A 72089-nucleotide genomic window follows, 5' to 3' on the forward strand; every position below is an offset into this window, starting at 1 on the left:
CGGGTACTGGACTACCTCACCGGCAGACCTCAGCAAGTGCGTATTGGTGGAAAGACCTCTTCCATCATCACCATCAACACTGGCACCTCGCATAGCAGCATGCTGAGCCCCCTGCTTCACTCTCTCTACACCCATGACTGCATAGCTAAGTACAGCTCTAATAGCATCCTCATGTTTGTTGATGATACCATTGTAATATGTCTGATCAGTGAGAATGATGAGACAGCCTACAGGGAGGAGGTCAGACTTCTGGCAGAATGGTGTCAGGACAACAACCTCACCCTCAACGTTAGCAAAACTAAGGGGATGATTGTGGATTTCCTCAAATAGGCAACAGAGCACAGCCCCATCTACATCGGAGGTGAGGCTTTGGAGCAGTTCAGCAGCTTTAGGTTCCTCATAGTCACCCTCACTGATGACCTTAAATGGTCAAGTCACACTGCAGCAGTAGTCAAGAAAGCTCAACAACGCCTCTACTTCCTCAGGAGACTGAGTAAGGCCCGGACACCTTACTCCCACACAACCCCGTGCAGATCCTACAGGTGTACTGTGGAATCCATCCTGACAGGATACATCACATCCTGGTACAGCAACTGCTCAGTTCAGGGCTGCAGAGCTCTGCAGTGTGTGGTGAATATAGCACAGAAGATCACGGGCACACAGCTCCCTGCGATCCATGACATCCACACTACACACTGTCTCAGGAAAGTGAACTGTATCAGGTGGGACCCCAGCCACCCTGCCCTGTCACTTTTCACCCTCTCCCATCTGGGAAGCGACTAAAGTCCATTCGGACACACACCTCCAGGTTCAGGAACAGTTTCTACCCAACTGCAATCAGACTCATGAACAATCAGTAACCTTGTGTCAACTCCACTACTTCCTCCACATATACTTCTGCCACTGTCACTATTTATTCTTAGGATTCTGGTTTTATTTATTTACTTATTTATATTGATTTATTGTTTGTGTTTGTTTTTTTTCTATGTTCACTGTCTGTGGGGGCACATGCAAGCAAGCATTTCATCGTACATGGTACTTGCACTTGTACACATGACAATAAAGAATTGAATGTTGAAATGAATGAATGAGAATAATTCCATGCCAGACCAGGGGGTGCTGGAGTGCACAAATTCTTTCTCTCACTTCTCTGTTGACAAGTTATGGGAAATTCCACTTGGCCCTGATGACGTCACTTCTGGTCCCACTAATGATGTCACGTCTGGTCCTGGTCCCACTAATGATGTCACCTCCGGTCCCGGCCCCAATGATGCCACTTCTGGTTCCAGCCCAACAGATGACGTCACTTCGTCCACTCTCCCTTAAAGCCACCGTCTTTGTCCTTGCAAATCAGTTCTGTTGTGGACTCCAGTGTACACATCTGTACCTTATTAATATCCATTTTTGCAGCCAGGAATAATATACGGGTGGCTGCCCCAATCCTTTTTGTGGTTCTTTTGTCATGTTTATGACAATATATATATATATGGGAAAATTGTATCACAAACGAAGATGACTATGTAGAAAAGTGATGAAATTTGTTTTTGAAATTCTTAATACTGTAAATAGAGTTAAAAAATGTGGAAATTTTTTGAACATCCCTCGTTCATTCACTGGCTCATACCTGAATGTTCTCCTGGGTGAAACAAAGAACTTGAGCACTTTGGTCCACCCTAAGCAGTGTTGTCATCTGTGTTCCCTAAAATATCAAAATATATGCATTTTTTGTATTACCAATGGTAGCAAGGTGTCTTTTTTGCTTAATTTGAGATTAACTTCTTTGTGGTGTTGTTTGACATGCTCCTATTTTATATGATCCAGAGGAGTTTTAATTGCAAAGCTGTCTACTCCTGAGGAGACATTATAGATTGTCCAGCACCAGATTCTGCAAATGGTGATCCCAGAGTACCAGACATCACTAGCAGAGGGTGTTGCCGCATTCCAGGCATCCGGCAGGGGTGCAGTGCTCTAGGCAGTGCTCTAGGCTACCCCGAGGCAGAGTTACAATTCCCTATTCATCCCCAGGGAAACATTTTATAATCAAGGGTTTATGTCAGGATGTGTCTGCCCCATCTACATCTTCTGTCTAAATATTGCCCTTGGCCCCACTTATTATTGTCTGTTGCTCTGTAACTTATTCAGACAAGAGGCACATAAAGCAAAGGGCAAGGAAAATAAAAGAAAGAGTTTGGCAAAGGCACTTTGCTTCAAAAGTGAGTGTACTGGATTGTACTACGCTTAGGCTAATGGTGACAATACAAATGTAACTAGTAAGTCAGTTCAATAAACATATCTTTTATTTAGGTACTTGAACTTCTAGTACGTCTAATATAATTTAAAAAATAATGAAAGCATGTAATTGTCTTTAAACATTTACCCATGATTCATGTTTACAGTGTTTTCACATTTTTGCAAATATTACAGTGTCACTATCAAATCAAAGCATTATGAGAAACTATGGAGATCCTCAAAGAATGTCAAGACAGAATGTGAAAAGTTCATTAATCAAGTCCAGGATCGTGAAGGAAGGTATTTTTCACATTTTAAAGCAAGCTTTAATGTCAGCCCATTTGAGAAATGCTTATGCTTTGGTTTCAATCACCATTTAGAAATGCAGTCAAAGTCTGAAATTGTAGTCTGGTTGCCATGTTGATCATTTAATTTTAGTTTTGCCTCATCTGTGCCTTTTCTACTACTCCAGTATAGAGGGTTTTATTGTTGCTTCTGTTGGTGTTGGAGTATTGTATGCATTGTAGCCTATCATCCACACCATTCCATGTTTGACAACTTGGTACTCCATGAAAGAGAATTTTGGACAACTGTTTTAAAAAAAGTATTTTAATAATAGAACAAAGGTGCAAAATCACCTACACTAAACAAACTTCAAAATGCAATTAGTTTGAAATAATTTGTTGTTATTGAAAATGTAATTTTGTTACTGAATATCAGAAATGCTGTTATAAAACAGTTTAAGTAGTCTTTAAATTTTATTGATTATGTTATTGTTGATTTATTTTTTAAATACAGTTTTACTTGAAGGGCAAAAATCAACATAGTGCTTATTTTATTCACTGTTTCATTTTTAAAATCCATATTTGTTTATTTAAAAAGACATATGTACATTTTAATAGAAATATATTCACCTTGCACTAGGGTCAAACCATAACCTCCAGAACTCAAGCTAACTAAGAAGCCTCCTTAATGTTATATTTACCCCTGTAATATCATGTCAAAGGAATGAAAAAAAGCATCAAGAAAAAAGTTATGTGTAATATATAGGTATCAAAAGGTCGACATACTGTAAATAAAGTACAAAAGATATGTCTAGTGTCCACTGCTGTACTGATGCCGATTTAGTACATACCTTTTGTGTGATATATTTTGTGACTGCCACTGTAAGCAGAATATAAGTTTAATATGTCACTGTCCTCTGTACAAATATATTTTATAAATCTACTTTTCTTTCTAATCACGTGCACATTTGACACAGGTTTAGCACAGATAGATAGATAGATAGATAGATAGATACTTTATTAATCCCAAGGGGAAATTCACATAATCCAGCAGCAGCATACCGATACAAAAACAATATTAAATTAAATAGTAATAAAAATGCAGGTAAAACAGACAATAACTTGTATAATGTTAACGTTTAACCCCTGGGTGGAATTGAAGAGTCGCATAGTGTGGGGGAGGAACGATCTCCTCAGTCTGTCAGTGGAGCAGGACAGTGACAGCAGTCTGTAGCTGAAGCTGCTCCTCTGCCTGGAGATGACACTGTTCAGTGGATGCAGTGGATTCTCCTTGATTTACAGGAGCCTGCTCAGCGCCCGTCGCTCTGCCACGGATGTCAACCTGTCCAGCTCCTCCTGCCTTCCTCACCAGTTTGTCCAGGAGTGAGACGTCATTCTTCTTTATGCTGCCTCCCCAGCACACCACCGCGTAGAAGAGGGCACTCGCCACAACCGTCTGGTAGAACATCTGCAGAATCTTATTGCAGATGTTGAAGGACACCAACCTTCTAAGGAAGTATAGTCGGCTCTGACCTTTCTTACACAGAGCATCAGTATTGGCAGCCCAGTCCAATATACTGTATCATCTAGCTGCACTCCCAGGTATTTATAGGTCTATACCCTCTGCACACAGTTTCCTCTGATGATCATGGGGTCCATGTGGGCAAACCCGGTTGGTGTAAAGAACTCATTCCTATAAGGGAGCTAACGCCCCCTGGTGGATACAGTCACAAATGCTCTGACTGATGTTGTAATTGGCACTGTAGAAGCATGTTTCTTTGCACACTTTCTTTATAATATTTTTTCTGTTACTTGAGCATGAGAAGGTTGAATGGCTATCTCTGTCCAAGGTTTAGTGACTTCCACATTGCTAGTTGCTACATTGTGGACAGTGCTTTTCTTGTCTTTCTACTTGATTGCAATCGTTTTGCCTTTTTACCACACACCTACTTGCATGATGGTAAACTACCGGCAGCCAAATTCACCAAGCATATCACGGCAGTTTGTTCATACAGTGCCTTATGCATCACTTACCCGAACAATGCCGTGACTGATGATCAATTCACATAGTCACCACAATAGCTTGATTCAACTAATGCTTCAGTTTCAGGTTGTTCTAAAACTGGCTTTGCAGCTTCTCATGCATCTCTTGGGGTCAATGCCAAGGAGGTTAAGCCATTATGCTATTCAACTATTGTAGTGCTCAGTTTATCATTGAAAAGTAACAACTGAATGAATCAAATTCAAAGCAATGTTTTCAATTAAACTTGTTGTAATACTTTGAGTCACAACTCTCTTTACACATATACATTATCAAGATTGTTGTAGATATTAGTTTCCTTAGATTGTCAATGCCATGTTATATTTCCTATTAGAGGTGATTGCGATTAAAACCACAAATATTTAGACAAATGTATAGTGTAACTTTTTATAAAGTATATATACAGAAAGCTCAATGTAGTCAAAATATACACTTCAATATGTTTTCCAAAATAACAGTAGAAAGTGACGTAGAAGCTGTAAAATTCCCTATTAAATAGGTTTAAACATTCAGTGAGAGATTAAAAGAAACAATCGTATTACTAAAAATGATACATCACAAGTGCCAACTTTTAGTCATTTTTACTAGCCAGTTCAGTAGCTCATATGTGAAGAACTGCAGGCAGTGGTTGTACCTTACATTTTTCACGGTTACATCCGTACCCCTGGAACAGTACCTTGGTGATTATTTAAATTGTGTACTTTTCCTGTTTCACTTTTTTGACTTGTGCCTAGTTTGAAACTTTTGCCTGTGTTTGTTAGTGTGTGTGACCTTTCACCTGCTCTTTGTACACTGCTGTTGCATTTGCTGTACTAGGTTTGATTGCTTTTGTTTTGTGCCTCCAGTTTATGACCTGGCTTTCACTTGACATTGCCACCTGTGGTGCAGAATTTAAATAAAGTACACATTTTTTTAACCTGCCTGCTATGCCTTCTGTCTTGCCAGCTCATCTGGATGTACATCCTAACCTAACTTTGCAGTGGTAACTGTAGTTTACAGGGCGAAATGCCACAGTGCAGTACAGTTCCTTCAGGAAAAACAGGAATGAGAGACTACCCTTGCATGCTCGTGCCTCTGTGGGCAAACCTGGTTGGTGTATGGGAATAGTAACTCGATTTGATTGTAAGAAGATCAACAGCTGCCACTTTTTGCTACCAGTGTATGCTTGGAATGACGATTCATAGCCATTATTCTTTATTTTGTGCTTAATGTTTTCTTTCTCTCTCTCTTTACATTTAAATGGATGGGAATACAGTTTAAATAGCCAGTTACCTTCATTTCCCATATGCATCTTTTTAGAGAAACCTGCAACTCAGGCCAGGAGGAGTGAAGCTCGCTGCATGAAGGTGAATCAGCTGGTGTCCTCGCAAGTATTTGCAAGGACTGACCATCATTCACATGTTCATCTTGATGCACAGAAGCACCTATGAAAAGGTCCACAATCCAGAATGAAGAAGAGAGCAGAAAACCATAGACTAGATCCTAATGACAGTCAGGGCCAAGATAGCCCATGGCTGGAGACACCTGTACATGAAGCATTTATGAATCTAGTCAGATATTTTAACCAGGAACAAATAGGAGGTAGAATATGTTGGGGTCTAAGGCATCCCACCCTACGTGAAGCAAAGTACAGCAAGTCAGAGTGGTCCAAATGCCAGATGAGATCTGAAGCAAGGGAACCCCACTCAGGTGTATGAATTACGTAGATGATAGATAAATTGCTGGGACCCAGCCACAGGGGATGCATAAACCAATGTGTTTCTTTGTGCCAGTCCCAAACTCTGATAAATGGGGTTACGTCAGGAAGGGCATCTGCTGTAAAATTTTGCCAGATCAATATGCAGACAATAATACAGGCTTCCATACTGGATCGGTCAAGGCCCAGGTTAACAATGGCCACCACCGGTACTTTTAGCCAACAGGGTGCTGGTGGAAATTGGGCTACTGTTGGCCTAAGAAGAGGGGGCAGGTAAAGAGAGTGGAACTGAGGGTAGGAACTTTGAATGTTGGCAGTATGACTGGTAAGGGGAGAATTAGCTGATGTGATGGAGAGAAGGAAGGTTGATATATTGTGCGTGCAAGAGCCAAAATGGAAGGGAAGTAAGGCCAGGTGGATCGGAGGTGAATTCAAATTGTTCCATCATGGTGTGGATGGAAGGAGAAATAGGGTAGGGGTTATTCTAAAGGAACAGTATGTCAAGAGTGTTTTGGAGGTGAACAGAATGTCAGACAGAGTGATGATTATGAAGCTAGAAATTGAAGGTGTGATGATGAATGTTATTAGTGCATGTGCCCCGCAAGTTGGATGTGTGATGGATGACAAAGAAGATTTCCGGAGTGAGGAAAGAAGAAGGTCAGATGATAGTGGATTTTGCAAAAAGGATGGACATGGCTGTGGTAACTATGTATTTTAAGAAGAGGGAAGAACATAGAGTGACGTACAAGAGAGGAGGAAGATGCACACAGATAGATTATATCTTATGCAGGAGGATCAATCTAAAGGAGATTGTAGACTGCAAAGTGGTGCCAGGAGAAAGTGTAGTTAGACAGCATAGGATGGTGGTCTTTAGGATGACATTGGTGGTCAAGGAGAGGAGGAGAGTGAGGGCAGACCCAAGGATCAAATGGTGGAAGTTGAAAAAGGAAGACTGCAAGGTTAAGCTCAGGGAGGAGGTAAGATGCACTGGGTAGCAAAAGAGTTGCCAGATAACTGGGTAACTACAGCTGAAGTAGTAAGGGTGACATCAAGAAGGGTGCTTGGCATGACATCTGGATAAAATAAGGAAGAAAAGGAAACCTGGTGGTGGAAGGGAGTACAGGAAAGTAAACAGAGGAAGAGGTTGGTGTAGAAGAATTGGGAGTCAGAGAGATGCAGAAAGCAGACATGAGTACAAGGAGATAAAGCATAAGGTGAAGAGACATGGCGAAGGCTAAAGAAAAGGTGTATGATAAGTTGTATGAGAGGCTGGACACTAAGGAGGGAGAAAGGGACATGTACTGATTAACTAGACATAGGGACTGAGCTGAGAAAGACGTGGAGCAGGTTATGGTGGTAAAAGATATAGATGGAAACATACTCACAAGTGAGGAGAGTGTGTTGAGCATATAGAAAAAGTACTTTGAGAGGCTGATGAATGAAGACAATGAGAGAGAAACAAGGTTGGATGATGTGGCGACAGTGAATCAGGAAGTGCAACGGATGAGCAAAGACGAAGTAAGGTCAGCTATGAAGAGGATGAAAAATGGAAAGGCCGTTGGTCCAGATGACATACCTGTGGAAGCATGGAGGTGTTTAGAAGAGATGGCAGTGGAGTTTTTAACCAGATTGTATAATGGAATCTTGGAAAGTAAGAGGATGCCTGAGGAGTGCAGAAGAAGTGTACTGGTGCCGATTTTTTAAGAATAAAGGGGATGTGCAGTGCTATAGTAACTACAGGGGTATAGAATTGATGAGCCACAGCATGAAGTTACGGGGAAGAGTAGTGGAAGTTAGATTAAGAAGGAAGGTGATAATTAGTGAGCAGCAGTATGGTTTCATTCCAGGAAAGAGTATCACAGATGTGATGTTTGCTTTGAGGGTGTTGATGGAGAAGTATAGAGGAGGCCAGAAGAAGTTACATTGCATCTTTGTGGACCTGGAGAAAGCATATGACAGGGTGCCTTGAGAGGAGTTGTGGTATTGTATCAGGAAGTCAGAAGAGGCACAGAAGTATATAAGAGTTGTACAAGATATGTACAAGGGAAGTTTGACAGTGGTGAGGTCTGTGGTAGGAATGACAGATGCATTCAATGTGGAGGTGGGATTACATCAGGGTTTGACCCTGAGACCTTTCTTATTTGCGATGGTGATGGATAAGTTGACAGACAATATTAGACAGGAGTCCCCATGGACTATGATGTTTGCTGATGATATTGTGATCTTTTATGGGGGTGGGGTCTATGGCCGGCCAGTCATCCCAGCCAATACCCCCAGGCTGCCAGGTGGAGCCCTCCCTGCAGCATGGAGTTGTCCCGAATGCCAGCAGGGAATTATGGACGTTGGAGTTTTCCTTTACAGCCCTGCTGGATACCACAGAGGTCATTGAAATGGCGAGGATGCAGGGAGTAGAGTTGGCGAAAGTGGACGAGTATAAGTACTTGTGATCAACAGTACAGAGTGACGGGGATTGTGGAGAAATTAGAGTTGAAAAGGAGAGTGCAGGCAGGGTGGAACTGGTGGAGAAGAGTGTCAGGAGTAATTTGTGACAGATACAGTAGGTATCGACAAGAATGAAAGGGAAGGTCTACAGGACGGTAATGAGACCAGCTATGTCATATGGGTTGGAGACCGTGGCACTGATGAAAAAACAGGAGACAGAGTTGAAGGTGGCAGAGTTAAAGATGTTAAGATTTGCATTGGTTGTGACGAGGATGGATAGGATTAGAAATGAGTACAGTAGAGGGTCAGCTCAGGTTGAACAGTTCGGAGGCAAAGTCAGAGAGGAAAGATTGCTCTAGTTTGGACTTGTGCACAGGAGAGGTGCTGGGTATATTGGGAAAAGGATGCTAAGAATTGAGCTGCCAGGCAAGAACAAAGCCTAAGAGAAGGTGATGAGAGAGGACATGCAGGAAATGGGTGTAACAGAGCAAGATGCAGAGGACAGGAAGATACGGAAAAAGATGATCTGCTATGGCATCCCCTAATGTGAGCAGCCAACAGAAGAAGAAGAAAATAGATAAATTGACAGCCTTGAGAGAAAGAGTGTTATAGTCCATGACCTCTATGACTCCCACAATTGTTCATAGAGTGATGGAGTAAGCTGAGGATGCTTAACACCAGAATGTTTGTGTGTAAGTCTGGCTAGAAAATGAAGGCTACCAGGACAACTGACTCTAAGGAAGTGAATAGTGTAAGTATATACAGTGTCTATTGGCCAAGTTATTTCTGATATATTTTTATAACATAGTTCTGGGTGTAACAATATTCAATAAAGTATGTGCTGCATTGGACTGGCATCCTGTGCAGAGTTGGTTCCTGCACTGCACCCAGTTCTATGGTGAATTGGATAATGTGAGCCTGAAAATGTAAAATACAGTAAAATGAAATGGCATGTGTAGGTATGTTGGGTGCCTCATCACAGGAATATACTTGTTTTATTCCAACTGACTCCCAGTTTAAGCACTGACACCTTGCCTATGGGTACAATATTTCAAAAATATACAGGGATTAATCAACACATGTGAATTACACATTTCTGTAATCTATGGTTTATAGTGTAGGTTTGTTTTTTCAGGACCTTATCAAAATGGATGCAGAAAATTGCAAGACAGTATCATGCAGTCATTGAATCTGTAGTGCTAGAGAATAATACGTTTTGCCTTTTGGGATTTCTTGTTGCCTAATTAGCATCTACCAGGACCAGGTCCCATTCTATACCACAGTTAAGAGGCTTACAGCAGAATTCTGTTGTAGCAGCATGTTGCTCAAAGATGACCAAAAGGCTGACTGGCTTTAGACACTAATGACAAAAGAAAATATGACTACTGTGGAGCAAATTGTGATGAAAAATAGAAGTGTAATGGTGTGTGAGTTAGGAAACTGTAGTGATTAGTTAATTTGAATCCATCAATAACAATTAAACATGAGCAAGGACTATAGCCAGAATGCTGAACCCTGAAATGAAGCACCACCTCATTCAATGTTTAAGGAGAACCTAAAGCTGGAAAATTAAGACTGGGAGAAATATAATAAAACATTTAATAACTGGGTAAAACCTGGAAATGTCACTTATGACTTATAGTCCAAAATACCAATCAAAGCTATTATTCTCTTAACGCAAAGGAAAATCGGGTCCAAACCACTGCTAAAAAGCTGACATAATCAGGTAATATTATGTCAATTTGCCATGGCAATTGTGGCCACCAGTGAGGCAAAAGCAGTGAGAAAAGCTGTCAACCAATGCTCTTCCGCTTCATGACAATGCTCTTACCTGCAGTGTGAAGGCTGAAAAGACTTTTGAGAATTTGTGGATTCAAAGAGATGGCAACTATGCTTTGTTCTCCAGGTCTTCGCCAGGCCCTTATGACTACAGCTTGTTCTACAATCTGAATGACCACCATACTCCATGTCAATGCTATAGATGTCAAGTCATCTACAGAGGAATCTCCGTGACCATTACAACAACTAAATCTGTTTGCTTTCATCATTAAGACTGCTATATGATTGAGTTAGTCACTTAGCCCCTGAAGGGATTATTTAATGGTTTCCACAACCACTAGCTGGGCTACCCTTTCAAGTTGAGATGAAATCTAAGTATTCAACGTAGACCTCAGTGTTAACATTTGCAGTGCACCATCTATTGAAATGTGTTTTGTAATGCATGTAATAATAAAAGACATTGCATTTTGTGGCGTATCACAACCATTTGTAGTAATAAAATGCATTGCTTCAAATGTCTGTGATATGCCATCTTTTGGAATGACAAATGCAATGTATTTTATTTCTACAAATGTTTCAGGTGTGCCATCTTTTGGAACTTGAGAGTCGTAGCAATCTTATCCTTTTATTAAAGTGGATACACCTTTTATACAGTATATGTCAATTATCTGTGTTTGATTAATACCTTACATTGTCATATGGGGCTGAAACTTATATAAGCAATACATGACACAAGGCAGGCGACTAACAATGGATGGGGTGTCAGTCTGCCAAAGAGTATATTCATACACATGCCATTGTTCACTAACATGCTGAAGTGGAAGCACATTTGTGGTATGTAAGAGAAAACTGAAAACAGTGACCAGTCCTGACATTTTTAATTTAACTAGTGTTTTCCATATGTTCTAAATATGTGTTTATACAGTACATTGGTTTCATGTGTCCTGTTCTCATCCAAAAGAAAACAGTAAAAAGAGAAAAAGGAAATCGTGATACTTAAATCAGTTGGCTTGAGAATTTCAAGTGGCTAAGTGAGATCAGCACTTAGCATAAGGAGTGTTTTTCAGTTGAGGACATTGTAAATGAAAAGCTGCTAAACTCTGGAGGACATTTGACTTTTTTCTCTACTACATTCATTTTTTTTTTCGTTCTAGTTTGATGTCTTGTATTTCCAACAGTTGGCTATCTTTCTTTTTTGTTGTAAGATGGAAGGTATTTTAGGATCTTCACAGTCATTTAAGATGGTAGCAATACTTGCTCACATTCAATTAAATTATTTGTGTGTAGCATTCTTCACTGGGTACAGGCAAAGAGTAATAACAGGCATAACAGTAAATTATTAAACCAAGCAACATTTACATACAAAAATACTCTGTCACATAAACGCTAATATTGTAAGCGTTACAGGCACTGATTTGAAAGTACCACGAGGAAGGATTTGGGGGTTTGCCACAGCTTATGGGTTTACCTGATTTATCAATTGCAAGGCAGCCCTTCTGAACCAATCTCCCAGTTCCTGCAAGCCTCTCCTTCCCATCTGCATGCTTCATAACCCTGAAGATACAAGTCATTAGTATTGGCCAGCACCAGTGTATAAGTATGTTCAAAGCAGTAACTTTTAAAAACCCATGTCAGAGGGAGCAGATTGTTTTGTATTCCTTTTCTTTGTTCTTTCATTTTTGCCACCAAGCAGTTAAACAGCAACTTCCACCTGGATTACAGACCTCTTACATCTTGTCTAATCATATTTGTTCACAACTCAAAACAACATTTAACACAGTTTTAAAAAAGAGCAATTTCAGTTTGCTTAACATAAATCAAACATGATCATTTAAGGTCCATTATTACTGTGATAAAGAAATTTGACACTGCGGAGATAAAACAAAAATTCCAGTTGACAGCATTCCTGGAGGAAAGACTAAGCCACAGTTCAAATGACCTAAGCCAATTGTACATCCTCCCTGCATAAGTACAAGCTAGACATTATGAAAAGAAGATAAATTCCTTTACTTGTTTGTGTTAAGGCTCCCAGTATTTGTTGTTTCATCTCATGGGCTGGAGCACTAGCCTTGCAATGCTGCTGTAGCACCAAGTTCATAATTGATAACATACTTAATTGTCTCTGCAAATGAATAATAAACATAGATGAATGAAAATTAGAGTATTGTAGAATTCAGTCTTAATTCAAAAGCTGAAACAACCAATCTATCTATCTATCTATCTATCTATCTATCTATCTATCTATCTATCTATCTATCTATCTATCTATCTATCTATCTATCTATCTATCTATCTATCTATCTATCTATCTATCTATCTATCTATCTATCTATGTCTGTTTGTCTGTCACGCAAAACCCTGCTTGCCTCTGGCCTTTGAAGCTTGAACTTGGTCACAAGTAGCGAGGACTGAGCGACATAACACACACGAGAACATCAGCCGAGAGATCACGCTGTATATCTGGCATGAAAAAAGGCGCGGCCACAGACGGACATCACAGTAACCTGCGACCGGAGAGTAGCGTGTTTCATGAGACGTGTGTGCCCGACGTGCGAGCAGGAAATGCGGCGCCATCTACTGACGACGACCATAGTGGCATAAACCGACTGATCTTGTCGTCGCACACGCAAGTCTTGGGCGACGTTAGCAGAAGTGCTCAGAACTCCTGCCCTTATCTGAGGAGGAGGTTTGGAGCATCCGCTGACCCACCACACGACAGACCACCTGGATTGGGACCCAAGTGCAGCAGGTGACATCTCATATGCGAGTATTGCTTTTGAATCCTTACATCTGTTTCAGGAACACTATTTTGAAAAGTTGAACTGGCTATTCTCACTTTGGGGCGCTATTTTTCAAGGGGAAAGCAAAAGAGAAAACTTCTGCTTGCTTTACAGTATATACCACTGTTTCCCAAACGTTTTTGAGCCACGGCACATATTTTACATTAGAAAAATCCCACGGCGCACCACCAAACAAAAAAAGCACAAAAAGTATATGTAATGAAATATAATGATCTTCTAGTTTCAGTTTACTCATAATTTACTTACTCGTGTGAAACCTGGGCCTGATATGCGCAGATATAAATGCAGGAATTGAAGAAAGATACACACTAAGATCTTCTTCAACAGCTCTGAGTCTCTCTCTTTTTTTAGATTTTATAGCAGTCATGCTTGAAAAGCCAAGCTCGCTTAGGTAGGTTGTGGAAAATAGGAGTAGGGCTGAAATAGCTCTGCTTGCCAGAATGGGGAACTCCTTGGCAGCAGTCAGCCAAAAATTATTCAAAGTATAGATCAGCAAAGCTCAGCTTTAAACCACAATTTTCTCTCAGTAGTTATTTCCTCCTGCTCCTGCAAAATTGTGTCCTTTCCAACTGCGGTTGAGCTAGCTCACTGAAAAAAGTATAACATTGATGTTGTTCATTCAACGTAAATTTTATCTTTCAAGCAACTTAAGATTAGTCATTTAGTGTTGTGGCTTGAAATATTTGGTTTCAGATCTCAATCAAAGTAAAAAAAATGTTTCTACCAAAGTAAGTTATGGTGGAATAAATAAACGTAAAATCCTATTTCAGTTAACCTAATATTTTAGGTTGTTCGTGTGCTGTGCGGGAGGGGCCGTTTGTATTTTCTTCCAGTCGAAATTTCAAGCGTGATTGCTTTCCAACTGACAAAAAAGAACAACTTAAAAATTAGATTTACTTCAGTATAAAACAAGTGAATTGCACCCAATCACTCTAAATGATTTGCCTCAACTTAAAAATTGTGGGATCAATAAGCTAAAAAGATTTATATTGGTTCAGATTGAAAATATTAAGTGTGAATCATTATCTTAATTATTTTAAGTTGAATGGAGGTTATACTTTTTTCAGTGATATGGGTTCCTAACTCAGTCAGTGAAAACTGGAGGGAAATAAAACGACAACTTCTGTTCAAGAGTTTTCAAATGCTTGCCTATTGTCTCACACAGTGCAATAATGTTGATACCATGCCATTTCTGGGTGTGTAGGTTGGCACTTTCCACGTGTTGTTGCCAGAGCTGCAGCTTTGAACGAAATCCATTTATTTTATATCTGCATTTGTGAGCAGGTTTTCATCTTGGCCTTCCATCCTTGTGTTCAGGTCATTCAAATGTTGAAATATATCCACCAGATATACCAGTCTTGCACATCTCTCATTTGTCAAAAACACTTTTAGTTCCTTTCGCAACTCATACACACGGGCTAAAACTTTGCCACGGGACAACCACCGGACCTCCGTAAGCAGCAATAGTACTTTATGCTCCTCTCCCATTTCCTCACACAATGATTTAAGCATGCGACTTTTTACAGGTCTTGTTTTCACAAAGCTTATCATGCGCACAACATCGTCCAATATAAGAGCTAGGTCTGCTGGTAATGTCTTGGCAACGAGTGCCTCACGGTGCAGAAAACAATGCGTCGCAATAATATCTGGATGTTGCTCTTTCACTCTGCTTATAAATCCTTTGGTGCGCCCGTAGATTCATCGAGTTGCAATGCAGATTTTCCACTGACGTGCAACTTTTCCAAAACGATCCTTTCGATGTCTGCAGACATGTCATCAATACGTCTGGCAATTGTATTATGCGAGAGAAGGACTTGAGCTATTTAAGAGCGCCAGGGCCGAGCATCTCATTTACAATGATATTGGAGGCAGGTAGTATTAATGTCTCTGCCACCGTATCTGGCTGGTTTGATTTGGTGATGAGTTCAGCAACTTGGTACCTAGCTTTCAGAGTTCTCTCATTCGTCTCTGTGGTTTTCCTCACTAAAGCTGTCTGTTTCTCAGTCTGTTCACGAAGCTGAATAAAATAGTCTGTGTTCTTGTTGAAGTGACGGGTATTTTGTTTGAAGATGGCGTTTAAGTTTGTTAGGAACCATAGCACTGTTGAACAGTTTTTCCCCACATACCAAGCATAACGGAATCGGCTCTGTTGGTTCCCTGGTAAAAGTAAATCCAAAGGAAAGGTAACTTTCCTTGTATTGTTTTCAGCTCACTTTTTTTTTTTTTTTTTTTTTGCTTTCTTCTGACCACTACTCAAACTAGGGCCTTCATCTGGGTCACGGTTTTCTCCAGAACCCAGTTCGGATTGTGTACTTTTTCTTTGCAGATATTTATCACTACTGTCACAGCTGAAGCATCACTAAGTCTATTGTTTGAATGGCAACAGGTAGATACACAGATGAATTAGCCATCTGCTGCCACCTAGTGGAAGAATATTTAATTGTTCTGCCTGTCACTGTCGCATAGACTAACGAAGACAAATTTTTGCAGTAAATAAATAATAATTTTCAGACCAATTAAGTGAAATTGGATAATTTTCCACGGTACACCTGATGGTCTCTGGCACAGTGGTTGGGAATCACTGTGATATACAACATCAGACATAATTAAAAACATTAAAACTTCTAAATGCAAGAAAAACTATAACACAAACACAGATATCAGCAATGTAAAAAATCTGACAGTGAATTTACAGTAAATTACAGGCTACTAATTACGTGATTTTTTCAGTATTTGACTGTATAATTTTACTGCATGTTGCAAAAAATACAATATTATACAATGACGTCACAGTAAACTGGGCCACAAAATTAATGTGATGTAGCAGTGCACTGTTGTTGAATTTTTTACAAGGTAACTGGAATAGTATTTCAATTCAGTAGCCAGTAATTCACTGTAAATGCACTAAAAGCATCTTAATTAAAACATATTGCGAAATAAACTCGACTGTGACTGTACAGCTAACTAACGTGTTATTCAAATACCAATTATCAGGCCATCAGACATAACTTTTGCTGACTATCTTTTTTGTAAAAGTAAGTTTTATTCATACAGTACAAAATACAATAGGCCTACACACCAAATCTATTATACCCTATAACAGAAACAGTGATTTTCCAATTTTAATCTCTTAACTTCCCAACTGTTGAACCAAACATCCATACTACATTACAGTTTTCGTCCATTGATATTCTATCAATGTTTTATTGAATTATTTTATGTTTTCTGTGTGGAAAAGGAAAGGTTGCTTTTATGATGAAGGGTGTGCTACAGGTTGTTCCAGTTCATCAAAACAAACACCATCAATCGGCTTCCATAGCCACCTTCAGCACACATAAAAAGGAGTTTGCTAGTTGTCTTTGAGATTTTTTTTCTCACTGAGTAAACGTGTGGAGGCCATCTGGGACAGCAGTCAGTGCTGGAGCAATTGAGGTCTTCTTTATGCAAATATACTAACTTTATACAAATTTAGTTTTCAATGCCATTGAGACTTAAAAAAAAATATTCATAAAAATAGTTCTGCACATTGAAATAGTTAATATCGACAGCTCAAACACTTATTTTTACTCATTTATATATTTAACATCTTTATTTCAACCATTTATTGTATTACAGTTTTTTGATCTGTGAAAATAAAAAAAAAATGTAATGCATTTTTTACAGAATTAATTTTTTTACAGTCTATTCACTTTTTTCCCCCAAAATTTACATCAAGATGAATTTTGAAGGTCCACTATTTAGTCACTTTTTCCTTGTGGCTATGGTTCTCTGTGTGAATGAAAACCTTCTAATGTTTGTATGATATCAAACAAGTTTTTCACCAGTATCCCTGAGGCCAGGATTTTACTTTTAACTGCCATCTTACCACACATTTAAGTGAAACACTCTGAAAATGCACAAACTGAAAATGTCACATGATGGAAGATAGCTTGGCCTGCTGTGATTACTCTGTATATTTTTAATGCAATATTTAATTATGAAAAATTACAGAATGCTGGCAGTTTTTTTTACAGTGAAAAGCTCCACATATTTTGCATCCATGGACACCTCTGTTGATAATCCCCCAGGACATGGTGCCCACATGTTCAGCATGCATAATCAGGTTTACAATTATATATTGGTGGACTGCACCTCTTTCAATTTCCTTTTATTTGAGGACCAAAAGTCCACGTGTTTCACTAGTAAAAGTAATAAGATATCAACAACAGACCAAAAAAAAAAGACAATGGATATAATATTATATTTTAAATGTAACATATACTACATATTTACAGATTAACAAGATGTTAGGCAGGCAATACCTGGTGGCAGGGTTGATAACGTCAGCCTCCTTCTGTGCTATCAACCCATTCTGAGAATTTATTTGTCTATATAAGTGATTCTTCATGACTTGCTGTGCTAATGCTCCTAACCATTTTTCAGAACAAAAGATGGAGAAAAGTGACTGTGGCTGGGGTCTTTTTTTTTTTTTTACTTTGAAGGCAGTACGTGTGTTATTTATATCCTGAACATAATAGAGATGTGTGCCAGTAATATTCTGTGCCACCTTTGCCACCCTTTTTTCAGTGGTTTACTGTCTGGAGCCAAACATGTGCCATACCAGAAAGGGTGAAGCTATTGCGAACAGATTCAGCTGTGTAGCTACAGAAGTTGGTGAGCACACATGAAGATATGTGATCTTTATTCAGACATCTAAACAGATTGGTGAAAGATTATTTTTGTGACACCACTGTATCAGAAGGAAAATCTTTTTGTTTTAATCTCACATATTCAAACTTTATGATTAGGCCTACTGTAATTACGATGGTGTCATCAGCAAACTGAATGATGGACTTGGAGCTATGTCTGGCCAAGCAGTAAAGAAGGGTTCTCAGTACACCAACATGTGGAGTGCCTGCACTGAAGGTCAGCATGAAGGATGTGATGCTGCCAATCAACACACATTGAGGTTTGTTAGTTAGGAAGTCCCTAATCCAGTTGCAGATGGAGGCGATACATCCAAATCTTGTACTTTGGTGGTCAACTTTGCTGATACACGAGTGTTGAATCCTGACCTTTTGTCTATACAGGTTATTCTTTCATTGTAGCCTTTAATTTTAGTTAGGAAGCACAAGAGATATGGTGAACTTTGCGGACAGGTTGTGATGATATGCAAACTGAAGGTGCTCATTACTATCTGGAATATTCCTTTTAATGTGCCCCATCACCCAAAGTTTTATTTTTCCTTTAAATTATTCTTTTGAAGACAAACAGTCTGAAATTGCAATGTATCTTTTGATATGTATGTACGTAAACACTGATAAAGTCTGTTGTGTAAAAAAGGCACAAACCATATTTTAAAGCTTCATAAGAATTTTAAAATCTGATATTGCAATAAAGTGCTCACTGCAAAATGGTGTTCTAGCTGATGTTACAACAAAGTGGCTGTTAACTTTTTAAGGGTCTATGGTAACCCTAAAGGTGTTGTGTAGCTAAATAAATTATTCCAGAAGGGTGCAAGCCAAGGACATAACCACAACATGTGAGGGAAATTCTGCTTGACAGCACTTATAGAGTGCTGCCACCTTTACTTTTCTTTTTTTTTATAGAGGCATAAATTAGATTCCCGTCAAGGTGGCAGCTATTAGCCACGGTCTTATGCACGGTGACAGTTTCAATTTCCTCTTTGCCATTCCCCTCGATTGCTTTGAAATGGCTCTGCTGCAGAGAGTCAGCCTTGTCACTCATCCTCACAGTACCTTGCTGGTGGCAGCTCTTCAGGTTTGTTGATCAAATTCATAGCTAAGGCAGCATTACATGATGGTACTCAGTTCGATTTCATGAACAGCCATTATGACAGAATAAAAGAAGTCAAGTTGAACATCACATTCTAAAGACATTACCATGGATTTTTTGAGGTGCACTGTTCCTGCTTTTGCTAGACTGGGTACCAGTGTGATAGGGCTTCTGATTGAATTAAATACAGGGACATGTCGAAAAACATAATCAGCCACATAAAGTGTCTTAAAAGGGCATTGGACCACAACAAGCTTAGAGAATAACTGTATTGTTTTTTGTTGGCATAAATTCTGCAAGTATCTGTAACTACTGTATATTTCATCTTTTGGTATAAATGGTGATGGTGGACACCTCCCAGATACCACTCCAGAATCTCCTGTTGGGTAGATGATTTTGTATATTTTTGACATTTTCATCAGATTGTACACTGATTACTTGTGCATTTTAGATGGGGACATTGAAGCCATAAACAGCTTTAACAGAGAACGAAGGTAGTCACTTGGCTTTACTTTACTGCCATTTACTTTGCCCTCTAGAAGAATCAGTGTATTTCAGAAAAATGTATCTAGATAAACAGATAAAAAAAATTAAAGAATTTAACCCACTAAAGGTCTTCACTGTAAGAAGTAAGAAATCTGGCCTTTACATGTATTATTTGTACGCGTGTGTGTACTTGTCTCCTTGCTGAGAGCTAGACAAAGCTTATGTCCTTTGACAATTTGACTTCACCATTACTCAGTAGGCTGCTTTTTGTTTTCTTTTTCACTTGAGGTGTAATAAGGAATTTACGCACTGTAACCAGTGTGAAGTATTCTACTCTGTGGATGGCGTGATGGGCTTTTCCTGCTCCCACCAGAGACTGACATTTGCAGTTCAGTTTTCCTTGCATTTTGAGTTGATGTACATACATAATGGTGAAGCAGTGTGCCATTTTGTCCATAGTAGCTCTTAGCTGATGATCTCTTTTCTTCTAAACTCCATTCCAGTATTGCCTTATCCAGTGTTCGTCACGAAACATTAGCAACTTGACCCGTCACGCTCATTACAGCTCATTACAGCTCTTGACAAGTGCAGTCCAAATAATAGTCCTCTCACCAAGTCACTGATATCTCTTTTTCAAGTCAGGTCAGTTGGGTCTGCTCAGCATTATTAGATATGATTTTAAAGATAATTGAATGTTAATCAGTTTAATCACTCAATGACTACAACTAATTAAAAACACCTCAAATACATCCTTCAAATACTCATCATTTTCATTTATTTTGTCAGTTACCTCTAGTTTGTTCCATTTTCATCTGATCATCCCAAACCTGAAAAGTACATGTAATGTTATGACTAACTTATAAAATAACTAGCCAACCCATGGCATACCATACGCCGCATAATCAGGCCGGTTTTTTAATAATTTTTAAGCACAGGGAGAAAATTAACATTTGAAAAATCGGTAATGTAATAAATCAGCAAGAAAAGCAACATTGTAACAATGCACGGAACGAACCAACACACAATCGTCCGTGACTGAAAACTGGTGGACCGCCATCGCTCATGTGCCCACCTCCAACTCGTCACTTGAGTTGTTGTCGTCTTTGCACAGTCCAGATGCACCTGTGACTCACGTAGACTTTCCCTGTTGCTGCAGGAGCATCTAAGAAGACGCATGTTTGTCGCGGATGTGAATTGCTGTATGTACCGTGTAAAACAGTTTGCTATGGTGCACGTGGTTGTGTGTCGTAACCGAAAACTCGGTTTTTAAAGACTGCTTACTTCATTGTGTTTGAACCTCAGTTGTAAAGGATTGTTTTAAGGATCCCATGGGATACCCCTCGCAAACCGTTTTACACGCTGTATATGGCGATTCACCTCCGCGAGAAACATGCCTCTATGAACAGTCAACATGGCTCGGTGGTGCATGTGGCCTCTACGACAGACGAATATAAATGATGCCCTTTTTTTTGTGTCATAGCGTCCGAGTTGATGGGCGTGGCTCTGCGAGTTGTCGTCGTATCCAATGGTCTTGGAGTTGGTGGGCGTGGCTCCTTCCTGCGTGCGACATAGGTGTCTTACTTGTCGGCAGCTTAGTGAATCCACTCCCCTTCCGGCGTGCTTTCCATGGGTGTCTTGCCTTATATTATATATAATTATATATATAGATCATGTGTGAAGATGTAGTGGTTAAGGTAGGGGTCTCCAACTCCAGTCCTGCAAGTTTTCATTTTAACTTTTATCTTAATTAGTGACCAGTTTTTGCTGCTAATTAACTATTTCCCTTTATTTTAATCAACTTTTCTTGAGACTCTGACTGCTGAATTGATTCTTTTTTCCATAAACGGCACCTAAACATAAATTTGATGTGAAGTGAGCCAACAGATGACCAACTAAGCTGGGGCCTCAAACTCCAACCTTCATTCAGTTTCTTAACTTAAAGCCAATTCTCGTTGCTAATTAAACCCGTTATTTAATTCCATGGTGCTCATTCTGCCATGGCAGACATTTCCATAACTGTTGATCTTCTTTTTTAAGAGCGCCGTCAAAATGTTTTGGGAACCTGAGCAGATTAACATTACTGAGGCCTTTACCTTTCTTTATTTTCAGTTATTGTGTGATTGATGCAGTTTGTTCTTTATGTGTTGATTCACTTTGTGTCTTAATATTGTTTGGTTGCTAATTAAGGAAAAAAGAAATAATTAAGGGGCCTGAGTCTTAAGTTGTGCATCAATTAAAATTAAGACAAAGAGTTAATTAGCAGCAAAATCTGGTGACTAATTAAGAAAAGGGTTAGAATGAAAACCTGCAGCCATAGTAGCTCTCCAGGACTGGAGTTGGAGACCCCTGGTTTAAGGTCATCAGCCTGCCCCACCAGTGCTTTAGTTCAAAGTCATCCTGCAGGGTGTGTTTTTCTCAAGTGCACAGTTATTTTAAGTAAATCAGACAACACAGCCTGATTAAGTAGCCCCATGCTGATACTTCTCAATTTTAGAGGGCACAACATACTAGAATTACAGTGTGATGCTGTCTCTGAGGAATGTTTATGTTCCATATGTGTGAAGCGTATTGGGTCTCCTGTATTAAACACTCTGTCAACCAAATATGGATACCCCAATAGAGAGTTTGTCACTCTTTGGAAAAATACTCACTGAGACTGAAAGTTGCATGTGGAATGATTTTTTTTTAAACATTTATTAAGACCAAAATGTTACAAACTTACTGTATTTGACCTGCAGTTTCAATTCATTTTAAAATGTTACATAAATAAAACTCATAATTATAAATAGCTCTTTATAAACATATAAATAGTTTCTTAAACATAAATACATTTAGGTGGGAATGATGTACATGAATGTCCAGCAGCGACAGAAATATATAGCTTTGCGTTATTAGTTTCTACAACACTGTCTGCCGATTCTTGCGTGTTTTTATTTTTTTTTCCTTTTCATATTCTTCAATAAACGCTGGTGATGATGTTTCTTCGTACCAGGAGTTCAAACCAGACTGTTTGTTAAAGTGAGATGGCATTTCAAAAAAATCCTCTGGAGACAAGCAAAATGTTTTTCAAAACCCATTGTCCAGTGACAGATCTACAAGAGTGAAGAAAAGAGGTTTGTGTTAATGTAAGTATGGTGCTTATACTGTTGTCACAGAAAATAAGACAACACATCTGTGTGTGTCGTGTATGGTGACGTGTGCCCAAAAAGAGTTGAATACTACAATAGCATGTAGGCAGCCAGTATTTAACACATTACTGTGTTCTGTGGATTTCATAGCTTGGCACTTACATACACCACCTATAAATAAAATATAATACATATATATATTGTAGATGCCACACGGGCTGGACAGGCATCCCAGCCAGGAGAGGGAGCAGACATGGAAGGAAGGACTGGAAAGAGTGGATGGACAGCCCATTAAAAAGAGAAGTTGCTGGAGGTTTTTAATTCCCCCAACACGCTAGATGGCAGCAGCCCCGGAGGTCGGTGCACAGTAAGAAGCGAGCAGGGAATGCTGGGATAAGTAGTCTGGCAGAGCAGCCCTGCTGGGGTCACCAGGTGCCATGAGAGGGTGCTGTAGGGACACTGGAAGTCCTTTCATCAAAATATACCGGAAGTACTCCCAGGTCTGTAATAAAAGGGACCATACTCCCTTATTCTAGTGAGCCAGAGCTGGGAGGTAGTCGAGCAACGCTTGAGTGGAGGATACTAGTGCAGTGAGGAGAGAAGAAGACCTGTATTTGTGCTTGTGTTACATTTTGGAGGTATTTATTATAAAAACCTTCCATTATTTGAACCCAGGACTATTCAAGTGTGCTCGTGTTGGGGGTTTGGGGCTTGCTGATGCCCTCGGTTTATCACAATATATACATATATATAAACCTATGTAGGCCTCAGAATTTTTGCAGTGCACCATCTCATATTGGTTTATTATTTTAAAACAGTATTACTATATATAAATTTATAAAAAGTTATCCAACCAACCATTTTCTAACCCGCTGAATCCGAATACAGGGTCACGGGGGTCCGCTGGAGCCAATCCCAGCCAACACAGGGCACAAGGCAGGAACCAATCCTGGGCAGGGTGCCAACCCTCCGCAGGACACACACAAACACACCCACACACCAAGCACACACTAGGGCCAATTTAGAATCGCTAATCCACCTAACCTGCATGTCTTTGGATTGTGGGAGGAAACCGGAGTGCCCGGAGGAAACCCACGCAGACACGGGGAGAACATGCAAACTCCACGCAGGGAGGACCGGAAGCGAACCCGGGTCTCCTAACTGCGAGGCAGCAGCGCTACCACTGCGCCACCGTGCCGCCCTATAAAAAGTTATTGTATCCAAAAATACTACACCACTTAATAATTAAAAAGAGCAAATTAAATCATATATAGATACTGTACTATATATACATACACAATGTGAGGGCTGACTAACTAGCAAGGGGATGGCTGGTGAAGAGGCTGAATATCAATTTACAAAAAAACTCACAGGGACTATTAATTGAAAAAGAGACTAACAGCAAATCCAGAAATGACAAAAGAGAGTGAATCGCCCTGCACAGAAATGGGACACCTGACAGTAGATCCTCTGAGGGCACCAGAGCAACACTGGGCAGTGAGTTTGGAGGAAATCTGCAGTAGTCACTCAGGATGCTAGAGGCCAGCCATCGTGACTAAGGTATAAGGGACTTGATCCTCCAAACCAAAGAACAGTATAATGGAGGACAGACTGACAAGCACCTAGCAGCACTATTTCTGCAGATCAGTAGAAGGTGGCATAAGGTCCTTGATGACAACTGAAGGGCCTGTCCTGTAAAATTAAAGAAAAAGGGCAGTAAATATATGACTAAAACTGGGCCACCAGTAAACCTGTCGTGCACAGTTTTTGTATGCAGGAGTAAACTAGAGGATCTAGAGATGTAGAGAAAAAATAATGTAAACATAACATAGACATTATCTAAGTTAGAAATTGAACCAGCATTCCTGGAGCTGTGAGGCAGTAGCACTGAGAACTGGGGTATCACGTTCTCTCTGTACATTAAATGATTTCCAAACATCCATTTCCTACATCAGCTTTCATTATAACTCTCTAATGCCCTTAATCAAATTTGACTAAAGGGAGGCATTAGCGGGCATACAACAGAAGAAACCCCTCTGGAAAGAGGCAAGTGGGCATTGCAGGCCACACTCAACCAAATGATTAGGCTCCCACAGGACTAATTTACAGTTTCCATTTAAATAACTGGCTTGTTTTGTGTATGTGTAAATATAATAGCCATGAATTTTTCCATTTCCAAATGAGCAAAATCCAAACTATAGTATATACTGAATCTTTACCTCCACACAATTTACTTATTTATACTGCAGTCTACTCTTTATATATGAGTGTGTAGATGTGAGTATACACACACACACACACACACACACACACACACACACACATACATATATACTGCATATTCCCAAACTTGCTTTAAGCAGTTCAGAGTATTGTGATGCTGAGGGCTATCCTAGCAGAAACAGGCACAGAGTAGGAGGCATGTGCTGCATTAAGTGTTTTTCAATTCATTTAACCGTCTGCTGTACCCTTTTGTTATATAAAATAAAGCAAAAGACAACATTCCAAAAGCTACTTTATGCAATTGAGGGTCACACAGTGCCAGGGCCTATGCCAGCAGCACCAGGTTTAAGGCAGGAAAATTCTTGAAAACGATGCCAGTGCATTCTCACACACAGCCACACAGAGACCAGTTTGGAATTGTCAATTAACTTAACCAGCAAACCTTTAGGAATTTGGGAGGAAAGCCCACTCAAACATTGGTAGAACATGTATATTCCACACAGAAAGTGACTTAGAGTGGGATATTAACTCATGACACAGAATCTCTACCATATATGTGATACTAAAGATTTGAGAATATATGTGCATAAGAGATAGAGCTTGTTGTAGATAGAAGGAGGATGCTTTCAAATGCGTTAGTAATGGAATATCATGATTTAATATGTCTTTCACGCTGATTAGCACATCAAAATGAGAATTTGACTGTACTCTGTAAATGTGACAAAATTGACCTATAAACCTATCAGCCTATAATGAAACTATAAACATGTTTCACAGGCTTGTGCTTTAACGGAGTGCTATAGCTACATTAGGCAACATGGTGGCACTGTAACACCACAGCCTCTCCCTTCCCATCAGATTAAAAGCTTTGTGCAATTAAACTCCACTCTTCCCTTTCAACAGCTGTCCACTCCCATTTAACTCAACCATAGTTTTAATTCAATGCTTTTATTTGGCATGAAGAGTGAAAAATATGTAATTGTACAAGTTTAAAATACGTATTTATAGAAATTGCACATCTTCAGCACAGTTATGTTTGTTTTTGCCGTTCTCTTCTTAATGCAGGTGTGTTTTTTAAAATTGTATTTTGATGGCTAATTTTTTGATGATTTATTTTTATGCAGTGATGAGATTTTTTGCACTCAAACATGGAGTTTATCTGAAGGCTTCTTAGACATCAGGACCTGTGTATATCACTCATTATGTAACTGTCTTTGGGGAAAATGTACACAGATTCAAAAACTCATAAAGTTTAAAAAAGCCAGCTGCTGTGACACACATTAGCATGTAAAAATCAGACAGATGAGAATATTACTAAGTAAATACAATGCAGCCATTAAACATGTATGTTAAACAAAGATATGAGAGTTACTTCTTACACAGAGCCTGGATTGTCCACATATTAGTCACCTTTACGAAGCCCAAAGCACCAATTGTACACGAAAAGAACCCTTCCCAGAATGAAATGGCTCTTTTTGAAGCAATGCTACAATGAGGATCCAAAACGTGGACAACAAAACAAATCAGTGCAACAAAAAGTGCCAGTGGTTTAATTATTGTGCTGCTTTATTGACTCAGCATTGTGTTTGCCCTTTAAAGCACCTTGTGTGCAGATATGATATTAATTGCTCCATAAAACACGATTGATTGATTTTTTTAGTTAACTTTTAACTTTTTAAAAAACTGAAATAGAAATCCATATCACAATGTGCTTGTGTCTGATTTATCTTTTCTATTTTTATTGTATCCCATGTTTGCCATCATCTGAATGCTACACACATAAGCAGAATGAATGTGTTTATCCATTCAAATGCCTCTTTTAAGCCCATTTTGTTGTATCACAATGAATTATCATTTAGTGTGAAAAAAGATTGCTTACCTTGTAGCTGGGATTACAATCCCGAATCCCCAAAAGTAAGTTACAAATTTTATTTTTTCTATCATAATGCTTGGCAAAGTAAAAGCTGTAGTGGTTCTGAATCCACCACCTAAATTCAGAAGCAACTATAACAATTTTATTGAAGACTCAGGCTTAGCCATTAACTGATCACTTGCTAGGAATTAAACCAAACCAAGCCAAACCATATCCCTGCAATTCATTGCTCAAATCATGATTCTTGTCTTAAATACAAGGGTAAATGAAAAAGTAAAGGCAATCCGAGAATTCTGCAGTGTCCACAATGGATAGAAGCTGACGCAATACATCATGTTTGTGATGGCTTATGGGTAGTTTGAATACACACATTGCAGGGCTCTGCTGTTAGTTTAGTTGAAGCCAAGGTCAAATGAATATGGACGTTCCACTGCGAGACTGCACCGTTGTAGAACAACGTGCCATAGTGAGATTTCTTTTGGGCAGAGGGAGAGAAACCCGCTGAAATTCACCAAAGGTGATAATTCCAGAAACCTGGTTACTGCCTGGGTGGAATCGAAATATTCTTCACATGTATGTGTGGATTTTATGTGGCTATTCCAGTCTCTTTCCATACCCCGAATCTTTGAAGGCTTGACTGATTTGTAGCTCTAGAATTGTACCTATACTGATGGGGCGGGGGGTACCCTGTGACAGACCAGCATCTAATCCAAGGACAGTTGTCTTGACCTTTAATTAGAAGGATTGGACCTACCTTCTTCTAACCTTGTGCTGGTAATAAATAAGATGGCGGATGACCAGATATACCTATCTCTCTATTATAAAAAAAAGGTTGGAAGGAGACAAAATGTGATTTTCTCAGAGAGACACTTTCATGTCCCGCGAGACAAGTCTTTGTATCATTTAAACACACCCGGGGCCGGAAATAAAAACAAAGAGTAGATGACAAAGTAGAATGTCATAAAGAATTCAAAAATGTTGGCACAGTACACATGCAGAGCAGGTTAGAGATAAAGGAAGTACAAAAAATTGAAAACCTCAAAAAAAGAATAGTAAAGATCGCATTAGCACAAACAACTGAAATTATTACACTGTGAAATAACGGAACAGCGAAAAGAGATTGAATATATTGTTCGGATTTAAACTTTAAGTCAGAGACTTGTTGATCATATAATTTGTGTTGCCATCAGGGAAAAAAAGGAGTGTTTCTTCCCAATGAAGAGGCATATCCGTGAGAATAAAAAAATTTGTTGTTTGGTGAAAGTGAAATCCCGTGAGATAAATCATCCCTCATTTGTCAGTCAGTCAGTCATTGTCCAACCCTCTATATCCTAAAACAGGGTCATGGGGGTCTGCTGGAGACAGCTTGTGTGAATGCTATTGTCAGACACATTTCTTGTAGAGAGCAAGAAACGATATTCACTCACGGGCAGTTATAAGTTGCATTGTCACAATGTAATACCAAACACAGAATCAAAATTCAATGCGATATTGATGCAAAGGTAAAAGCGAAAAGAGATTGAATATGTGGATATAGGTGATATGACAGAAGTGCACTGCATGAGATACAGATCACATGGCACGGTTGCAGCAGCAGCAAACCAGCAGCTGATCGAGCAAAGAGGAGGTAAAAAAAAAAACTACATTTGTTTCCCATTGAATCATCGTTTAAGAGGGGGTTTCGGAGGAGTGACTGCATCGCCTTGGGGTGTTCAGCCCCTCTCTTCACAATGCAAGTGGCAGAGACATGATGGGGGGGTTGGCAAGCGAAGCGAGCAGGGGGCAAAGCCCCCTAGTTAGTTAGTTAGTTAGTCATACAATCCTAGTGTATTTTCTAATAAGTATTGCTGCAGAAATGTATTAAGACAATACAATCTGTATTATTGTCAAACTTCAACCTCTCATTCCTTATTTTGTGAAGATTTCTTCAGTGCTAACTGCAGAAACTCAATGGAGGCTTTCTATTTTTCTCATCTATTATTTGTAGTTTTCCTTTTTGTAGTGTTTTGTGTTACCCTCCCGTGTCCCAACTGCATACAAAATCATAAAGAGAAACAGTCAGAATTGGGCCAGATCAAAATATCAGTCTCTGAAAAATGCGAGGCTCATGGGTGCCTAGCCGTGAGATTCGACTTTGATTCAGAAGTCTGTCCTAGTGCCTCTGCTCAGTCATTTTTCTGAGAGGAATGTACCAGTACAAGCAGATAACTGGACACACTGTCAACCAATACATGTAACATATGTGGACAAAGTTTTCTGTCCAGCAATATCTACAGTCACCATGTTTGCCTGCAAAACAGTAATTGTTTCACAATAACCATTAACCATCTTTGGCAACCAGAGCAGCAACCTTCATATTTAAAGAGGTCGGTGCCCCTGGGACAAGGCTAGGGAGTGTCTCGAGTAGCTAAGTCCTTGTATGTCCAAGTTCTCATCATGCAGACTGTGTACTTCTTAATCACTGAGCCTCTCTCACTTCTACTTGCAAGCCTTTAGGCTTTGGACTTTGGGCTGCTGTTAAACTCATGCATTGCAAAATTCAGTACAAAAATCACATCACCATTGACCTTATCAGTACATTCCATAAGGGTTACCTTAGTTAATGCCTTTAAATTTTCATTCCAGCAGTAGCCTCCCAATAAACTGCATTCACTACAAGGCTTGATTTGGTTTAACACAGGTAGCTGACTATATTTTTTGGCTTCATTTTCTTTCAGTAGGAATGTCCCCCAGAATCTGAGGTAGTCAGATTGAAGTAGGCAATGGAAGTCACTGCTACCCTCATAATTCATTTCTAAATACATTTGTGTCTGTATGAAAAGTAACTTCAATATCAATAAATGTTACTGTTGAATATGCTTCATTATTATTATTGTTTACCATAATATTCTCAAACCTTTTTAATCCAATTCCGGATCACACAGAGGTCTGAGTCTATTCCTGCCACAAAATACAATGAAACACATGTCCGTAACAAAGCCCCCCTCATGTAGACACCCACAGGGGATCAATTGTAAACCACCAATTAACCTAAAAAACATGTTTTTTGGATGTGGAAAAAAATGGCAGAAACAGGGAGAACTTGCTAACTCAACACAAACAGTGCGAGAATTATACACAGGATACTGGATCTGTGAGGCAACTGCGTTATCCACTGCCCCTTTGTGCATTATTATTATTATTATTATTATTATTATATCCATCCATCCATTATCCAACCCACTATATCCTAACTGTAGGGTCACGGAGACCTGCTGGAGCCAATCCCAGCCAACACAGGGTGCAAGGCAGGAAACAAACCCCAGGCAGGGCTCCAGCCCACCGTAGTATTATTATAGGCATTTTCTCAAACAATTATTCCATCATTACTGGACTGACAGAGCTAACATCCATGTCTTCAGAACTGGAAATGAGCTGAAGCCCACCAAAGATAGACTGCCTCTCAAGGACACCAACATTCACACATGCATGGCCAACATAAAAACTAATTAACCTGTCATGTCTGTCTTTGTGGTCTCAAGGAAAAGGAGTTCTTGAGAAAACCAGAATGGACTCAGTTACAATGGCTCCACTGAGCCACTTATTCCTCTTCTTATTATGATAGGACAGATGTCATTTTAGTGATGAATGCTACTGCCCGATACTTTAGTGGCCCTGGATCACCATATATGTGGGGTCTGCACTTTACACCTGTATCTGTGTGAATTTTTCTCTGAGTATTTCGGTTTTCTCCTACAGCACATTCCAAAGACTAGCGTGTAGTGTTATTAGTGATGAGTAAGAGTATTTGTACCCTGCCATGGCCTGGATTTACACCCACAGTTTACTTGTGCCTTTATGCTACTCTGACCATATGATGGGAAAAGCAGGGTGAGTGAATATCATTACTATTAAGATGTCCGTGTTTATAACCTACACTCCTTGCTGCTAGAATAATCTTTCTCTCACTGAAATACTGAACCAAAAGTGATGAAGATTATCTATCTCTTCATTTAATTTCCAATCCTATGTTTTCCGTTACTGGCTCAGAAAAAGCTTAGATATTATAATTATTGATGACATATTATCTTTTTTGTATTAATTTTAGTATATTAATACACAGACATCTTCCTAACACACTTTTATCCTACCCAGTACAGAGACTATCCCGACAGCATTGGGCACAAGGCAGCAATCAGCCCCAAATGGGATGCCTATGAACAGTAGGGCACAATCAGTAATACACTCACACCCATGCTTCTAAATTGCATGAAAGTTTTTACACAGCACTATATACACTGATTATTTTTTTTTTCATTTTGTATAACCTTTGGGTCTCTGTAAGCAAGTTCAAAAATGGATGAATGGATATAGGATAGATTATTTATATATTGCTTAAATACTCTTTGATGGATTAAATTCCTGTGCAGTCTTGGCTCCAGCCTGTTCTTCATGGCTACTAGCATAAGAACCAACTCCCTACAGACAAGAGGATTTGGAAAATTGAAGAATAATAATAAACTTCTAGATGATATTATTAGTGGCAATTACCATGAGATAAGAATATAAAATAAGAATATGAATGTGCTGTATTTATATTTGTTATATACTGTCGATTTGCATTGAGTGTAACAAGGATGGACAGGATTAGAAATGAGTACATTAGAGGATCAGCTCAGGTTGGACGGTTTGGAGACAAAGTCAAAGAGGTGAGATTGCGTTGGTTTGGACATGTGCAGAGGAGAGATGATGGGTATATTGGGAAAAGGATGCTAAGGATAGAGCTGCCAGGCAAGAGAAAAAGAGGAAGGCCTAAGAGGAGATTTATGGATGTGGCGAGAGAGGACATGCAGGTGATGGGTGTAACAGAACAAGATGCAGAGGATAGAAAGATATGAAAGAAGATGATCCGCTGTGGCAACCCCTAACGGGAGCAGCAGAAAGAAGAAGAAGATGCTGTCTCCAAATATGCAGGATTTTCTTTAGGTAGCCTGTTATCCCCAATACATTCCAAAAATGTGCACTTACTGTAGGTAAACTGGCCAACCTAAATTGGATGTGTGTGTGAATCTGCCTTGCCTTGAGACTGACTGGCACCCTGGCCAGGTTGCTTTCCTGATGATGCCAGTATACAGTCTGGACCAATAAATTAATGTTTAGTGAAACGAGTGCTCAATAAAGGACAGTGTCACACAAGGACACCTGAGGAACACCTTCTATGTGTATGAGGGGGCACCAACACTAACAATACCATCTCTTTTCTCCTCTGTAACCCCGAGAAGCTGCCCACTCAGGGCACCTAAGCCACGGCCAACTTCAGGGTTCCGGTCAGGGCAACATAAATTTTGAGGGCTTCCGGAAGGTGGTGTCTCAGTCTGTGCAACACAGTCCAACCCAGACCTGCTGAAGAGAGCCAAAATATTTGAGAAGCCCTCCAGGCTAGGAAGGCAACTGTTACACCGTATTTCTGTTGCACAACTGCATGCCCATTTCTGTTTGGTTTTTTGGACTTTGGCAGTAAACGGGGTGGCCCAGTTGGCACCCCAACTTTTGTTTAGTTCTCCTTTCCCTCATTTGCACCTCACAACAAATAAAGGAAAGAAACAGTATGTATGTACAAAGTTTGAAAATGAAGAAATCTTCACTTGTGTAGAGTGATGCAAAATAATGTGATCTTTGCTTTGAAATCTGCTTGTTAATGGGACAACTTTGAATTTGAACTGCCCCATTTAATGTTTGCTTTCTTTTAATAGTAGATATATTAATATTGCTGGACTCTGTTTCAGGATTATTGCAACTGGGGGCATAACGTAACATGTGGAGAAGGGTGCAGGGGTAGAAAAGGTAAGCTGATAAAGGTTTTCTGTTATATGAAATTAAATTATGTATTTCAGTACATTGACATTGTCGGTCTCACTAGCAAGATTTCTTTGGACTTTGTGCATGTGGCAATACTACCGCTAATACTCAAAATTTTATGTATAAAATAATAATTGATCAGCATTGCTTTGCATTTTAATGGCTAGAGTGTTAACTGTCAAAACAGAAAGGCACTGTGACAAAACACTAGAATGAACCTCTTGTTTGGTGAAAAATAACTTGCACTTTTCAAACGGTGGCTACCATGGCAGCATCATGCTGTTTAACCAGGAGCTCTCCTAACCACCCACCTTGGTGGTAATGCCTTTACTGGTTGACATCAGGGGTTTTTGCTGCCCATACCTTATGCTCATTGAGAGTAGAGTTTACCTTGAACTATACTATGTTGACCTGAGAAGCCTGCAATTCAATAAATATTGGTCAGGCATTTGTCAGTAGTTCTCATGCTCTCGTGCTCTCTTTCATTCTGTCTGCTGCTTTATACTTTAGAGGAAATAATCGGGCCATACAGATGAATTGAGTTCTCAACTTACCTCCACTTACTCTCCGACACTCTAACATCCAAGTCCACTCATAGATCCTATTCTGTCCAGTTTGAGACCAAAGCACCCTTTGGATAACCCTTTCTTATTGATTCCTTTAGACTTTCTCGGGTTAGGATGGTCGTTCAAAAGCCGAGCCCAGGCTGCCTTCGCCCGGATGTCTAGTCTCAGGTCCCTCAGCAAGCGAGCTCTCGACCTCAAGTTTTCCGAGCCTGACTCCTGCTCATCTGATGTAAGATACGCAGACAATTCCTCTCCTAATAGATTTCGGAGGGACTGGAAAAGACAAAATGGCAGAAAACAGCATTAAAGGAGATATCTGGTTGTACTGAAACTTACATTTGAAAGGTATCTTCAAAGCATACAAAACAATTTGTTAGGAGACCACTAGAAAACTGAAATAATTGTATAGAAATATGGAAGAAATGATGTCTTTGTGTCAGTGAAGCTATAAGGTTTCTGTGTATTTTCTGCACCTTTTATGTGTTGGGAATAGGCCAGGACTGCACCCAAAGTCATTCTCTGTGCCTTTCATTAATCCTTGGCTCCTCCTTTCTGTGTCTCTTATGTTGCAATTTTTATTCTGCGGCAGTCACCTGATGAAGAGGGCAGGGGACAAAATAGAGAAAACCATCGACAAAGGATTTGCTTCAGTTTTGACCTTGCATCAGCTGCTGTCTGCAGGTTTCACTTTTGATTACTAACTTTTCTACCATTGTCTTGTTCTTTCACTTTAAAATTTGGGAATTTTGCTTAGTGACTTTACTCTTGTTTTTTATCTTTTTGACTTGGTTTTGTCCTTTTGGTCTATGGCCTTGTTCCTTATTGCTTTCTTTTCTTGTAGTACCTTGTTTTAACCAATATTTGGAATATAGACATTCATAATATAAAATATGATTCATTTATCACCGCACATGTCTATTGTTGCTCAGTCTGCCCTGCATATTACTTTTGCTTAATGGAGTGCTGTGTAACACAGAATTACTTTCTGCCCACCCTTACCTGCTAGAGAGCTGACAGACAGAGGCTATTCCCAGTGTGCCTCCAGCTCTGTGGGCAGATGTCAGTCCAACACACTTACTAATACTAATATAATATAGAACTGCCAGTCAACCTTGACGTATATTTCTGAACTATGGTATCAAATTCACATAAAGGCAGGGGTGACTATGCAGGCTCATTCTTGAGGACATTCAGGTTATTCTCATGTTGTGTCTAAAAGACAAAAAAGTCTCCAAGGTTCATTTTCAAAAACTAAATTGAAGGCTAACTTGAAAAGAGAGGTCTGCTGGTACAGTAAAATGCAAGCGAGCTGAATACATAAGTTAAAATTCATTTACTTTAACAAAAAGCAATTATTTAAGAACACAGGCTAAGTCCAGGTCTTCTTAAACTGTTAGTGTCCTGCTGGATAGCCTACCATACATTAAATATTTCAGTTTTTTCCACATATTTGGAAGTTTTTCAAAACACAAAGAACCAACCTCATCTGCAAAGACCCCTTTCAGTGCTTTGTCAAGCAATGGTTCTACGAGGAATCATACAACCCAGTAAAGAACCATAAAGTGCCATTAAAGAACCATTATTTTTAAGAATATAGATACTAATTTCAGTTTCAATGCCACTATTTTATCATACTATTGTCAACCCCACTTAATACAAGTTATGGTCATTGTGGGGTTGATCGCATGAGCCTATTCTGGCATCATTAATCTCAAGGCAGGACACAACCCAGGATATACGGTGCCAGTCAATAGCAGCCCCCATTCATAAATGCACATACAGGGCCAAGTTATAGTTGCAAGTCAATGTAACATGCATGTCTTTGGGAATGTGAAAAGAAAACCAGATTACCCAGAGAAAAATCCAAGCAGACAACCTATTTTATCATATTTATTAGTTTTTTGTGCTGTAATTTTCCCCATGTATACTTATTCGAATATACGTTAATGGAGAATTGAAACTTGCATTCAGTTTAAGGAACCACTCCGCAATCCACAGTGCCAGGGCTAGGTTATTTTGTGCCCTAAGCCAAGCTTATTAGTGTGCCAACTGACTGTTCAGTAGCTAACCCGTGCGGCTGGGTTTCCACCCCACTTATGATCTGCACCTTAGGCAAATGCCAAATTTGCTTTAATGGGTACCAGTCCATCACAGGACATATACCCACTGCTCACCCAAGCCCAGTGTGAAGTTGTATTTTAGTACAGTAACATCCATGCACCCTCTTTTAAAACCTCTTAGCCCATCCTGTGTCATGGAGAGCCAGAGCCTGTCCTAGCAGAATCAGGAACAAGGTGGAATTCAGATCCCAGTAGGATATCTTGTAATTGCAGGAAGCCTTCATTGGCACAATCACATTCTCTCTCACAACATGCATGACAGCATTTAAGATGCTTTAAAAAGGAGTGCTGCCAACGCATGGTGTTACCAAGAGCAGTCAAGTGGGCTGCAGAAATACGTTGGTATCACACTAATCATGTACTTCACACCACTCAAGAATCGTGTATACAATTAATTTTCAACACAATGTTTTATATAAATAGTCAGTGATAGAGAAAACTCAATAAAAAAAGGTCAACATACTTGCAAAAAGAAATAGTTTGAAAGGAAAAAAAAATGTAGTAGTTAATAGTTTAGATTCCCTCTCCAAAAACAGATACATTGGTAACAATTTTGTACAGCATTAAAGGGTACGAAGAGTCTAAAATATCACCTGAGCCAACACCAATAAACACTTCTCAAAAACTAAAATGAGGATGACAGGTAACTGGCCGAAATCGTATGTGCTGCCCTCCTTCAGATTATCTAACTTGCACATGCCCAACCCCGTCACCTGCCTCTCCTTCTGATTGCTTGTTTTTAAATTTTATTTTGAGATATAACATTATTTTTGCCCGGGGTCGTCTTTCTGACAGTTTCGTGTTTGGCACCTGAGCCTCCATGACCCTTAAGTGTAAATAGATCTGCTAATGAAACTATGAATGGATCGAGGGTTTTATAAAACGACCTTTAATAAAGGATAGTAGTGGTCTGGGTGAGTTCGGTATGTGAAGATGACACTTTGCTTTCACGCTCGCAATAAAATATTCTGGGGGTAAATTGCTGTTACAGGGATAACTTTAATTTAAATGGCTTTACTCAAAAAGACTTAAGGCTTTACGTAGTAATTTCTGTTAAAACTGATTGAAGTTTGCTGTGTGTCACATTAAGAACTACAGACTAGAGACAATACAAGTGGATTTTCCAGCTTTAAATACCTGTACCGCCTTCAGAAATTTAGAATATAATATTGCAGTTACACGCTTACAGTACTTTCGGTTAACTTTACCAGAAATCAACATTTTGTTAAATTTCTTTAAAGTAATTTTTTGAAAAAAAAAATTACACAGCTGGTTTAAGTTAATTCGACTTAAAATTGGCATGTATGTAAGTTTTATTTCTCGGTTTCTGATACGATTAACAATTTTTGGATGTTATTTCATTTACGTTTAAACAAAGCAAGCGTTTGTCAAAAACACCAATCACAATAGAATGCCACTCAGCATTATTGACGAACTCCCCGGTTCCCTCGGATAAGGGGATTTTAAAAAATCTTCTAACAGAGAAAATATGTTTGGATGGAGTTCTGTTTGTTGGGATGTGTTCCAGAATGTTTATGCAATTTTTAGTTATTTTTATTGGCAATAAACGTCTTCTTAACATAAATTGAGTTAATTTGCATTAAGGGCCAGTCCTTTTTATAAATATTTTCCAAGGTGCTTTGGAGGTCTTCACCCAATTATACAGAATCAGGGGAAGATGTACACCGTATAACAGTATTGGGGAATATGCATTTCTTCTGTGACGATTGAATGATATTTCATTTAATTATTCCATCTGATGGAATAGCCAGCTTGTCACTGAATTGATGTGATTTCCAGTGATTTGCAAACTTAATACGCAGAAAGAACATTTCAAACAGCAAGTTATTTTTTTTTCGAAACTGAAAAATTGTGACGTAATTTGGAAGTAGCGATCGACATATTGGAATTTTATTCCGTTAACATTCAGTAATTTGGGTTAATAAATCGAATTAACTGTGATCAGTTCATAGGTTACGTGCATTTAATTCATTCATCGTCGATTACAGTATCTAATATTTTTAGTGGTAGTTAATGACAGTGAACTGAGTTTGAATTCCTTGACTGATTTACCTGCATACATTGCACATGGAATTGCATTCAGTTCCTCCATTTATTTTTTTTGAGTGACAATGCCAATAGAACCTATACATTATTTTAACAAATTTTATAAAAAGAGCCCTCATGAGTACCAAATGGCAGTACATCTATGTCACTTTTAAATTCGATTTACATTATAGTGGTCACAAATTTTGGTACGTGCTCCAGCCTTCTCAGCATGCACCTTCAAGCGTCTGTTAAGAATAGTATGGCAAAACTTTATTTTATTTTTTCTTAGAAAACTGTATTCCCTAATCGAATTGATTTAAATTGACATAACACTGGAGGCCTTATAATGTAAAAAGGACTTAGGGCTTGATTGATAGATGAATGATTTATGTAACGCTGAAATGTCCAGTGATGGACTGAAGGTTGCTTGTGCACGCTGTTGACAATAAGTGGATAATCTCAATAGTGTAACTGACGTTAGCATTCTCAAATTATATGGATCTATAAATTAAACTACTATATAAATTAGGGTATGGTGTTAATATATTGGCTTTGTACTTGCACATTTTCATTATTTTCGTGGTTGTTTCTCCATGGGCCTCCGTTTTGCTCCTGTAAGTGTCGGTGTGCGCAGCACGCATGAAGATCTCTTTCCATGGACTTGCCTAAGTCTCCAGGTTTTCAGCAGGTGGGATCTGTCCCGGCCTTTCGCGTCACAGAAGTTTGCTCAATAATAGCAAGACTTAGCCCAGTAGAAGATCGAACCATCTAATTCAAGTACTTATCCTTAATCCACCACAGATCTAGGGTCAGTTTAGACTCCTTTTAGAAGCCAACACTTCGGAATTATGATCCTGCACCGCCACCCCCTCTGCCAATCACTATTCTGGAATGCATTATTAATTAGTTTATTTATATCTTTTTCTTGAATATCTAAAAGAGTAAAAAAAATATACAAGCATTACATGGGAAAAAATGTAAAGAAAAGTTATACTGTACATGAACATATTAAAAAGTATGACCCGCACCAGGTAAAGTTACGTGATGGATGGCAGGTTAGGGCGGCCAGTAGAGCGCTAAGAAGCGGGTTCGTTTTGTCTTCCCTTGGACTTCCTCGGTACATTAAAGACGCGGTGACAGATCATCTTTTTTCATCGATTTAAGGGTAAGCTAAGGCGCGTCTGCCTTAGACCCGTTGCTCTCTAAATAAGCTCTGATTACACGCAACAATACTGGTTCCAAAGGAGTCCTTTACTGCGTGGTTCTTCGTAGGTCCTTTGCTTGACGAAATACCATGTTATTTTAGGAAATGTTCACTGCATATGAAATTAGTGCTTTGGGTTTTGAAAATGTTTCTAATATATGGACAAAACAGAAATATTTAATAGGGTACCTAACAGGGCACTGACAGATCAGGCAAACCTGAACTTAGCCTGTGTTATTGTATGCGTCGAGTCATTTTAAAATGAGGAGCCCATTGGTATTTGACAGAGCAGGTACCGTCAATTTCTGGTCACCCTTGAAGTCTGTGACGGACAGTTCTTTATAAAGCCTTAGGGTTTTATAAAGGAAGGTTGTTTTGGGAACCACTGGGTATCACTCTGAAGAACCACTATAGCACTTTAATTTGTATGTTCAGAAAATGGGATGAGTTGGTAGTTGGTTGAGCTAGCAATTCTACATTGGTCTGTGCTGCACAGTGCGTCTTAGTGAGTATATGCTCTGTGGTCTCTAGGGTTTTGCCCATCATTGATAAGAACTGAATACTGTAGTTGCGAAAAACATTGACCTGATTAAAAACTTAAATTCCACTGATTACCTGTTTTTGTGGCTGTTCTGTGCTCGTTGGTGATCGGTTAACCTTACTTACCTCAGGGCAAACTCTCACAAATTTATGCTTAGTAATACTATGCCAATTTAGAATTGATGATTGAGTTCCAAAGTTTATTTTTGGAAAATTGTGGAAACGCGCTAGCATAACGGGCAGCTTAACTCCTGATTTTGTGGGCTTATATCCCGCTACTATATATGTGACTATGATGAATTCACTTCACCTGCTCCAGCTGGAACAAAACAATTCTGTAACCAATTTGATCCAAAATGTTTCTAGTTGCCTTGGATAACGGCAGTATAGCCAAGTAATAATTCGTCAGATACTGAAGGAGATGTCTATGTCAGTGGACTGGAGACAAAGCCCTATACTGGTCCACCTGCTGTCAGAATTCACTTTTTTAAGTTACTCATTCGTTTCAGTTATATATTTATTTTATTGTGAGATGTATATGAATATAGCATTAGAAACAAATCCACCATCACACACTGCATAGCTGAAATCGGGACAGCCAAGAAGGAGACCCGGGTCCGCATTTCACACTGACGGTGGAAAATGAACCGTCATAGTCAGTCGAGCCAAAGAAGAGATCTGTCGAATCGATTCAAGTGACTAATCGAGTGCTTGACTCCGACGGTTTGCCTTCCTTCTTGACAGGCTTTTTCATTTGAATTCCGTTCCACCAGTGATCTATTACGATGACCCCGCAGTCTCATAGACAATGGATTAGCAGGCAGACAGACAGCAGCGACAGAAATTAGCTGCGATCATCACCGGCCGCGTGAAATTCATAGATTGGCTTTGGCACGCGTGGTATCTCCAGGCTGACGTCAATGTGAATTTATAATAAACACACTTAAAGTGACGGATATCAGAATGAATTTACAAAAGTGTAGAGAGAGTGAGAGTTATCTGTTGTTACAAATAAACGGGAGCAGAGCAGACGTAGGACAATTAACGTACTGTGCTGGTATCGTCTGCACGAAGGTCAGATTGTGTTCTCCATGGTGGCTAGACATAACAGAGCAAGTTCATTTATTAGCGCAGGGAACAGGCAGTAGCTCGATTGGTATAAATACTTAAGTAAGTGTATAAAGAGTCGAATAGTAAGCAGCGCGTTACACTTCAGTTTGCTTTGATACGACGACTGTCACCTTTCGGACCACACTTTGGGAATATACGACAAGAAAACCACAGTTCACTTTGACAAAAGCACACCCCAAAAACGATATTTCCCAAAGTAGTGGCAACCATGTCAAAATCAAGGCAACGAAAGTTATTTCGGAATAGAAATCTATTAGCATAGTATGACAAATATATTTTACATAGCGATTATCATATCTTCTCATATTTCGCAGTTGGGCAGACACTGAATTAAGCTTTAAAAGGTAATTCCTGAAAATAACTTTGGAAAAGTGCACGTATCTTTCAACGCATGAAAAATACTACAAGAAGAGATTGCAACATTCAGTGAGATATATCGGAAGTCCTGTTAATCTATACGGTAAATGTCACGAAAGTGCAGGTTTAGTACTGCAGATCCTTTGTTCGAATCCTGACAAAGTCTCTTTTGTTTTCGTGGGTGTTCCGCCGTGTAGTCAATCTTTGGTTAATTGGAGGCCCAAATATTAACCGATATGGGTTATTATATACGCATGAGCATTGGATTGCGGTGGAGTATCACCCTGGCCAGGGTGCCGCACTCTATCTACAGAGCGCGTCCATGATGGACAGTAGACCCTACACACACTTAAAAATAACGCTTCTTTTTAACGGTTCCTTGTAGAACTGTTGCTTGTCAAAGAACCAATTAATTCCGGGAAGGGATCTTTACCTGTGAAATTGTTTTGAAAATGTTCCTAATATGCGGACAAAGCAGAATGTTTATTCTTTAGTTGGCAGTCTAGCTGGAGTCAAGAAAACATGAAATTGGTGAGTGTGATGCTACAAAAGTCCATTTCAAACCATGAACCCACTGAGATTTCACAACTCTGTTGTCTGTTCACGGTTATGTTTTGGAATATATTACTGATCTAAGTATAAATAATGGTTCCTTCTAGAACCTTCACGTGGAAGGCTGTTTTAAGAACAAAAAACAGTTCCCTTATGGCATTGCTCTGAAGAACCAATCTAGCACCTTTATTTTTAAGAATGCATCTGAACCTCGATCCTTGTCATTTGAGAAGATGGTTGAATGGATTGATATATATTATACAAATGGTCGTTCTTTTTTAAGTTTACAGGTTTTGGCTGCATGTATTTTTCAGTACTTAAAATGCATCCACCGGTCATATTTTATTTTTGTAACAATTCAGTATTGGTCTGTGATGCTTGAAACAAACGTGTTCGATTTCCCAGACCCCGCAAACCACAGACACTTGCCTAGATAGGTTATCCCTTTGTGATTAAATTTATAGCCACTGGGTGGCACTGCTGTTCCGTTTTCTTCCTGTCGCCCTAGTATTATGTATATGTATGTGTATGTGTATGTGTATGTGTATGTGTATGTGTATGTGTATGTGTATGTGAGAGAAGAGAGTCCGTACATCTCTTGCGTTGAGCCCCGAAAGTATCAAAGTCCGGGTACATGGCGTGTGGTCCAGAACTAGGCATAGTTAGTATTCCTTTTAAGCAAGCGCCGTTGATGTCTCACAATTAACGTTGACGAAAACCGTTTCAGTCTTACAACTGGCAGTACTTAGATCGTGTTTTAAATATCATTTTTGTTTGAACCGAGTACAATTAAAGGGAAACAGAGAGGTTAGTATGTTGCACTGGGCTGTGACGGAACTTAACGATTTTAACGTGATCCGGCATCTCGAATGTAATAGGGAGTTAGCTGTCATTAGTAAGTGGTTTTAATCAGAGTAATGATTGACGTGTTTCCAAGAACGATTTAGCTAACCCATGCGTCGTTTCCTGTATGATGTCTTTGAACAACGTGACTGCGCGCAGGTCGAAATTAATGTTATTGCTACTGGAAAACAAGGAATAAAAACAAGCAAATGAGTAAGGTCATTTCCTCATTATAGATTACTGGATGTCTATAAACGTCGTGTGGCACTTCGTAAACCAAATTATTTAATGAATATTCGTCTGTGATTTTCGGTCTTGCGAAAACAGTGCTCCAGAAAGTCTTTTAATCTATATTGTTAAAACACCAGCTTTAAGAGTGAGATACGATTGCAATTGTTTATCTATTATCTATAAGTATTAAGTAAACGGTTATATTGTTTGTGTTCCAAGTTGGAGACTGGCGTCCCGATCAAGGTTGGTTCTTGTCTCCATCGTTGTGAGAAAGGTGCTGATTTTTCGCGATCCTGTTCTCGCAAAACAAGGAGGTGTTCAGAAAATGAATGAATGAATGAATAAATTAATGAATATAGTAAACCACTAATATTTAGTGCTTTAAAGAGCTGAAATTCAAGACGTTGAATTGCGCTGTCCAAAAAAAAAAAATTACCGGACGTTCATTCTACATACACATACCCGATGGTATGCATGTACAGAAAAAAAGTATCGGTATATTATTGTATATTTCTTAATTTAGCGTCTAATTACGAGGTTTTAGTCAGTTCCAGCATCATTCTGTCAGTTTCTTTTAGGAAATAACAATGAAATGAAAATTCGCAGAATTGAAACAAGGTAATGAAACCAATGTAAGCAAGAAATCTTCACTTGTCGCTGATTACTCTTAATTTGTAAACATTCAGGAAGAATTAGCAAGATTAAGACTCACTCAGCTATTTTTGACATTTTACCGGAGAGGCGCTATATAGCACATATTTTATTGGAATATGCAGGTCCGCGAAATGAATGGATGAATGAATGTTAGATCTATAGTTTGAGTATAACATTAAACCAAGTTTGGACAAAGTGTTGGGCACTTAGAGTGGAACTAATAAACGTTGTGTGTTGCGTTTCATATTAGTTAATCTAGTTTTAGCTGCTGAGGGCATTTATTATCAAAATCCAGGCGATGCACGATTTTTCACTCGCACACAACGCGCCGATTTCCAATAGAGCACTTGTTTTTTCTCATAGCCGTGTAGTCTGGAGCAAAGACAACCGCTGCTTTAATAACAAACCACACTTTCTTACGCATTTTCGTTTTGCAAACACATGATTTAACATGATAAACGTAGTTCTTATCTTCTCTGAATTATTGTACTTCTTCGTTAAATGAGTAACCGGACATGACAAGCGTCTTTGTTAGCGCATCTGAAGCTTTATGTGCACCTACTCAGCAAATGAACGCTCCACTTCAATCCAATTGCTGGATTCCCGGTAAAATAAGAAATACTCAAATCTGAAAATATGACAAATCAGGATTTAAAACACTTTTTCTCCGAGAAGACAGCGATAGGTGAGTTGTGGGTTTTAAAGCGCTTTTGTGTCGGGTGTCCACCTCTCTCCCTCTCTCAGATTCCACTAGCAAATCGCAAAGAGTACTTTTATTTTATTATTAAAATGTAAGCACAGCTAACATTTTAAATACAACAGTCAATAAAGTAATTCAACATGACAATGCGCTTTTACCTTCTGCTGTGACTGTGTTAAAGGTTTTGCTTCCATGGTCACTGTCAGCAGAGCCACCAATAGTCCACAAGCCACTAGATGTGAGATGTTCATGTCTCTCTTCTTAATGCAGCTGAGAAGTTTGTTGGAGGGACCCGCTGCTCACTCCCTGAATCTCAAGACTATTCTGCTCCCTTCCTTCTCTATTCGCTCCTTTTATAAACTCGATGATGTCAGCCTCTTCAATCATACCTCTGTTCGCCCTTCTATTGTTTGTTACAGCTTTTGTTATTTATACCTAGTGCTACTCTGCTTTGTTTAAAAGTTACTTAATTTCTTAGTCATTTTCACAGTTTTGAACCCAGCTGAAGGTAAGCAGTATAACGCTAAAAGGTTAAAGTCAGGTCTTGTGAAAATGCATCTCAAATTTAGAAAAAAAAAGTACTATAAAGACAATTGTGTTTTTATAGCAATGCTGGGAATATCTATCTATCTATCTATCTATCTATCTATCTATCTATCTATCTATCTATCTATCTATCTATCTATCTAATATAGCGATCTTCGTATCTATCTATCTATCTATCTATCTATCTATCTATCTATCTATCTATCTATCTATCTATCTATCTATCTATTTCATACAGTTCTGTTACTCGTGGGTCCTGTTAATTTTAAATTTATATTACTTCATCTTTCAGGCATAGTCCATCACCTGTGTCATTTTGTTCTTTTTTTTAATCTTCCAAACAACTTTTCAGACAGCTAATTTTCTTAATAAAATTGGATTAATCCTAATGCATAATGCAATCATAGCTAGATGTTTTGCATTTTGTTTTGCATTTTGTTTATTGCTATTGATTACAAATAGCTGGAGCTGTGTAACGCTGACGTTTATCCAGATTGGATTGTTTAAACTCCACATGTTATAACGTAACTGTTCTGCGAACAATTTTCATAGACTAGTGGTCATCGCCTTTGTTTCCATCCCTTTGTACTTAAGCGGTTGAGTATGGTTATTGTGTTTAGCAGAACGGGGGGACCTGTTTAATAAAAGGGGAAGTGGCCATGGCTGTTACCCATGAATTAAAACACAGGCTGCACAGAGCATCATTAAGCATCAGGACCACGACCAGCCTTTCAATGGCAGACAGTGGCTCATCTTGTTGTGTCTTTATAATTTATTATTTAGGACAACGTAACCGATGTTATTAATTGGCGACTCCCGAGAGGGCGATGAGACACATTGTCTTTGGGACGATGATCCAGCGGTTCGGGAGAGGTCACATCTCACATCTGGAAACCTCCTGTCGGGTATGAGAAGAAGCAAAAGTACGGAAATGATTAATATAAAATCAGTATGCGTTAATGAGTTACATTATAGTGCAACTTTGGAAGGAATACTGTACACTGCAACACATTTATTTCCAGAAACTTACTAAATATTCGCATTTTGAACAAATATGTCAGCTCCATGAGTTAACAGTAACAACGCATAGCACTGTGCCATCCCCTCCTGATTAAAATCTGTCTTTTGGCCGACGCAGCTGAGATACATTCTTCTGAAATGGATTAAATAGGATCGAAAATGAATAGATGGAAGGTTCCTTTGCAGTATACTTTTGCAGACGCCATAGTCCTTTGTATCCCTCACATCTCTCATTTGATTAACGAGTCCCACTTTGGGGTGCGGTGGCTCATTGGCTAGCTCTATTGCCTCACATTTTTATTTCTATCCGTGTCTACCTGACTGTTCCTCGAAAATCCCATATCTATGGATAATTCCAAATTGCCCCTTTGTGTATGAGTGGTTTAAGCGGTGGACTGCATAGCCCCAACAACCGCCATCCCCCGTCCACTCCTCGTTCTTACCTTGAACCCAGTGATGCTATACTCGGTAACTTTTTGCGTTTCAAAATATATGCAGGTTTGTTGCAATTCCACCTTTCCTGCATGTAAGCTGGTGTGTGCAAGAGGATGTATAATTTTAACTATGAGAAAAATATATTCTATGTAGGATAATCAGACAGTTTTCACTTATAAATATTTGCATGTGCGGTGATTGTTCCTTCTGCGGAAACTGGCTCTGAATTTAAGCGAAATTTGAAAATGACACCTAAGGGAATTTATAGTTGATTTTAAATTAGTGGTGGAAATTTAATAGCATTTATAGTATGTGCTTCCCCCACACACTAAATTGATGCATGGATTGCATGACTGGATGAATATGCAGTGTACGGTCAATCGCACCATTTGCTATAGAGACTGAGAAACACTAACAAAAAACAAACTATTTGCACTATTTACAGCAATACACAGCAAAAGACTCCCCGTTGAGCCACCGGAGTCCTGCTTCGGTTAAATGGCAGTGGGTGTGCATGCTGTGCCTTGTAAAGGACTGATGTCCTAATGTCCAAAGTTACTTCATCACATGCCGAACGGACCCGACTGTCCCTGACCCTGATTAAAATAATCGAGTTATGACATGAATGAATGGATGGAATCTGAAAAACATCTGTTCGTAATACCAAAGTCTTATCACGGTCTATAACAAGAAACAATTGTATTTGAGGCAACATGTTATTCTAGATTGTAGGCAGTTTTACAAAAGCGACAATTTTCATTAAAACGAACAGAGTTTTGATCTTGTCAAGCACTCCGTAAGAGTTCTAGTATGCCGTTTTATAACCATTTTTCCCACGAAATACTGAGTGTGAATCGTTTTCTCAAGTGCAAAAATAATAATGCTATAATCACATCCAAATATTAGCTATCAAGTCACAAATTAAGCGGGCGAAGAAAATGATATGGCGTGCATTAGAGAAATGATCACATTTTAAACATGCGAAAACTAAACAAAAGTTAAAACAAATATCAAACCAAGAACAGAGAATATTAAAAACTAAGCATCTGCCCAACCTTTTTCCCCACCACAAACATAATTTTTGCTTCTAGGCCGCTTTGACTCCTGGTGCTTCTTGAACGAATGCCAATTCTAGCTGTTCAAACACTGTCTATATGGAAGACAAAGTAACTGAACCGCCAACGTGTATGTCATTAAGTCTATCACGTGCCCAGTGGCCGAATGCCATGCACAAAGTGCCGCTCTTCGACCTGAGAGGCATGATCACCTGTTTCAACGTCACTTGGTATAACTTGGTGTCAATGCCTTCCAAAAGGTCATTCTACACAGTTAGTAATCAGATATAGTCGACGTTTAAAAAAATACTGCGTCCAATTAACATTCAGCACCTGTGATTACATTGTGCATTCAATCATTCATTCATTTAGTAACACTCATCCATTCTGGGTTACAGGGTGCCTGCGCATGCCAGGAGAATTTTACGCTGTTTAAGATCCAACCTTGTTACGTGCCTGTAGGAAGGCCCACTCACGCATATATTGTACTTGTCCATTGACTCCACAATATTTTTTTTAACGTTTTACGTTATCAAATTGATTAAACTGTAATTAAATAAGATTCACGTTTTATTTGATTTCACCTGATATCCTTGATGGAAGTTTCCCATCGCATTTCAATTAACGTCACAGTCATAAAACGTTTGTCATAAACTGATCTTAATATTTTGAATAAAATGCGTCTTAGTGTAAATTCCCAGAAACGCCACCCAATACCTGCACATGTAATCGCTATTTAATGCCAGGTCGGATTTCTTTTCTAACAGAGACTCCTTATCAAAATGATACTGATCTCTTGTAAAGTTTTAATACCTGCATCATAGTCGTGAAATCTAAGCCCATCCCTGGAGTAAGTGCCTCTGAGGGATATTTTTTATATCAATTGGATTGGAAACTGGCGCATTATTTGTGAACACCTGTGTTTTTGAAGGGTTTCTAGGGCATCCCCATAGGGGAACAAGTTAATCAAATATTGAGGTTTCTCTCACAGATTGCATGGTAATCTGCTATTATCTTGACATTATTAACATTATATTGTCAATGATATCCTAGCTCTTTATTGTCACAGTACCAAGAAAGTGTTTAGTGATGTTAAGAGATGTTGCCAGTCCTATATATCACATTACAGATGTGTTTTTGGATTCCACAGTCACCACTGGTCGGTCGCATGCAGTACCTCTATGTTACAGTCATTCACTTAAATGGGTGGATTTAACAGGAAACCCAATATAGAGACCCAATACACCAATCAACCCCAACATTAAAACCATGTGCCTATTATTGTGTAGGCCCTTCTCATTCTGCCAAAACAGCACTGACCCATCAAGGCATGGGCTCCACAAGATCTCCAAAGGTGTCTGTGGTACCTGGCATATCTGACATTAGCAGCAGATCCTTCAAGTCTTGTAAATTGCAAGATGGAGCCTCCATGGATTGGACTTATGTTTCCAGCACATCCCAAGGCATTTGGAGCATTTGGAGGCCAAGTCAACATCTTGAACACTTTGTCATGTTTCTTAAATTATTATTGCCATGAAGGGATGTATGTGGTCTGCAGCAATCTTTAGGTAAGTGGTAAAAAGTAACATCCACATGAATGTAGGACCCAAGGTTTCCCAGTAGGTACAAGCTTTTAAATGATTGTCGTTCAGCACAACTTGTAGAACACGCAGCTCGGTAGCCTTAGCGTGCATTCAGCCCCCCCTTCACAATGTGAGTGGCAGAGATGCGAAGTGCTGAACATGAAGTGCGCCCCCATGGGGGTGGGGTGGGGGGCATGAGCGAAGCAAGTAGGGGGCAATATATATATTTATTGTGGCCCACCGGGGCATGTACAGCTGCCCAACCCTGACAGAGACGGGAAGGACACTAATTGCCACACAGCACACCTTTATTTATTTGTGAGGAAGCGCTTTCTTTGCTCCCTACAAGAGCACAATGTCCACAAGACAAAAGCACAGTCCTTTTCCTTCTTCTCTTTCTTTTCTCTGCCTCCACTCCTCTCCCGGCAGGCTTCATCTACTTCATCTTCCCTACTCTGGCTCCTCAAATGGAGTGAGGCAGCTCCTTTCATTCAGCTCCTGGGAGTGTTCCAGGTGGCTCATCAATATTAAATGGAATCACTCCCAGGTGTGGTGGAAGTCCACTGTAGGTCTCTGCAGCTCCTCCTGGCAGCCCCACAGAACTGAACAGTGCTATACCAAACTCCAAATGTTAGTGTGCCCTGCGGGAATCCATGGTGCCACAGCTGGCTAGGAGGGCTGCCCTCTAGTGTCCCAGGGGAGGTATTGCCTGGTCCTTCCATACTGCTGACATAACGGCCGGGTAATGGCCGAGGCCACCTTTCACTATATACTGTATATATATATATATATATATATATATATATATATATATATATATATATATATATATATATATTGTCACAGGTGTCTGGGGGGTTGCCCTGGCCGGGACACACCGGACGACCGGAGGAGGGCTTAGGCCTCATGAAGTGTGTCTGCCAAAAGCATTCCAACAACTGCTAAGTTAGATGTCAGTGAACTTGTTTTAAATGTTGTCTCACTGCCTTGTCTTGCATGACGTTAAAGCATCTCTCATGGAACGTCAGTTTGTCTTCCAAGAAGATCATGTCTCGTCTCCCTAGGCTCCCTCCCAAATTTTTTTTTATAATAGAGACATATACAGTATATATGTACAGTAGGCACAGAATTCGCATGCCGGTGGATCGAAGGATATTTCATTATGTGGACGGGAGGCCAGTACGATGAGAAAAGAGAAGGGAATAAATGTGTACCTGGCCAGTATGATTTAATGGATGGACTAAGAAAAGCAAAAGATTGGGAGTCGTTCCGCTCCTCATGCACTAGTTGGCAGTGGTCCTCATATGGTAATCTAGTTGTGATACCTGCAGGAGTGTTTGGGAGTTGGAGTCTGGAAGTGCAGCCCTGTTGGGGTCACTAGGTATTGATAGAGGGTGCTGTCGGGGGAGGACTACCATACTTTTTCTATGGCCCAGAAGTGCTTCGTCAAGGATGCAATATGACACCGGAAGCATTCCTGGGTCAAACTTAAAAAGGAGTCCTCTGCCTACCGTCCGGACCCTTGGTTGCTGTTGGAGAACACACATATTCCAGTAGACAGATGGCCAAAGTACTGGTTTCACATATGGGATTTGTACAGGCAGGAAGAGAACCTAACAGGAGGGACACCAGAGGGCATCTTTGACAGGAAAGACAATGAAGTATGTACTGATGAAGGGCCTAGGTCCCTGCAAATAGTCGAAAAGACCCTTGCAAGTTCACTCCATGAAAACAGATATATATATATATATTTTATTTTTTTTTTGGACACGTGGAGCTGGATGTTGTCAGACTGATGGATGATGAAACACTTTCAAAATACATTCCTCATTTTGGAGACCATGTACATGCAAGAAATTGGACAGATTCATCTTCAGCAGCTTCAAAAATGAGGAAAGGAAAAGGAAACTCACAGAATATCTACGATCAAAAATTAAACTTCCAAGCCACTAGCACACAAAGTAATCCTTGCCAAAGAAGTGGTAAGAGGAACAAGAATCCTGAACGAGAAACAAGAAAAATAAAACTGGGTTGTATAATCCATCAAAATGATTATTTTAGGAAGAAGAGACAACCAACTGGTAGGGGCACAAGAGAGTTCATTGCCGTTAAAGATGATACTGTGAACAAAATTCTAGAAGATGAGAAGCAAATCTTCTTTCCTAAGGAGAAATCATCAAAAGTAAGAGTTGAAGACTTTGACTTCTCTTTATGTATTATGGGCTCAGATGAGGCCTTAGATGCAACTCTCACGGTTGGCAGGTTGTATGATACAACATGTCATAAATTACTCAAGTTGTGTATTTATTCAAACACCCAAAAAAGTGATGATTCAGCAAAACGGGTGGAATCAACAGGGAAATTTGAGACAGCTGTGTCACCCACCCAGTAGTATCTATTTCCCATATCTTCCTCCCATGGTTCCCTACCCTCAGACAGACCTTTAACTTCCAGTTCATTAATGACTGCTATTTTTCCATCTGTTACCACCATTTCAACATTTAATGAAAAATATGTTTACCTTGGTAAAGATGGTGTGACACTTTGATTTATTAACCTGTCCCCAAGTAGCAGGCATCAGAAAATTATATTGAAGTGATTGAAGACATAGGAGGAAGAATCTGCTTTTGAGCAAGCGGTTTCAACCCTACAGGTGATAACACTGATAAAAGAAATTTACAGCATATGGTAGATTGTTGATGAACCTGTAACTGAAGTGCCAACTTTCAAACATGCACCCACAAGCAGCAACTCAGCTGCTTCACGTCAGAGCCCATCAGCAGAGTCATAAATCCAGAAGTAAGGTCAAACCATGCCTCCCCAACTACTTCACCTGTATCTTTCTATCACAATCTAGAGAATACAGCTGAGAAGCATTCCATTACTATTCACAAAGGGCATTGTGTGTCTGACATGATTCAGGCATTTTCAGATGAGAACATACTACATGCTAATATAATGTGAGCTAGAAAATAGAGAAATGGAGAATGGAGTTGGGCATGGGCTGGTTATGGATTGTGTTACTGACTTCTGAAGCGCTTTTTATGAAACAAGAAGATGTGGAGCCACATATAACATCTCAACTTTGCATCATGCTTATCAAGAACTGGAGTGAAAAGCGGTTGCCCAATCTGGGCCTTACGGAGGCAGAGATTTCAATATTTACCCGTTCAGCTTGCTGCACCATTTCTTTATGAAGCCATTTCCATATCTTCACATATCTACAGTTTCATTAAGGCATTTTTGAACTACATTAGTCCCACTGAGAAGGATGCACTGAGAGAGGCTTTGAATGATTTCAGTCTGGCTGATCTGAAGGGGCTTCTTGCCATTCTAAACAGTCACAACTGTACCTCTCTTGTTGAAAGAAATTGCACATAAGGAAACTGTCCAAAAGCCAGCATTTATATTAAAATACTGGCAGCCACTATTGGAGAGTCTTTGAGTAGGAAGGCACTGGAAAAGATCCTAGATGATCATCAACCAAAAGCAAGAAACATCCAGATTCTGAAGTCAGTCACCAATTGAAAGGACCACTTCATTTTCTAAGATTTGTCAGAGAGATTGATCAGGAGAAGATTGGACTGTTATTTAGGTTTTGCATAGGGTCTGATCTTTTTCTGTCAAAGGCCATCAATGGATCATTCAAGGACAGGTCTGAATTCACTAGATGGCCAGTAGCGTATACTTGCAGTTGTGCCCTGGAACTGGCATGCAACTATAGCAATTTCTCAAAATTCTGGACAGAGTTTCTGTTTGTGTTAATCGTCAAGGAGAACCTGGAGTACATCCAGTGAAGTATAAAAGGGGCCGCCTCACTCCATTAGATGAGCCAGAGTCGGGTGGAAGAGGACAGAGCTTGAGTGTGGAGGAGTGAAGGTGCCAGAAGAATAAGAAGAGTGGAGGATAAAGAAAGAAAGATGGGACTGAACCTTGCATTTTGCTACCTTTACAGATGAAGCAAGTTGTTTTTGTTTACATAATAGCTCTTGTAGAATAACAAAAATTATGTAATTATGAAGCCTTATTACAAAAATGCTTCATAAAATTCATGTGGATTCTGTCCATCTAGTTTGCATTTGTATTTCTTCTGTTTGATATTTGAATTTTGAGCACATTTTTTCCAGAGGCACTGTTGGAAAATGAGTTTTAATTTTTCAATGTACGTTCATGTTTTACATTTAACAGCTTTACTTTTCTGTAGGTCTGTTATGTAATGGAATGAGGAAAACAAGATTTTAGGAGAAAATATTTTTCTTGTTTTATATTTGTATTTGATTTTTTTTACTTATTACAAAAATGAAACACTTAATCTTCAGACATACTTCCCTAAATAATTGGGTAAGTGTATACTGATTTCAAATATTACAGCTTTCAAAATTAAATATGTCAAAAAAAATCTATGTCTTAACCTCCAGACATTTTCCAATGATCAAATTGTCTAGTACTGCAGATGTGTATTTACATGTTGATTGAGTGATGGGGTACTACAAAAAAAAAAAGAGGAGGAATAAAAGTGAAGTATATAAAAAATAAAGTAAAATAACAGTTCTGAATGTGGGGCGTGCTACTGATACTCACTCAGATGTCAGAAACAGAAGGCTGCTGAATATTCAGCTCCCCCTCCCATCCACCATGGGTGAGTGTCAGAGCCCCAGAGTGTTTTATTGTGCTATAAGATCACTTGTGACATGCACCGAACACAAAAGGTACAAACTAACGCTTTAGGTTCTTTTCTTACAGGAGTATAGGAAAAATGTTAAAACCAGCTACTGTATATATATGGTATCTGTAACCTCTTACCTTTTACCTTCATTTTCTACTCTAGAGGCTCCTCTCAAAGTGTCTATATTTGCAAATAGACTGAACTCTTTACAAAAGTGTTAGAAAGCAACTAAACTAAACACCCCTCACTCTCATATAAACATAAACTCTTGGCTTTCATTCCACTAACAGAGTTATCACACAAGCAAGGGTGATTCCCAAGAGCTACTCAAACCTGCAAACAGGCTTTCTATACAAATCATTCCAAGGTCCTGCTTCACTTTTCAGCTTTCCCAAAATTTACTACACTTATGTTCAGCACAAGAAAACTTTCAAGCTTAGGTCATTTACCTGAAATCTATCAGTACAAAAGGTTAAAATATAGTAGTAAAACAAACAAGCAAAACAAAAAAATGAAAAGGAAACCATTTTCTCTCAAAAGAAACAGACCTAAATAAATAAAGACAGTGAGTCCAAGATACTTTATGTATGTTGGTGTGAGTACATAATAAGGGTTCTGACTATTCTGGTTGTCTTACCAAGGGCCTAACTTGTTTGTATAGCCTAGTAGCCTCAACAGCACTGTGACCAGTTTCATAATTACTGCATGCATAACAAACAAAATATACACTGTGACAAGGACAAGACTTCAGACATTATAAAAGTTTGGAGCAGCCACCTGTATATTATATCCCAGCTTCAAAAGTTTGAACAGAAATTTTCATGCAACCGAGTCCAAAATAGAACTGATGAGGTGGATGTAAAGATGATGGCTTTAAAGGCCCAGAGAGGAAGTGACGTCATCAAAAGCAATCACACCCCCTAACCCCCATCCCACCCACCACACCCTAGGAACCGGAAGTGATGTCATCAATGCCACCGGAACCTGGTGGGATTTCCTGGGAACGGTTTGCAAGGAACTGAGAAAGACAGTCAGCACACTCTGCCGCCCCCAGTCTGATATGGTATTACCAATACTTAAGCCCTTTAGCTGCCTCCTACTCGCACGTGTGTGACCATACACACATCACAGATAATGATATACTAACAGACAGCAGAACAGGCTGCCTGTCACAAAGTTAGTCAATTTCATAACACAAACACAGTCCCTATCACATATACAGTACACATACTGTATACACACCACATGAAATCAAGCTATATCTTGGCTTAGGCCCCATAAAAACAGTAGCAATAGAACTATCTCAGAAAACACTTTGAATGTTAATAACAATTTTTTTAAATGCTACCTGGCTTTTGGGTAGAGACACAAATATCTTTGTTTACATTCTTCTATACATTTTCACATATCATACTTTTATAGTCATTGGAATATTAATAATTGTTAGCAGAAGTGCCTACTGTGTGAATTTTAAACAAGAGGTGGCTTACTAAGTCTTCAATTGTAAGCAAGTTTTTAAACCTGCCATTGGTCCAAATGTAGAAATATGACACAAAACTGTAATAGGATCTTATGGTTTGTAGTAGGTCTCTTCACAAAAATGATCAAATAAACATATACATATTATTGTTTTATGGTTAAACATTATATTTTATTGATTGCTATTCAGACAGGTTCTCCTTTATCTGGTATGTAATGCATATATATTTTCATATCTGCTTTCAGGCTGCAAAACCTTACATACTTAATATGTGAAATAACATATTTTATGTTACATTCGGAAGTACAAAAAGGGACACAGCACAGGACATATACCTTACAGCTCCATCAAACAAGATTTGAACCCAGAGCTCATTCATCTTCTGTGCTGAGGCTGAATGTTCTTGTTTTTATCTGGGTATTATATTCATGTTTAACTAAATGGCCTGCTGTGCATATTATTGCATCTTGAAACACACACCTGCATACTATTCAGGGTTGGTTCCTGCCTTTGCCAAATGCTGCTGGGATAGGCCCTGATCCCTACACTTCTGACATGGATTAAGTAGGTTTGGTAGTGTATGGATGTAAGAAAAAAAGGAAACAAAGAAAGAGATGAGACAATGTAAAATATAGACATAAATGAACACAGTGATAAGTAAATGTTATGTAAAGTTTCAAAATGATATTTCAAACCCATGTTTTTCTTCAGAAAAGATGGAGAAAAAGAAAGAGAAACAAAACATTGACAGATTGAAGTTACATTACTAGGGTGGTAGAGAACCAGGTTTTGTTATGTGCCTACTTTGAAGACTACAGTTGTAACAAAAGAGAGCGGGTTTGAATAAACTGTGAGATAGTGTATATTTGTTTATACATTTATGCCTAATTGTGTATATCTATATACTTTTGGTGTCAGTGTTTTAGAGATCTGAGCCACACCACCAGGCTTAGGGAAGGAATAAATAAAAGATTAATAATAATAATAAATTACATTTATATAGTGCTTTTCTAACCTACTCAAAGTGCTTTACATAGATATTGAGGAACCACTTCAACCACCACTAATGTGTACCATCCACGTAGATGATGCAATGGTAGTGATTCTTGCGTCAATACACACACCACATGTTTGCTATTGGATGGCGAGGAGGTGAGAGAGATAGTTAGGTAATAAGGAACTGGAGATGACTAGGTGTCCAGAATGACCAGGCTGAGGTGGGCAATTTAGCCAGGACATCGGGAAACACTTTACTCATTTCAAAGAATACCAAGGATCTTTTATGATCACAGAACATCAGGACTTTGGTTGATGTCTCATCTGAAGGATGGCACCAATTTTTACAGCACTGTGACCCCATCATTGCCGTGGAGCATTTGGATTCACACACACACCAGGTAAGCACCCTTCTGAGAGCCTCACCTACAGCTGTTCCAGCAGCAACCCATGTTTTTCCTACATGGTCTCCCATCCAAGTACTGGCTGGGTCTAACCATGCTTAGTTTCAGGTGAATTACCTGTTCTAAAGTGCAGGTGGTATGGCTGTAGGAAGGAAGACTCTTTTTGATTGGGTGCCAGTTTATCATGTGACATGTACATTGTCACGCATGGGCATCTGAGGACCACCTTACAGGCTCTGTAATACAGGTATGTACTACTATGCCAGAATGAGAGGGGGTGCTGTCACTAGCAGAGTCTTGATTGCGTCATTGTCCCCTTAATTGTTTCAACATGCAGACACTATTATCGTTTCATCAAGCGGAAGAGGTCCTCCTGGATTCTTTTGACTCACAGATATTGAATCATTTCATCGGGTGGGGGGTACCCCTTGATCATTTTGGTGCATGGAGAATCCAACAGTTTCATCAAGTTAGCTTGGTGAAAAGACCCGTTGCCATCATTGGCCTCTAGATACAAAGCCAGAATACCCTAATAATAGATCAAGCCCTTCTTTTAGGGCTCCTCTTCATGGATTCAGGTATCCCTGCAATTCTGAGTGACCCACAGTTTCCAGTATAATGGATGGCTGGAAGCTATGTATAACATAAGATGCCAAAATGCTATCACCAGACAAGCTGGGTGACTTTGGTGCTAAATGTTACAGTCCTCCATTATCCTTTTTACATCTCCAAAACCCAGGAGTATCTTACTTTAGAGCCTCAGCACTATGCTCCTACTGTACTTACCAGAGGGTCAGCCAATACTGTCAAATACTGGGTTCTGACACTCAGTGGAAATACAATATTTTTCATACCAACATACACACCTTCCTATCTTTGTAGCCACTCCTCCTGCTAACTTTTCTGTGGTTCCATATAAGTATATGGGGCTTATGTTCCTTTTTGTAATAGGTCAGTTCCCCTGGCATGAGAATATGAATTGTCATTGCTAGGGAACACTTCACCAGGTAATCTTAAAACTCAACTCCTGTTCTCTACCATATACTGTATCTGCTTGTAGCCTTTATGTAGTCCATAAAGGGTTTTTTCAACACTATACACATATATATATGCATATTTATGTAGCATGTTTTAACTATTTATTATATGTGACTATACTTGCACACCCTTCTCTGTTTCTGCTGGTACAGTATGACTGCATGTACATATGTGCATGATTTCTTCCATGCCTCAGATTTAGGATAACATTTTGTTTCTTATTTACTGGTGCTGCAGATTTTTCCTAGTGACATCATTTAAACTGCTGAGGACATTTTAAAGTCAAGACCACAGAATGTTACTTCCATAATGTGAAATATGTTTTTTTCTTTCAGCTTTCATGTGGTGGGAAAAAAAAGAGAGAAAGCCTAATGGTTTACATAAATCCAGTAAGCTGCCGAGCCGGCCATTCTTACGCGTAGCACTTTGATTCTTTATTTTTTCTTGTTCTCCCAGTGATGTGCTGTTCTCTCTACTTTCGAGGTTGCTGCCTTTACAGCCCTGTAAATAACAGCTTTATGAGATTTTCTTCTCTTCTTCTTTTCTAATTGCTTTTGAAGCTTCCCACATGTGGGATCAGTTGTGAGACGTTGAGAAAGTCTAAGAAGACCCCCGCACATTAATGTCTGAGTTCAGTGGCAATCATGTCAAGATTCATTATCCCATCTATACCAGACCTTCATAGTTTCATTGTGAACTAACTGACTCATTCATTCAATCACTTATTCAAATGCAGTGTTTATATAGAGCCTTCACTTTTCACAAACATATTTCAATGAAGAAATTTATAAGCCATCTCTTCCAAAATCTACTTCACTTATTTTTTGAGTGTACACTACCTTTTGAAAAAAATAATGAGAGTAAAAAAGTAACAAAATTATGCTGTTTATTTAACTCTGTTTTGCTAATGCCAATGCAGAAAAGGCAGGAGGTTCATAGGGGACTTAATTGAAAGACTCATGGAAAGGTCAAAAAGCTTCATGCAAGAGCACAGGGACAGAATATCATGGCAGGGGTGCAGACACGAAGATGTATATTCTCGGAGAAAGAGATAAGTATGGAAGAAAATGTGCACAAAGAAGTGGTTTAGAATAAACACTATGGAAAATTAAAGAGAGATGGATAGAAAAGTATGAAAGATGCTTCATGGAAAAATTGGAAAAAAGACAAAGATGTCGAAGACTTTATGAGAACAATTAGGTAATGATGATTAGGTATACTTCATAGAATTGTTAAAGGGAGAAAAAGTGAAGAAACTTGAATAAAAAACTGAAGAAAGACTGACTGCAAAGGTGACTGAGAGAAGTGTGGAAGAAACTTCATGGAATATTGAAGGAAAAGAACAAAGAAAAATCTTAACTGTGAGAAATGGCGTACAAACTTTGAAGAAAACATGTACGGATGAAGGCAACAAAAATTATGGAAAAAATAAAGGTAGGAATGACTATAGAAGCATCATAGAAAAGTGAAAGAAGAAGAAACTTCATGAAAGGATGGGGAGTATGGAAGAACATTTCTGGGAAGGTAAATGAGAGAAGGATAAAAATAAGCCTAATTGAGAAATGTAAAAAAAAGAGGTCCTCCTGGATTCTTTTGACTCACAGATATTGAATCATTTCATTGGGTGGGGTGGGGGGGGTTCCCCTTGATCATTTTGGATCATTTTGGTGCATGGAGAATCCAACAGTTTCATCAAGTTAGCTTGATGAAAAGGCCTCTTGCCATCATGGGCCTCTAGTCACGAAGCCAGAATACCCTGATCGTAGATCGTAGAATAGAAAGGTGTGAAGAGAAGCTTCATTGAAAAAGTAAGTAAAATAGCGAGAAACCTCATGAAATGATGAAGAGGAAGGGACAGAAGACACTTTGCTTAGAAATGTAGAAGAGAAATCAGGTTGAAAGATTAAAGATTTGAGACACTTCAGAGTGATGAAGGCTATACAGGTGATGTATTAGAAATACAAAAATTACAAAGATTTACAAAAACATAAAGGAATGATGAGAGAGAAAATGATGCAGGATGCATTATAAAAATTTAGAGTAGGATAGAAGATGTTTTATGGAAAGGTGACAGAGATAAAAGCTAACTAAATTTATTATGTAAAAAAAATGAAATGAGACAAAATGTACAGAAACAAAAAGAAGAGATGTTTATTAACAGAGAAATTGATAACAATGGAAGGAACGTCCATGTTGGAGTATCATTTGTCCAGCAATCTTTCTTAAGAGCCACCAAAAGAATTACTGGAGAAATTCCAAAGCCAACCCATTTTAATATTGTTTCCTCTTTATATCTCCAGCATTGGCTATACTTTTTAATTTTCTGCCCCACATTCTTCCATAAACATGAGTAGTTTTGGCAAATTAATTCTTAAGGAGAGAGGGAAAAAGTTTGTTGCATTGTAATGAAAGCAGTTCCACTTTCCACACCATGTACATCATTCTGTATTTTTTTTTGTAAAATGTCTTAAAACAGAAAACAGAGACGACCAGAGAGCATCTGTTTTTGTGCTTCATGCTGCACAAAAACATGAGTGCACAAGTTGAGGGGGAGGGTCATAGAGAGGAGACGAAAGGCCTGAAATTTGAAGGAAAGATACACAACGAGGTATCATCATAAAAATAATGATTACAATTTAATAAGACTTTGACATCAGCTCTGTTTGCAGTACCCTTAGAAACAGAATTACCAAGTTCAAGCCCACCTAGCCATCAACTTTTTGAGCCACTCTAGGGTGGAACTGGAAATTAATCCCAAGGCATCTTCCACAAAGCAGGACACAGTCACCCTCCTTGTACTCACTTATACAATTTATAGGTGCTAATTGACTAAATACACATCTTTTGAATTGGGTGGTAATGGCATTATCAGGAGAAAACATATCAAACAAGCAGAGAACATGGAAACTCCACAGAGACATTAACCAGGTCTGAAATCACAGCCAGGTTGCCGAGTCTGTGTAACAATGGTGCTGACCCTCTGCCTCTATTTCACCAATGCCTAGACATTTTATATAATTTTTGTTTTGGTTTCATACATGTAATGTAGGATTATTTAAAGATAGAGCTTGTTATTGAAAAGTGTTTTGTGAATACAATTAAGATAGTTTCTGCTCTTCACTTTTCTTTCTATCTTCAGGTAAAGATCACTGTGGCAAAATGCTGAGCTGGATTAATCAGGCCAACCTATACACTGCAAAAGTTTAAAGATTCTCCTGGTTTTATCTGTATATATTTTCCCAAGTCAGTCAAGAGATGACCCTCCTCCATGTCTTGGATCAACCTCTGTCTTCTTCCAGTGTGAGATGCCTAGTTCTTTCCTCTTCAGAAGTTACTAAGGGGGCATTCTATATACTGTACATGAAGAAACCAAATCAGCTGTCTCTTCTCAATCCAGAGTAATAGAAATTCTGTGGTTCTTCATTATTGTTGTCTTCCTCATCCTGCCCTGCACACGGATATTACTTTGGCCACTTGCACTTGGGATCTCCATAGACTGACCTGTAAATTGAAATCTTCTTGCAACAATTTGGCTTTCACTCCACAGCCCTGGTTCAATAGATTGTCCACAAAACTGTTGTTTCTGCAAAGATGGATGTGGAGTGGAAGCCTTTTTGTGTCTTGATGATCCTTAGAGCTATGTTGTTTTCCTGGTGGAGGCAATCATGGCAACATGGTATAAAGGAAGGTTCCAAACAAAACAGCAATCCACAAATTAGACTCACATGATGGTTATTAATCTGTTCAAAATGTGCAAAGAAGTGAGATGCCAGGACCCAATCCTATAAAAGTGTGTGATGTTTGGTAGTGAATTCCTGGAGACTTCATGACCCAGGAAGTCCATGTCAGGCTTAGTACAAAAAATCTCATAAACCCACCATGTGGGCTCACAATTTGCAAAACAAGATGTAATTGTTGGGTTTGAGGCCAGTCAGGTATACAGTCATAATGTACGTCTGGGCAAATAATGATGGTAGTGAATTTGAAAGATGAATGGCAGGCATGGCCATTTTCAGCTGATAATAGAGGAGTGAGAATATCCTGTTATTTTTTTATACACTTTCTTCAACCCTGTTCTTCACAGACCCCTGATCAGCTACTGTATTGGTAACAATGATTCATGGAATAAATTCATAGATGTTCTTTAATACATCTGTAGCTATTGGCTCTTCGTCATTTCATTTACATTCTGGCACTTGACTAACAAACTGTACCTTTCTTGCCTTAACATGGTAATAGTTATTAGCCTTAACTTAGCTTTCCCATTTGATTTTTTATTGGAGTGATGCAGAAAGTAATATTTTCATGTAAGTGAAGTCAAGGTTATCTGGTAAATGCCCCCATGTTATTAACTTTGATGGCACTGGATAGCATGCTGTGCTAATGGAGACAGTCAAAGCCCCAGGCTATAAAGTACTGTGTGGGTTACACTTGGGGCTCCAGCTGCTTAAAGAGTGCAACTCACATGAAATCCCTGCAGTGTTACTAATGCCAACTCTGTAATGCTGTATATCAGACAAACTATGCATACTATCTAAAACTATAAGCAACAAAGATTCTTGAGTCTGGTGCGGTACCAGATCCCTGTCACCAGTTTGATTTCTTCAAGTTACTTTTGGTCTTTGAGGACCAATATGGCTTTATATGTTTGGGGTGGATTGGACGTTGTTAACTCAAAAGTAAACATGGTGACTGGGTTTATCCACCAAAACAAGGAAAACACAATGAGTGCTGAACAATTTGACTCCAGGCATGACACTGATTTTAGTGTTTTAAGAAGATGCATATTCCCAAGAGCTAGAAGAATTTTAATGTTGTTTATAACATGTGTGGAGATGGGATTTGCCACAAATCTTCTATGAATGAGTGCTAAACTAAGCAGTAAAAGCAAAGAGAGCACTATATGCAATGTGCAGTGCATTGATATTTTAAAAAAAGAAGGCTACTTTCCCTGGATCTTTGTAAATACAATGATCTTCACTGCCAAGCAGACTGGCTGATTTTGGACACTCTAGTTAGGTTAGTGCTATGAATTGTCTCTTTTGTAACAGCTACACTGAAGATCATAGTGATGGGACAGCTGAATTAAGTGCACTACTGTGTCTATAAAAAGCACTCACATTTTATTTTTATACAACATTAAAACTCAATGGATTTACATTGACTTTTTGTAACACTAATCAACATTAAAAGACTCCTAGATGTCTCAGTGAAAACAGCTCAGAGTAAAGTGTTTAAATTACTTACAAATTTAAAATGTTAAATACGTAATTATTTGATTATATAAGTATTCACCCTTTAAGTAAATATTTAGTGGTGACAACTTCGCCTGGAATCTGTGTGCACTGGTCTCTGTCAGCATTTCACATCCAAACTATGCAATGCTTCCCCATTCTTTTTTGCAGAACTGTTCAGGCTTTGTCAGATTGCATGGAGATCGTGAGTGAACAGCATTTTTCAAATCCACTCACAAATCCTTAGTTGGATTGAGATCTGGACTCTGACTCGGCCACTCCAGGACATTAACATTGTTATTTTTAAGTCATTCTTGTGTAGTTTTGGCTTTATGCTTGGGGTTGTTGTCATGTTGTTGTCATGCTGGAAAAAATGCTAGTTCTCCTCCAGGATTCTGCTGTTTGTTGTTCCATTCTTTTTACCTCCTACCCTCAAACTAGCCTTCCAGGGCCTGCTGCAGAGATGTATACCTACAACATGATCCTGCCACCATCACGCATCATGGTGGGGATGGTGTGTGTTTTTGACAGTGTGCAGTGTTTACCTTATGCGAAGTATGGCATTTAGGCTGACAGACAAAAAAAAATCAAACCAAAAAAAAAACAATTTTGGTTTCATCAGATAATAGAACTTTCTTTCAGCTGACTTCAGAGTCTCCCATATATCTTCTGGCAAACTCTAGCTGAGATGTTATGTGTGTTTCTTTAACAGTGTCTTTCTATTTGCCACTTTTATATAAAGATGCAACTTAAAGTGCCTGGGCATTAATTGTTGGATGCAAATCCTTGTAACTCCTTCCGAGTTCTCATAGATGTCCTGGTGGCTCCCTCACTAGTCTTCTTATTGCATGACCGTTTTGGTGGATGATCTACTTTAGGCAGATTTACAGCTGTGCCATACACTTTCCTTTTCTTAATAGTCAATTTAACTGAACTCCAAAGGATATTCAGTTACTTGGAGATTTTCTAGCCATCATCCCCTGACTTGAGATTTTCAATAACCTTTTCATGAAGATCCCTGACATTTTCTTTTGTCTTTTTTGTGTAGGTTAGGGCATGATTCTGATGCACCTCAAGCAGGACCTTCCAGATAAGGTGCATTTATACTGCATTCAGTTGAAACCCCTCTAGAAAGGTGGTCTCCATCTAATTATGTGACTTCTAAATTGAAAATTGACTGCACCAGTGGTGATTTAGGTACGCTACATTAAAGTGTCATATTTTGTATTTTATATTTGTAATTAATTTAGTTTCCATAGATTAGTTTTTACTTTGACATTAAAGAGTATGTTTCTGTTAATCAGCATCAAAAAAAGCCAAATTAAATCCACTGTGATTCCATGTTGTATAACAATAAACTGTGAAGACCCTATTGGGTTGAATACTTTTCATAAGCACTGTATGTCAATTACTGTATTGAGCCTTTCTTTTTGTATGTTGTAGAAGCTTTACAATTTAACAATGTTAGCACAGTTTACCGACAGTAAGTGTAAATAAAAAATAGTATTTTTAACATACAGTAATTAAGCAACTGAATTAAAACAGGTACATTTTCCACGCAAAACTTATTCACTGATCAAAACACTGGTTGTTTCCCAGAATGCCATGTGTGCCCAGCCCTACCCGAGAGACTGCAAAAAAATCAAAGTCCATGGGATTGTTCCACATCGAGTAATGTCGCGCTGTTATTTTGTAAAGTCACCACAGGTCAAGGAAGCCATAAAGTTGCTGTAATGTCTGTACATGTGCTGCTTTTATGAAGTGATGTAATACCTCCCATCTTTGCAAATTGGAATTCCATAACCAGAATGATGCTTGATCTTAATTTAGCTTATTTACATTTCTACTAATGCAGCCATTTGAAATTATTGTGTGTTATGTAAGGTGAAGCAGTTATTCTCTTTGTTCACCCACTCAAAAAACATTTTTCTCATTCTAGCTGATGGTGTCCAATTTTTAATAGCAGGCTTTAGTGATGAAACACTTTAAGAACAGGCAATGAGTGGCTCAGTGGCAGCATTCCCCAATTTCAACCTGGAGGGTAACATTGCCTTCAGGTTTCCTATGGCAACCAGCCTGTTAATCGAATCCATTTGGCTCCTTCAGTACAAGGACAAGAGCTTATACTTTTTGTAGACACAATTGTGAAAACAGCAATGGCATGATAAGTAAAAGACCCTGCCTCACCAACATTAATTACTTAGAAGTCCCTGAAATGGTACTGTGCTGTGTTGCTGTGGACCACACTGTTGGTCTGGCATCTGCTCATCCAAAGACCATGATTTATGTCTAATAGAGGCCTGCTCTGCAAAAACATATTTCCATTATCTGTTAATCCTCACTGAGCCAAAGTGTGAAAGGTACTGAACTTTAGGAAATACGGGCATAGTTGTCTTGGTGTGGAGTCCTTGGCACAGAACGCACTTTCATGTTTTTGTTGTTAATACTGTCTTTATATACTTTTTGTCTGTAAGATGTCTTTATGAAAGGTACAAAGAACCTGGAATTGTATAAGCTGCCTCTTAATCAAATACAAGGTTAATTTGTTAACTGTTTGGCATAATTCTCTTCTAAATTGCTTTGAACATTTATAGGGGCTGGGGAACAATTCACAGAATGTACCTGTTTCTTTACTTTTGAGGTACCATATTCAACAAAGCTGTTTATTTGTTTACAACATGAGATATAAAAAGTATTTAGAAGGTTAGTTAAATGAATTGTTTATATAAAAGAGCATTCTTGAAAATACTATTTTTTATCAAGAATCAATATTAATGTATCTGTTTACAAGGTGCTATATAAGTAAAATAAAAAAACTCCTGGAGAAGTTGGACTACCTGTGCCACCTCTGTAGTGTCCAGGTATCGCCTCATGCTACCAGTAGTGACACTGACCGTAGCCAAATGCATAACTAGTGAAAAAAAAGTAGGGAAAAATGACAGTGGCCTCCACCTGTTAAACCATTCCTGCTTTGGGGGTTGTCTCATTGTTGACCCTCTAGTGCACCTGTTTTTAATTTCATTAACACTAAAGCAGCTGAAACTGATTAACAACCCTCTCTGCTACTTAACTGACCAGATCAATATCCCAGATGTTTCATTGACTTGATGCTATATTCAGATTAAAAAGTGTTCCTTTAATTTTGTTGTGTGTGTATATATATATATATATATATATATATATATATATATACAGTATATATACAGTGGGTACGGAAAGTATTTTTTCACTTTGTTATATTGCAGCCATTTGCTAAAATCATTTAAATTAATTGTTTCCCTCATTAATGTACACACAGCATCCCATATTGACAGACAAAAAAGAATTTTTGAAATTGTTGTAGATTTATTAAAAAAGAAAAACTGAAATATCACATGGTCCTAAGTATTCAGACCCTTTGCTCAGTATTTAGTAGAAGCACCCTTTTAAGCTAATACAGCCATGAGTCTTCTTGGGAAAGATGCAACAAGTTTTTCACACCTGGATTTGGGGATCCTCTGCCATTCCTCCTTGCAGATCCTCTCCAGTTCTGTCAGGTTGGATGGTAAACAGTGGACAGCCATTTTTAGGTCTCTCCAGAGATGCTCAATTGGGTTTAAGTCAGGGCTCTGGCTGGGCCATTCAAGAACAGTCACAAAGTTGTTGTGAAGCCACTCCTTCGTTATTTTAACTGTGTGCTTAGGGTCATTGTCTTGTTGGAAGGTAAACCTTCGCCCAGTCTGAGGTCCTCAGGTTTTGTTATCCCTGTGGCCGCATTCATTTTTCCCTCGATTGCAACCAGTCGTCCTGTCCCTACAGCTGAAAACACCCCCACAGCATGATGCTGCCACCGCCATGCTTCACTGTTGTATTGGACAAGTGATGAAGTGCCTGGTTGTCTCCACACATACCGTAGAATTAAGGCCAAAAAGTTCTATCTAGGAGTTTGCTACCTGAAGGACTCTGAGATGGTGAGAAATAAGATTCTCTGGTCTTGAGACCAAGATAGAATTGTCGACATCTGGGAACTTCTCAGCCACATACCTTTAGACTGTCTTCAAAGGTCCTGGATCCTTTCAGGTAACATCAGCATGGTAATAAAGTATTAACAACTCTCAGAATCTTTCTATACAGATAGCCAAGTGCACATTTTAAAATATGAGGTATCTGCAGTACATTTAACAGACTGCATTGAGTCTTTAACAACTAATTATAGATGTGACAAAAAGGATAAACAATTTTGTATAAATGGAAATTATTTACTTGACATCTGAAATGTACTGTACTGCTATAGAAAGAAATTAGGGAACCATTGAACATAGTCAAATTAAACAGGCAAGAGTCAAGACCAGAAAATTAAAAGATGAAGCTAAAGTTCTTACACCAGGAAGCATTAACTAAGTACAGTATAAGTACACGATGAAAGAGCTAACCATAATCTTGGATCAAGTGGTGAACTGCACCAACCTTTAAAGTGTCAAAATGGTGAGTCTGAAACCATGTCCCTTGCAACAGGTCACCACATCATGGCAATAATTTCCATTCTGCCCTTAAAGTGGATTTAATTTTATTAGAACTTTAACTAATAAGATGTTTTATATTAATGACCTTATTGTTTATATTATTAATTACAATGTTAGGTCACAAGCAGGTGTTTATGACTTGTTTTAGAATGACTGTATAAAAACTATTACAGCTTCATTGAGGCAGAAGCCAGTTTGCACAGATAGAAGTCATTCCATCAGGTCTGTGCCATGAAGAAATGACTCCTCCTCAGATGGACAAATAATAATCAAAGATCCCACTGAATAAATGTAAGAATAATATTATATATATATATATATATATATATATATATATATATACATACACTTGCAAAATACCTGTGCTTCACAGCGGTGAAGTACTGCCTTAAAATTTTTATTAAAAAGAAAAGTAAACATTTTTAAACTGAGGGAAAATATACCAATAATTATTTGTTAAGGATCTCTTTGTATGCCACGTTGTCAGTTCGGCCCTCTGGTTATAATATGACCAAGCTGTGCGCTGAGCTTACTCTTGAGCATGCAACGTACAGTTGGCCATGCATAGAATTTCTAAATGAAACCTGCTTAACTTTTGTAAACAAGCTGTAAGGAATGTGCCTGCCAAATTTCAGCCTCCTACCTACACGGGAAGTTGGAGAATTAGTGATGAGTGTGTCAGTGAGGGCAACAAAGACCATTGGAAAGTTCAATATGGCGGCCGACAGTGGCGTCATACCAATGAAATAAGTATATACATCGGTTTCGGTTAGCGCAGGGAAGCCGCCTACCAAATTTCGTGAAGATGGGGCCATAAATAAGAAAGTTTAACATGGCGGACGTTGTCGACCATTATGACCGTTACGCATAGAATTTCGAAATGAAACCTGCTTAACTTTTGTAAGTAAGCTGTAAGGAATGAGCCTGCCAAATTTCAGCCTTCTACCTACACAGAAAGTTGGAGAATTAGTGAATGAGTCAGTCAATCATGTCTACAAAGGTTTGTTCAGATGCATGCATGGGTTTACCTTTCCCAGTCCTGCAAAGTCAGTTCACGTGAGCCGCTCGGAGTACATGCATCGAAGCTTCTCAGCTGTGCTTGTGCTATCTCGTGCGATCTTGCGATGTCCACGGCTTTATTTAATGTTAGTTCAGACCCGGCACTTAAAAGTTTCTCTCGCACTTTTGCTGAGTTTGTGCCAAACACTATTCTGTCCCTGACCATCTCATCTTCATTTGCATAAGCACAGTCCATCACCAGCAATTTTAATTCCGCTACAAAGTGATGAAAAGTCTTGTTTATACCCTGCGTCCTTTCATTAAACTTGTATCTCGCGAATATCGTATTCGTCTTAGGCATGACAAACGCCAGCGTGTCTATGAACCTAATTTAAAGTTAAGCTTTACACCCTGCTTTCCTATTCGTTTGCATAAGCACAGTCCTTCACCAGCAATTTTAACTCCATTACAGCAATTTTAACTCTGTTACAAAGTGATCAAAAGTCTCGTTTATACCCTGCGTCTTCTCATTAAACTTGTATCTTGCGAATATCGTATTCATCGTAGGCATGACAAACGCCAGCGGCAGCCTGTCTATGAACTTAATTTAAACTTTAGGTTTACACCGTGCTTTGTTTTCGTAGTAGCTGCACTTATGAAAATGCTTGTATGCATCACTCACTTCATATTCTTTTGCTGCCTTCTCAATTGTGTAATGCGTTTTTTGAACAGCTTCCATTCATCGAAGTGATCACTACCCAAATCGGTACTCGTGAATCTAAGATGTTTAACAGGCATTCCCGGTATTAAGTTGTGGATTTGCCTGCGAATATTTAGCGGCAGCGTGTCTATGAATGTAATTTAAACTTAAACTTTACACCTTGCTTTCCTATTGATATGTGTACAAAGGCTTGTTCAGCGTCAGAGGGTTTCCGCAGTTGCTGCACTTATGAATATGCTAAGCACAATCCTTCACCCGCGAATATTTAGCGGCAGCGTGTCTCCCTGACCATCTCATCTTCATTTGCATAAGCACAGTGCTTCACCTGCGAATATTTAGCGGCAGCGTGTCTCCCTGACCATCTCATCTTCGTTTGCATAAGCACAATCCTTCACCCGCGAATATTTACCTTATATGGGCAGGCACTCAATTACGTGGGAGGCGTGATGATGTGGGACGCAACTCTGCCTCACACGGCAACCGAGCTGCAGGCTATGACCGTATATATGGACGTAAGTAGGTTCCAGTTATAACCGTTAAGCGTAGAATTTCAAAATGAAACATGCCTAACTTTTGCAAGTAAGCTGTAAGGAATGAGCCTGCCAAATTTCAGCCTTCCACCTACACGGGAAGTTGGAGAATTAGTGATGAGTCAGTTTATGAGTGAGTGAGTCAGTGAGGGCTTTGCCTTTTATTAGTATAGATATATACTGTATATATAGAGTACTGTGCAAAAGTTTTAGGCAGGTGTGAAAAAAATGCTGTAAACAAAGAATGCTTTCAAAAATGGAAGTGTTAATCATTTATTTTCATCAATCAACAAAATGCAGTGAATGAACAAAAGGGAAATCTAAATCAAATCAGTATTTGATGTGACCACCCTTTGCCTTCATCAATTCTTCATCAATTCTTCTAGGTACACTTGCACACAGTGGGGCCATACCATCACTTCCAGGACTTCTTGTTCTTCTTTACGCTGATGATAGTTCTTAATGACTTTGGCTGTATGTTTGGGGTCCTTGTCCTGCTGCAGAATAAATTTGGGGCCAATCATACACCTCATTGATGGTATTGCATGATGGATAAGTATCTGCCTGTATTTCTCAGCATTGAGAACACCATTAATCCTGACCAAATCTCCAACTCCATTTGCAGATATGCAGCCCCAAATGTTCAAGGAACCTCCGCCATGCTTCACTATTGCCTGCAGACAATAACGAGTACCACTCTCCAGCCCTTCAACGAACAACCTGCCTTCTGCTACAGCCAAATATTTCAAATTTTGACTCATCAGTCCAGAGCACCTGGTGCCATTTTTCTGCACTCCAGTTCCTATGTGCATACTTGTTGCTTGGCCTTGTTTCCACATCGGACGTATGGCTTTTTGGCTGCAACTCTTCCATGAAGACTACTTCTGGCCAGACTTCTCCGGACAGTAGATGGGTACACCTGGGTCCCACTGGTTTCTGCCAGTTCTGAGCTGATGGCACTGCTGGACATCTTCCGATATCGAAGGGTAATAAGCTTGATGTGTCTTTCATCTGCTGCACTAACTTTCCTTGGCCGACCACTGCGTCTACGATCCTTAACATTGCCCGTTTCTTTGTGCTTCTTCAAAAGACCTTGAACAGCACATCTTGAAACCCCAGTCTGCTTTGAAATCTTTGTCTGGGAGAGACCTTGCTGATGCAGTATAACTACCTTGTGTCTTGTTGCTGTGCTCAATCTTGCCATGACATGAAACTGTCTTCATGAAACAGCATTTTTTCACACCTGCCTAAAACTTTTGCACAGTACAGTATATATATATATATATATATATATATATATATATATATATATATATATATATATATATACACACTCACCTAAAGGATTATTAGGAACACCTGTTCAATTTCTCATTAATGCAATTATCTAATCAACCAATCACATGGCAGTTGCTTCAATGCATTTAGGGGTGGTCCTGGTCAAGACAATCTCCTGAACTCCAAACTGAATGTCAGAATGGGAAAGAAAGGGGATTTAAGCAATTTTGAGCTGGCATGGTTGTTGGTGCCAGACGGGCCGGTCTGAGTATTTCACAATCTGCTCAGTTACTGGGATTTTCATGCAGAACCATCTCTAGGGTTTACAAAGAATGGTGTGAAAAGGGAAAAACATCCAGTATGCGGCAGTCCTGTGGGCGAAAATGCCTTGTTGATGATAGAGGTCAGAGGAGAATGGGCCGACTGATTCAAGCTGATAGAAGAGCAACTTTGACTCAAATAACCACTGTTACAACCGAGGTATGCAGCAAAGCATTTGTGAAGCCACAACACGCACAACCTTGAGGCGGATGGGCTACAACAGCAGAAGACCCCACCGGTACCACTCATCTCCACTACAAATAGGAAAAAGAGGCTACAATTTGCACAAGCTCACCAAAATTGGACAGTTGAAGACTGGAAAAATGTTGCCTGGTCTGATGAGTCTCGATTTCTGTTGAGACATTCAAATGGTAGAGTCAGAATTTGGCATAAACAGAATGAGAACATGGATCCATCATGCCTTGTTACCACTGTGCAGGCTGGTGGTGGTGGTGTAATGGTGTGGGGATGTTTTCTTGGCACACTTTAGGCCCCTTAGTGCCAATTGGGCATCGTTTAAATGCCACGGGCTACCTGAGCATTGTTTCTGACCATGTCCATCCCTTCATGACCACCATGTACCCATCCTCTGATGGCTACTTCCAGCAGGATAATGCACCATGTCACAAAGCTTGAATCATTTTAAATTGGTTTCTTGAACATGACAATGAATTCACTGTACTAAAATGGCCCTCACAGTCACCAGATCTCAACCCAATAGAGCATCTTTGGGATGTGGTGGAATGGGAGCTTCGTGCCCTGGATGTGCATCCCACAAATCTCCATCAACTGCAAGATGCTATCCTATCAATATGGGCCAACATTTCTAAAGAATGCTTTCAGCACCTTGTTGAATCAATGCCACGTAGAATTAAGGCAGTTCTGAAGGCGAAAGGGGGTCAAACACTGTATTAGTATGGTGTTCCTAATAATCCTTTAGGTGAGTATATATATATATATATATATATATATATATATATATATATATATATATATATATATATAATAAACACTAGTAGTATATATATATGCATAAGTCTGAATCGCAATCTGATTATTTGGATGGTTACCTACAAGGTAACACTTGTGGTTGGTTGGAAAGTTGGCAAACATCAGCCAAGTCCCCTCAGTTGCAAGAAGCAGATCACAAATATGCGACACGGTACCTGCCAAATAATACAAAGGGTACACGACATGTGTTTTGCACTAATTGAGGCTCATCATGTGTATGCACCTTTGCTTGACGTCTGAGGCTCGATCCCCGTAAGTGCAAAAGTGTACCAAGGATATTACTGTAATGCACTCCCTACCAAACTATCAGAGCTACTAAAAAAGACATAAATCAGCAGCAGGTTGTTCAAAATGCAGTAGCAAGAATCTTAAGAAAAATCCGAACATGTTTCCACTTTATTATCATCACTAGACATTAAGCCCGTTACAATAACGGGCGCTAGAACAGTATTGCATAAACATTATTAGGAACAGTCTATATTAAATGGCAAGGGACCTTGACCTCATTCTGCGTGTTGTCTTAATTTTTTTGTTAAAAATATTTTTGCAAGAAGCCTACAGTAAAATAATATTAAAAATAAAATAGAAACGTATATGACAATACAGTAAGTATAATTAATATTGCCTTAGTGTAAAACTTTATAACAATCTGTAATACACAATATCTGAAGAAGATATTTAGGGAAATGTTTTTATATTTTTACCTCAGGAAATTTTTCAATAAAATT

The 72089-nt window shown here is 39.1% G+C and overlaps 1 protein-coding gene across 1 annotated transcript; it reads right to left on the minus strand.

Annotated features, from left to right (window-relative positions):
- Positions 1-22196: 22196 nt before the first annotated feature.
- nppc (natriuretic peptide C) lies at positions 22197-43868 on the minus strand. The gene is made up of 3 exons (XM_039766302.1): positions 43701-43868; positions 33150-33434; positions 22197-22625 (listed from the first exon to the last, which is right to left on the minus strand). The coding sequence occupies exons 1-2, from the start codon at positions 43791-43793 to the stop codon at positions 33171-33173; spliced, it is 357 nt and encodes a 118-aa protein (XP_039622236.1). The 5' UTR covers positions 43794-43868; the 3' UTR covers positions 22197-22625; positions 33150-33170.
- Between the last annotated feature and the right edge of the window lie 28221 nt (positions 43869-72089).

Source organism: Polypterus senegalus, chromosome 1 (genome assembly GCF_016835505.1).
Source record: "Polypterus senegalus isolate Bchr_013 chromosome 1, ASM1683550v1, whole genome shotgun sequence".
Classification (NCBI taxonomy): domain Eukaryota; kingdom Metazoa; phylum Chordata; class Cladistia; order Polypteriformes; family Polypteridae; genus Polypterus; species Polypterus senegalus.

Bases quoted from the DNA above. Each gene is read 5' to 3' on its own strand.
- nppc (XM_039766302.1), bottom strand. From the start codon at position 43,793: ATGAACATCTCACATCTAGTGGCTTGTGGACTATTGGTGGCTCTGCTG. The intron at 33,435-43,700 runs GTAAAAGCGCAT...TGTCTTTTCCAG, and splicing joins TAACACAGTCACAGCAGAAG to TCCCTCCGAAATCTATTAGG.